Source organism: Artibeus jamaicensis, unplaced genomic scaffold (genome assembly GCF_021234435.1).
Source record: "Artibeus jamaicensis isolate MK-2021 breed Jamaican fruit bat unplaced genomic scaffold, CSHL_Jam_final contig_718, whole genome shotgun sequence".
Classification (NCBI taxonomy): Eukaryota; Metazoa; Chordata; class Mammalia; order Chiroptera; family Phyllostomidae; genus Artibeus; species Artibeus jamaicensis.
In genome coordinates, this window is record NW_026521936.1 from 2,770,655 (window position 1) to 2,831,602 (window position 60,948).

General features: G+C 60.9%; 3 protein-coding genes across 10 annotated transcripts; 2 read left to right on the plus strand and 1 right to left on the minus strand.

Moving 5' to 3' along the window:
• Positions 1-4,327: 4,327 nt before the first annotated feature.
• KRBA1 (KRAB-A domain containing 1) lies at positions 4,328-23,578 on the plus strand. 4 transcript variants are annotated; one of them, XM_053671952.1, is made up of 17 exons: positions 4,328-4,596; positions 8,368-8,494; positions 8,950-9,063; positions 9,574-9,708; positions 10,333-10,488; positions 11,301-11,432; positions 11,593-11,775; positions 12,590-12,745; positions 13,391-13,600; positions 14,068-14,241; positions 14,648-14,821; positions 16,396-16,548; positions 17,055-17,228; positions 17,786-18,058; positions 18,139-18,222; positions 19,863-20,030; positions 21,385-23,578. In XM_053671952.1, the coding sequence occupies exons 1-17, from the start codon at positions 4,585-4,587 to the stop codon at positions 22,308-22,310; spliced, it is 3,351 nt and encodes a 1,116-aa protein (XP_053527927.1). In that variant the 5' UTR covers positions 4,328-4,584; the 3' UTR covers positions 22,311-23,578. The 4 variants fall into 4 exon arrangements, with proteins under 4 accessions (XP_053527927.1, XP_053527929.1, XP_053527928.1 ...); XM_053671954.1 differs by having other exon boundaries at positions 17,846-18,058; XM_053671953.1 differs by having other exon boundaries at positions 10,336-10,488.
• A 346-nt stretch (positions 23,579-23,924) lies between these two features.
• On the minus strand, positions 23,925-35,374 carry ZNF467 (zinc finger protein 467). Of its 5 annotated transcripts, none has more exons than XM_037127373.2 (5): positions 34,905-35,374; positions 32,820-32,898; positions 32,220-32,336; positions 31,345-31,458; positions 23,925-28,850 (listed from the first exon to the last, which is right to left on the minus strand). In XM_037127373.2, the coding sequence occupies exons 2-5, from the start codon at positions 32,851-32,853 to the stop codon at positions 27,352-27,354; spliced, it is 1,764 nt and encodes a 587-aa protein (XP_036983268.2). In that variant the 5' UTR covers positions 32,854-32,898; positions 34,905-35,374; the 3' UTR covers positions 23,925-27,351. The 5 variants fall into 5 exon arrangements, with proteins under 5 accessions (XP_036983268.2, XP_036983269.2, XP_036983267.2 ...); XM_037127374.2 differs by lacking the exon at positions 34,905-35,374 and adding an exon at positions 34,468-34,526; XM_037127372.2 differs by lacking the exon at positions 34,905-35,374 and adding an exon at positions 33,143-33,466.
• Positions 35,375-37,958: 2,584 nt separating this feature from the next.
• Positions 37,959-60,388, plus strand: LOC119035849 (SCO-spondin-like). The gene is given in 61 exon segments (XM_053671848.1): positions 37,959-37,989; positions 37,992-38,007; positions 38,247-38,295; positions 38,297-38,416; positions 38,740-38,806; positions 38,901-39,080; positions 39,299-39,543; positions 39,634-39,733; positions 40,236-40,394; positions 40,492-40,571; positions 41,001-41,156; positions 41,646-41,723; positions 41,725-41,823; positions 41,991-42,126; positions 42,129-42,188; positions 42,191-42,226; positions 42,555-42,697; positions 43,350-43,467; positions 44,098-44,276; positions 44,360-44,587; positions 44,761-44,785; positions 44,788-44,923; positions 45,988-46,007; positions 46,166-46,259; positions 46,346-46,515; positions 46,718-46,951; positions 47,160-47,518; positions 48,679-48,753; positions 48,837-48,939; positions 48,942-49,064; positions 49,187-49,339; positions 49,432-49,572; positions 49,659-49,823; positions 49,916-50,062; positions 50,555-50,712; positions 50,860-50,957; positions 51,026-51,032; positions 51,118-51,230; positions 51,557-51,660; positions 52,895-53,056; positions 53,382-53,432; positions 53,435-53,461; positions 53,464-53,520; positions 53,523-53,634; positions 54,612-54,658; positions 54,804-54,974; positions 55,337-55,426; positions 55,429-55,467; positions 55,656-55,799; positions 57,212-57,311; positions 57,313-57,365; positions 57,486-57,509; positions 57,512-57,564; positions 58,346-58,491; positions 58,951-58,997; positions 59,101-59,246; positions 59,248-59,308; positions 59,374-59,550; positions 59,780-59,874; positions 59,876-59,975; positions 60,279-60,388. Coding segments are annotated over 61 exon segments (6,717 nt in total).
• The last annotated feature ends 560 nt before the right edge of the window (positions 60,389-60,948 follow it).

A 60,948-nucleotide genomic window follows, 5' to 3' on the forward strand; every position in this document is an offset into this window, starting at 1 on the left:
GAAAATTGAACTTTTCGGAAGTCTCATAACAACAAATTCTTCAGCCTGACCGGTAAGGGGCGAACCCAGCAGCTGGCGGAGCGGGGTTGCACAGGAAAAATCAGTCAGACGGATTCGGGCGCGCGGAACCCAGGAACAGGGTTGGACCTAGTGAGCGACCAGGTGAGCGACCGTGGGGAAACAGCGAGGGAGCAGGGCCGAGATTTGACTCTGGTCGCGCATTTGTGTGCAGATAGACAAGCGGGGGAGTGGGCGACTGGATGGGTCCCAGCAGGCACCAGTAGCAAGCGGCAATGGAGGGCACCGCCATTTCCCCCGCTCTGACCACGCCCCCACGTACAGCGTCATAACCCAGCGACCTGAGTGGCCCGGCCCTGGGGAACCACCTAAGGCTCTGCTCCTCACCTAGCCCCGAGATACGGCGGAGGGCGCCGCCATTTCCCCCGCTCTGACCACGCCCCCACATACAGCGTCACAACCCAGTGACCTGGGAGTCCAAGGCTCTGCTCCTCATACTTAAAGGGCGCGAACAGACCAAAAATGGCTTAAGATCTCAAAGCCCCAGAGCCTATAAATCTAAGCGATGAAGAAATAGCAAAACTCTCAGACACACAGTTTAAAACACTGGTGATCAGGATCCTCATAGAACTGGTTGATTATAGCCACAAATTAGAGAAACATATAAAGGCGAAACTAATTGAAATGAATGGAATTGCACAGGAAACCAATAGCGATGAAAGGGAAACTGGGACTCAAATCAATGGAGTGGACTAGAAGAAAGCAAATAATGGCCAAACAGAAAAGAGTGAAGAAGCAAGAATTCAAAAAAATGAGGAGAGTCTTAGGAACCTCCAGGACATCTTTAAACGCTCCAACATCCAAATTATAGGGGTACCAGAAGGGGGAAAGGAACAGCCACCAGTGGAAAACTTATTTCAACAAATAATAAAGGAGAATTTCCCCAATCTGGCAAAGGAAATAGACTTCCAGGAAATCCAGGAACCTCAGAGAGTCCCAAAAAAGTTGGACCCAAGAAGAAACACACCAAGGCACATCATCATTACATTAGCCAAGATTAAAATGAAGGAGAGAATCCTAGAAGCAGCAAGAGCTAAGGGGACAGTCACCTACAAAGGAGTTCCCATCAGACTGTCAGCTGATTTCTCAAAAGAGACCTTACAGGCAAAAAGGGGCTGGAAAGAGGTATTCCAAGTCATGAAATCCAAAGACCTACAACCAAGATTGCTCTATCCAGCAAAGCTTTCATTTAGAATGGAAGGACAGATAAAGTGCTTCTCAGATAAGATCAAATTCAAGGAGTTCATCATCACCAAGCCCTTCTTATATGAAATGTTAAAGGGACTTATCTAAGAAAAAGAAGTTAAAAAAACATGAACAGTGAAAGGACAGCAAACTCACAGTTATTAACAACCACACCTAAAACAAAAGCAAACTAAAAGGACAGCTAGATCAGGAGTGGAAACATAGAAATGAAGATCTCAAGGAGGGTTAGCAACAGGGGAGTGGGAGGAGGAGAAGGGGGGAGAAGGCACAGAAAATAAGTAGCATAGACAGTAGATAGAAAATAGATGGGGGGGCAAGAATAGTATGGGAAATATAGAATCTAAAGGACTTGAGACACATGGTCATAAACTAAAGGGGGGTAATGGTGGGGACGGGGGGTAGGGTGGAGGGGAATGAAGGGGGGAATAGAACAACTGTAATGGCATAATCAATAAAAAAATAAATTAATTAAAAAAAAAAAAGAAACCACAGACAAAGTGGAGGCTGTCTTCATAGGGCAAGTTCCCACCCCGTAACCCAATTTGATGAATTTGGTACCCTATTTGTATGCAAATGTGTTGGGAGCCCACCAACAGCTGTCCCTCAACATAGTCAGGACGGATGAGATGCATCTGCACAGCAGAGGCGACTGTGGCTGGATTTCCTGTCTACCTCTCCTTGCATGTCTGTCTTTGCAATTAGTAGGTGGTGGGATTTTTAAACACCTGTATTTCAGGTCCAATGATCCACAGAATTCCAATGAGGTTGTACAAGATGATTTCTTGGCCAGAGAACAACAGTCCCCCCTGATGGGGTAGCCCCTGAACGTCTAAAAGTTGATGGAGTAACAGCCCCTCCCCTACCTTGGACAGGAATATATATTAATGGAATTAGACAGGTAAAGAAGTGAGGGAAGCTGGTTAACTATTACAAACTAAGCACATAGAAACAATTGCTAAGGAGTTAGAGTCCATATTACATAAAGAAACATTTTAGACAGAAAGATAGATAGCTAAGTTAGACACCCCAAAGGCCTTGTAATAAATTTCCTCTAACCACTGTTCAGTCTAGCGTGTCCTTTTGACCCATGCCAAATTCTAAGAACTTTAATAAACATCTATTCATCAATAAGACATTTAAAACTCTGTACATACGGCTATTTCTAATTGTCTGATTAATGGCTCTCCTGCTCAAAATAACCTTTGTTTAACATAACTGAATCTATGGAACTTCCTGTACTTTTCCTAGTTACCTCTGTATTGGTTTTTTTCTGCTTAACTGACTGATCACACCATGCACCTGTTCCTTTAATGTTTTGTAACAATCTCTATAAAAATAACGCCAAATCAAACTCTATGAGTTCAGGCAGACCCTCAGAGGCTGGCTGTTCTCTGGCATCCAATCGGGTGTCTGACTCATCATTTGTCGCCTGTGCCGTCCACCCTTTGGGGACCCTGAGCCCTGCCAAGGCTGGACCCTGACACAAATGAGAAATTCAAATTTGCAGTGATGGCCCAAATAACACTATTCTGACTGGTTGGTTTCACATGTTGGAGTGGCTCGAGGGCCCATGGATCAGTACAGATGCAAATAAGAACATAGCTACACAGATCTGGTTGGATGGGGCAGTTCTCAGCCCATTGGTCAAAGAGAGTTCCAGGAACTCCTTTATCAGGGACCTGCTCAGAGGGCAGGAACACAGTGAAGGAGTCTGGCAGTTCTGTCTGTATAACTTCCCTGAAATGCTAGTTGTGAAGGACGGGGCTTTGCCCAGGTGTGGGGCTGGGCAGTGATTGAGAGTAGGCTCCTCTCAGGCTTTCTTTGGAGGCCAGGCCAAAGCAATGTCACTATTGTACCCCAGGGTTCTGGGAGGTGACCAGCAGCAAACCAACAGACCCATGGCAGGCCAGAGCTACTACAGGGACCAGCACTGGGACTGCTGGGCAAGAAATTCCCTTTCCCCAAATGCTCCAGAGGAAGACAACCAGTACATAGAGGGGGCGGGGAGGAGGGCCCTCTAGGCCCAGGCCGCTTCCTCCGCCCAGACAAGCTTCTATCTTTCAGAGCAGGTTGAGCCCCCTCAGGCCCACCTTCTCTGAGCTGGGTCCTCCTCCAGACCTGGAATAAGGCTGCTTCTGCTCACCTGGGATCCTCTCCGACACTCCCCCCCCTCCTCCGCCACCGGCCCCGCAGAGTCCTGCCTGACACAATGGTGGGCCCACACTTAGTTCATGCCCCACATTTTTACAAAAGGTTTTATTTATTTACTTCTAGAGAGAGGAGGGGTAGGGAAAGAGAGAAGAATCAGGATGTGGTTGCCTCTCACACGCCCCCTACTGGGGACCTGGCCCACAACCCAGGCATGTGCCCTGACTGGAAATCAAACCCTTTGGTTTGTAGGCCAGCACTCAGTCCATTGAGCCACACCAGCCAGGGCTCATACCCCACTTTTATTTGAGGGCCTACTACGTGCCAGGAACTTCTGAGGTTGCCACAATCAACCAAATAGATCAGCAGTCAGCCAAGATAGACACGGGGGTCAATGCTGTGGTAGCAAGGAAGCAGAGTGATACGTGAGGATATGCCAGGGTCTGGCAGCCACTCCCGCCCACGCATGACGTCGGCCCGCGCGGCCGGCCTGCAGTCCCTCTCCACCCCTGGGGCCGCTCGCTATCCCCACGCCCCCACCCCCCGGGGCCTCGGTTATTGTCGGTTTAACAGATGCACGGTCTGGGAGGGGCCGGTTCCGTTTAACACGGACATCCTCACCTTGCATAGAGGATATGCTCAGTAACTGTTGAATGCAAGAATGGATAGATGGATGGATGGACAAACGGAAGGATGCACACACTAGAGCAAGCCCACTGTAAGCTGGCCACCAGGCGGGTCACAGCGCCCGGCCACTCCTCACAGCTTCGCGGGGTCCGGAGCTAACGCGGTGAGGAGTAGGGTACTCCGGGTCTTCTGGGGCTCGCACCTCCCCCGGCCGGCGCCGCGGCGCCCTCTGGGAAGTGTAGTTCGCGCCTGCGCCCGGCCGGCCGCCGAGGCCCGGGGTCTCTGGGCGGAAGCGGGACCACCCCTCCAGGGAAGCGAGGCGTTGGACTAGCCGCGGTGCGCCCTCTCCTGCTGCTTCTCAGCGGTCCGCGCCCCCGGCCCCGCCTACTCTCGCGTCTTCCACTGGATCTCTGTAGCCCCTGGATCTCAGTCGCCCGCGTTGCAGAGGGTCGCGCCACAACCTGCGGGTGGGGGAGCTAGCGACGGGAACCGCGCCGGAAGCTGGGAGCGGAGGCTGAGTCCGGGATGGCGAACCAGGTAAGGTGCAGCGGGACCCCACTGTGAGCCAGACGGGGTTTAGGGGTGGAAAGCACTAATGCACTTCTGGGCCGGTCTCCTCCCCGAGCTCGGCGCGGCCCCTCGGGGCGGCGGTAGTGCCTGGGACCCTCCAACTTTGGGATCGGGCAGTACGGGGCCGCCAAGGCCGGGTGCGCATGACGTCGTGCGCTACAGTCCAGTCCTCGCGCGACCCCTCCCCACTCCTCGCCTCCAGTATACACCTACAAGGAGCGTCTCTCCACCTTTGGGACCTTGGTCCTTTGGGATAATCATCTTTCTCTCTCGGCTTGGCTTCTTAATTTTTATTAATTGTAAGTTACCCTGGGAGCGGTGAGCAGGAAGGCCTCAGGAGAATGAGTAAACCTGATACTTTAATTACCGAACAGACACCTCGCTTCCACTCACGGGGTGGGGGAGACATATTACTACCAGGTCCAGGCCCACCACTCCCAGCTATAATCCTTTAGGTAAGGTGTACAGCTCCGAGAGCTGAAGGGAAAGCCCCATCTGTCATAGCCTGGACACAGTTCGGACAAGTTATGTAAGGGTGCTAGGAAGACCAGGGGATACCGGTGGGGAGTTGCCACGCATTCTTCTTGGTGGGCTCCTGGAGCGAGTTCTGTAATCAGGGTGGCGCCTGAGCTTGGGCCAATCTTAGGCAGCTGTAGACTCCATGGTTGGGGGAGTAGCATGGGGACGGGGTCTGGGGCAGGCGGTGTCCAGGCGGTGTCCAGGCGGAGCAGTCACTGTGCCAGGACCTCGGTGTTATTAATGCCTCTTGGGAGGGAGAAGCAGCCAGGCATGTTGGCTGTTGTGGGAGAGGGGCTGCTTCCCTTGCAGGTTTGGCAGTCCAGTTAGCAGTCCACGGACACCCGGACTCGGAATGCCCACTGACCCCATGAAGAGGCTGGGGCCTCCTCATTCCACTTTCGTTTCCTCTTCTAAAAAAGAAGGGGTTGGACCACCGATCTTTCACATCCGATGTTCTGGGAGCAGTGTGTGCTCACACTGCATAGCCGCATGGAGAAGGTGGCCAGGAGTGGCCTTGGGGAGCGGTAGGGCACAGTCAGATGGAGAGGAGCAGGGAGGGCCTCCTGTCTTCCTGGCTGGTGCCACTCCCAAAAGCCCAGGGATGGGTGAGCAGGCCCACAGGGGTGGGGGCAGCAGGGTGTAATCTGGGAGCTCAAGCCTGAGGCATGCCTGTGGACACTGAAGCTGCCATTTTCAGGCTGGGCTGGTGACACCGTGGAGGGCTGTCCTAGGAGCACCGGCACAGCAGCAGTGAGCCGGTAGACTGCTTAGTTACAGCAATCCTGGATCGGCCCAGAAAGCTTCTCTCCTGTTGGTTGAGGGAGGGCGGTGGTCTGAGAGGCCAGAGGGTGAAGTTGGGCCTGGGGAGGGTGGTGGGTCCAGACTGCCAGTCAGAGGTGGGTTTCTTTTGCTTATCACCCCCATTCTTGCTCACTCCTTTGCATATACACCCTTCACTTCTCTGCTTTTGGGGGGCAGGGGAAGGCCACTGATGAAACCGCCTACTCTGGCCACAGTCCATTTTCATTCCCATTTTATAAGAACTCCGTCATAGAAGAGTTTGTTTTGAGGCCGAGGTGGTGAAAGGCCTGGGATCCGTGCTTTCTGGGTGTCTAGAAGAGCTGGGTATATTAGCTGGGTGATAAAGAGGCGCTTAGAGTGTGTGGGGAAGAGCGCATGCTGTGTAGACAGAGGTGGCAGGCTGTGACCTGCAGCTGGGCATTAAGCAGGCGGACTTAGCTGCAGTAACACTAATCACAGCACTTACTACATCCCAGCATCTGTTCCGGGCACTTTTCTTGTATTAACTCATTTAATCTTCACAGCATCCCCGTGACGTAGGTTGTTGTGGCCCTAGGCTTAGAGATGAGTTTGGAGAGGTGCCACAGCCGATCCGAGGCAGAGTAGGAACTGGAAGGCCTGCAGCCTGGCTCCTGAGGGCAAGCCCCAACCCCCGCACCATCTCCTGCCTGTGCCCAGAACTTCGTAACTGCCAAATCAGGCCAGCGATAGCACCAGCGGCTGGGAGGGGGATAGGCACCCATTACTGAAGGCACCGAAGGAGAAATTGATGAGCCACTCTACTTCCGGTGGAAATGGGCATGAAATGTTCGCTGCTCCTTCAAGGTCCACAGCAGCTGACTGTGATTTCTCGTTTGAAAACACGCTGCCTTGGACCGCTGGTGACCCGGCCCTTGCTCCCTGCTCCTGCTCCCTGTGCTGTGTAGCGGTGGCTGCAGGATCGTTCGTTGTGCTCAGGACTCTTACCCATCACCACCTTGAACAAATCTGTTTAACTGTTTAGCTTTTATCAAGAAGGGTGGTGATGTCTGATTCCAGATGACCCCGTGTCTATCCCTGCAGACTTGACCAGAGAATAACCGTTTAGAAAATTGAATGTTGGATGCTTGGTTTCCTGTTTACCGACCTTGTTGTTACTGGTTGTGGTCACTGTCAAGCACAGTGGAAGGAAAACCACAATTTCAGTCCAAAGACCTGAGCCCTAGACTTGGCCTCAAGGCCGTCTGGCCTCGGCTCGCTGCTTCACTGGTCCGTGCTTGGGACCCTTCCCCCCTCACACAGGACAAATGTGATGCCAGCGCAGGGCTGTTTTGTTAATCAGATGGAAGATGTGAAGTGCTCTGAAACATGTCAGAATCACGCCTCTGCTGACTTGTGGGCCCCTCAAGGACAGAGCCTGTGTATGACACGTGTCACTTAGCAGCCAGCATGTAGGTGTTAAAGTTAGAGAGGGCGGGGGAGAGAGGCAGCCGGAGCCAAGGAGCTGGCTGTGTGACTGGTGTGCCCCTCACACATGTAAATGGGCGTGTCAGGGAAACCACGTGTACAGAGGAGCACCAACGGGCCCACGAGCCCCAGCTCTCATCAGGAGAGGGAGGTGTCCCGGCCGGCTGCCATTCACAGCATGACCCGTGTTCCATGGAGAGGGGCCCGGAGGGGTCAGCTAATGTCCCTGGTCTGGGAAGTAGCCTCACTGGAAAGGCGAACCCTGCATAGCTCAGTGTATTTATGCCATCAGCCTGTTCCCTGGGTCAGCTCCGACCTGCTGAGTCAGCTCTGTGTGGAGCTTCAGACGGTGAAGAAGAAATGAGCCTCCAAGTCCATGCTGGGTGTGGGGGTGCCTTGGGTGGGAACTTGATTGGCAGGATCAGAGCCTGATGGTGGTCCTCATACCCCTGGTTACGGTCCTTAAGGGAACTGACTTATGGGGACCACGTCCACAGGGACAGAGAGATTAGTCAGAATGGCCAGTTCCTCCACGTACAGTGGTTTTCCCTCATCCCCCGTGTTATACTTTGTGGATTCAGTTACTCAGATTCTGGGGGCCCCAGGTGTCCTTGGCTGTCACGTGGCCGCCTCTTGTGTCCCTGTGTCTGTTTTTCTTACGAGGACACCAGTCACGCTGGGTGAAGGGCCCCGCCCATTCCAGTGTGACCTGATGTTAACTAATTACATCTGTGATGACCCTATTTCCAAATAAGGCCACATTCACAGGCACTGGGGTGAGGACTCCAGCATCTCATTCCAGGGACGCAGCCGACTCCTGTCACTGTCCCAGGAGTGTGAATCTCCCCGTTGCCCCTTCACCTGGTCCTGTGTGTCTGGTGTCCACCCCACACTCGCTGTGCCCCTCTCCCTGGTGTGCACCTGGCCTCAGGGTGATGGAGCCAGCCAGCTGCCCGGAGATTGTGCCCGCAGGTGCCCATCGCCTTCCAGGACCTGGCCGTGCGGTTCTCGGAGGAGGAGTGGCAGCTGCTGGGGGAGGGGCAGCGGGAGCTGTACCGGGACGTGATGCAGGAGAACTACGAGGCGCTGGTCTCCCTGGGTGAGGAGCTGACCGTGCCCTGGGGCCTCTCTGGGGAGGTGGCTGAAAGTGGAAGGGGGGCTGGGTCCAGCACCAAGTGTATCCAGAGTCTCCCTGGGGGGCCCCTCGCCCCCTGCCCCCAGGCTTTTAGTCTTCATTTACAAAAGGAGCAGCATTTGAGGTGGCTTTAGGCTGAGCTGGTGGCCTTACCGATCTTTGATGCCATTGTCATCTCTCTGGACTACACACTACGGTTCTGGGTACTCTGTGGTGGGGGTGCTAAGAAGCTGGGGAGACACTGAGCAAGGTGGCCTCCCAGGCCCTGGCGCTCGGCGGTCCTTGGGGTTTGGGTAGCCACAGGAAGACATATGAGCAGGTTGTGGATGTACAGGCGCCGGTCACCTGCATGCTCGCACTTGGCAGGCAGAGGTGAGCGTCCGTCCGTTCTAGGGGGACCGTCCCTCTTCTTCTCTCAGGGACCGCGGAGCTGGCCCCCCTCTCTGCCTTCCTGTCTCCCTCGGAGCCTGGCGGAGCCAGGAGCAGCAGCAAAGTGGGTGAGGGACAGGCGTCTCCAGGGGGAGGTGCCCTAGGTGAGTAACCTTGTTGATGGACGCCAGGCCCCTTTGGGTGTCCTGGTACCACTGGGCAGCCTGGGCCCGGCTGGACTCACTCTTGTCGCTTCTACCATGGGGTCCTTAGCCCACAGCCCCTCTCCTCACTGGATACTCCGACACCAGCCCTCCGCACCTTGCCAAGCTGGTGGCCCCAGCCCCACCCTGACCTGTCACCTCTCCTCCTTCTGGGCTGGGGCACTTGCCAGTGGCATGACCTGCCCAGAGAAACCTGGAGTTGCCATTGGACTGTATCTCCTCAGGTGGCCCTTTCTTGCCACCCCGCACGCAGCCCGGCTACAGCCCCTGAAGGTGCCCCCAGTGGCTGGGCCCGTGGGCATGTCGCCAGGCCTGATCCCGGGGCCTCTTTATCTCCCGGCCACGGGTCTGCCCTCTGCTGCTGCTCACGTGGTGGGGGGACCACACGAGGCGCTGGTGTGAGGTGCTGAGCTGATGTGGGTGTGGGGGCTCACTGTGGCCTCTGGGCAGGAGGAGCACCCCAGCACAGCCTGCACCTCACCGCGCTGGTGCAGCTGGTGAAGGAGATCCCGGGGTTCCTGTTCGGGGAAGTCGGCTCTGAGAGCGGGGGAGCCAGCCCGGACGGGGAGCGGCCGGGCCCCGAGGGTAAGTTGGACAGCGGGGCAGCCTCTGCCGTCTGCAAGGGGAAGTCCGAACTGTGGCAGCCCCTGTGGCCGGGGCCATGTGCCCGCCTGCTTCTTCCAGGCCCCGGGTGGAGTCGCCCCACTTCCTGGGCCCCCCGGCGGCGTGTCTGCCTCTAACACGGGGGTGGGTGATATGACAGCAGCTTCTGACGTTTCACCCACACCCTGGTGGCCCCGTCCCGTTGTGCCCTGCGTGGCAGGTGAAGCCAGTGTCTGTTCTGTAGGTGAGGAAGGGGAAGCCGTGCCTTGTCTGAGTGGCCAGTGGGGACAAAGTTTCCCCTCCAGGCCTGAGCTGGCCCCGCCTCCCCATTCTCCCCTTCCTGCCCCGTGCCCTGCTCACCGCCCTTGTCTTCTCGGGCCTCACCTCCTCAGGGGGTCTCTGCCCGCCAGCCCGAGCCTTAGGGCTCCTTTGAGACTGTGAACCAGCCTTTCGGAGCTCGGGGTGACAAGGCAGAACTTACTGCCCTCCTGGCCGTTACTGGTGGAACCCGCCGAGGAAGGGCTGGAATGGGACAGTGTCAGGAGCATCTTACCTGCTGCTGGGCTTACATTTCAGCTTCCGGTGCCCTCCCCCTCCTCCCCACAGCAGCCGGCACCATGGAGACTTGTCCTCTCCGAGGCCTGCTCAGCTGCCTTCCAGACCCGCCCCTCGGCCGGCCCAGTCTGGCCAGCACGCCCAGCAGCAGCTCATCGTCCAGCGGGTCACCCGGAGCCAGGGGGCAGGGAAGTCCCCTCCCCATCAGTGAGTTTGACCCGGGGGGGGGGCAGAGCCGCAACCCCGGAGTCAGGGACCCCATGCCCCGTTCATGTTCTCTGAGACTTGGTCGCCCTGGTCGCTAAATGGGCACGGCTCCCTGGGGAGCGGGACAAGTGCTCGGCCCCCGTCTGTGGACCAGCGAGGGGGCGATGCTCAGCACCCGTGGAACCCTGCTCATGTTGCAGGTGTGGGTGGCCGCTGACATGCAGGCCCGTCAGCAGGTAACACGCCTGTGCTCACCTGGTCGGGTTCTCAGACCTGCCCATCAAGGCAGCCCTAGACTTTCTAGGGCTGGGGTGTGAGGAGGGGGGCGAGGGCAGCCACCACACTTTCTTCGGGGTCTCACTTCATTCTGTAAAACTCATGCCCCATTTAGTCTGTGGATTGGGGGTCACCTGGGAGGTCTGCTCCGGGGCTCCATGTCCCCACATTTGAGAAGCTTGAGTGCGGAAGGGGGTCCTGCCCGTGGAGGTTGCTGCTGTCACTTGCTGAGCCCAAGTCCGAGGCTGGGGTTGGGGGAGGGTCCCAGGCATTGGGAGTGAATAGTCTTGGTATTTACAGTCACTTGGAGGAACCAGGAAAGGGCACCCTCCCCCCCCACCTTCCCCAGGGCAGGGTCCCCCCCCAACAAGCCTCAAAGGAGCTGCCTTTGCAACCAGTTGAATTTCCCATGACTTGGCCGCCCCCTGGGGCTTGGGGACAGGAGAGGTCCGTCCCTCTGTGGGCACCAGACCGGGGCACCTCCCCAGGGGTCAGGAGCCGGGGCTGGAAAGACCTTCCTGTCTCTCTTGCTGCAGAAGCTGCAGACACACCGGGGCCTGCAGAGCAGGGAAGCCCCGGAGCCCCAGGCGGGGAGCGCAGCCCTCCCACCCGCAGCCCAGGCAGAAGGAAGAGCCACAGGAAACAGCAGAGGGAGACTTCGGGGGCAGGTGAGAGGCTGGTGTCCTCACCCATCCCAGCCTCCTGACACCCCCACAGCGCAGGCGCCGTCCCTGCCATTCTCACGCACAGGCGAGGGGGAACCTCCGATGCCCCGCCCTTCCTCGGCTGCCACCCTCAGGGCTGCGCTGACCCTGGCTGATCTTGCAGGTCCCGCAGTGACCTCTCCTGGGAACAGCCCCTTGCAAGGCCTCATCAACTGCCTGAAGGAAATCCTTGTGCCTGGGCCCCAGCAGCCCGAGGCAGCCCTGCACTTGCCTCCTGGCCGTGGCCCTGGCCTGGCCCAGCTAAGCGGGGTGGGGCTGGGGCCCGGGAGCCGGCCTGGCAGCGGAGGTGAGTCCAGAGGACATGTTGCAGGCCGAGTTAGCCAAAGCCCCCGAAACCCAGTTGGCTTTCTCTAGATACTTCCCTCTAAGTGGAGTGTCTTCCCGAAGGGTCACCCCCAGCTTGGCTGCTCCTGCGTCCTCAGCGTCATATTTCTGGGGCCGGGCGGCTTTCTGACAGCAGTGACGGGGCAGCTGGTGATGAAAACCCACGCAGACCCCGGGCCCTTTTGTGTTCTTTACTCGCCTCCACTGGGGACCCGGAGGAGGGGGTGCTGAGTGCCACTTCGCCTCAACACTGGGTGGGGCACTTGGCGTGGACTTGGGGGATCAGGGCAGCTTGGTGGGGCCGGAGCACCTGTCCTGGAGTCCGGCACCTGTCGGCTGTGCGGACTGAAGGCTCCCGGAGCCTTGGAGACTAAGATGTGGGACTTACTGTTCCCACCTGAGAGGGCTTCATGAGGCTCAGGCACAGCATGTGTGCGTGTGTGCACACGTGTGTGCAAAGGCTGGGCCTCCCCCATATATGTCCTGTTCAGGGTCTACAAACAGCAACCCAGCAGCCCGCTCCCTGGGTTTTGCTTAGAGACACACTGTGCACTCTGCCTTTGTCTCCCCCCCCTTCTCTGACCTGTCTGGGAGGTATGGCGACAGGTGACTTTACACCTGCCACCAAGGCGACACTGGCCAGTGCAAGATGGCCCAACCCTCCAGGTTTCTGGCCCTGACCTCTTTACCCACCTACCTGGGTTGTCCGCTCCTTATTTGTCCTGGAGACAGAGGACGCCCAGCTCAGGGGGAAAACGTGTTGCTGTTTCCTGCAGTGAAGACGGAGGCGGGGTCCGGAGGTTGTCCCCTCCAGGGTCTGCTGAACTGCCTGAAGGAGATCCCGGTGGCCCAGGACGCACACCCCAGCCCTTCAGGAGTGGGGGACCCACGGCTGCTGGAGGATTCAGGGGCCTGGAAGAGGACTTCTGGAGGTAAAGGCCAGAGGCTGGGCCGCGTGGGCCCTGGACATCGTCCGCTCCTTCCGCTGCTGCTCCAAGCAGGGCCATGGGTGACCCCCGCAGTGTGACATGAAGGCCACACCTCTGTGTTGCTCAGAGTGGCCAGGAGTCGGGGATTGTCACCATGAATGGAGCTAGCTGGTCACGCAGGAGGTGACCCGTCAGTTCATGATCACTTCCCAGATTGGCCCTGGGAAGGAGGCAGGTGTAGAGGGAGGGAGACGGAGGGCAGGAGACAGACCTTCAGCCCACAGATGTCAGGGCATTAATGCTGAGATCGGGGCCCTCATCCGTGTGGGCCGGGGCAGGATTTCCACTCGCAGCAGCCCACCGTGCTCTGGCTTCTCAGGAGAAAGTTGAGTTGAGACGCGTGGGCTGGCCTTGGGGGAGGAGCCTGATTTGGGGCTGCCTGGGGAGTGCCGCTCTGGCTCCTTCTGTGGAAACCTATGGAGGCTCCCGGGGGGTAGGGGGGGAGGCTGGCAGGGCTTGGGGAGTAAGAGGTGGGCCATCTGCCGGTGGCTGAGTGGTGACTGCCTCAGAGGTGAGGCTGCGCTGGGGACCAGTGGCCTCAGAAGCCCCATCCTAACCCCCAAGGGCCCCGTGGGGGGCTTCCCACAGGGCCCAGACCCCTGCAGACCCCTCCTCCCTGCCCTGGTGCTGGCCGAGTGCTCTCCGTGAAGATGGAGCACAGCTGGGCCCAGAGCCCCCCAGCGCCTGCGTCCTGTCAGCTTCGCAAGCTGCCCCACAGCCCCTGTGCCACTGGCAGCCAGGGGGGCGACGGAGGCACCAGCAGCGTCCGAGCGCCCAGCTGGGGCCCCGCAGCTCAAGGTGGGGCCCCGCTCGTCTGCTTGAGTCCTGAAGGGGTTCTCAGCCCCCCAGCAGGGTTCTGCGTGCCTGAGGGGGTGGGGAGCAGGTCCAGGGCCGGGGGGGGGGGGGGGATCCCGGCTGCCCTCCCCAGGCAGTCGACCCCACCCTTTCACCCACACTCTCCTCAGCCTGGCCTCGCCCAGGGAGGGAGCCCTCCATTGGAAGGACCTTCATCTGCAGAGGTGTCCTTGCTGTTGGGGTGCTGGCCACTGCACACAAGTGGGTCTCCCCGCCGGCCCCAGGACCCGGGGGTACAGTTGCTGTCGTCCCCTCTGTACGAACAGAGAGCAGATCTCCGTCCCCACAGGAGGGTGTCCTGTCTGGCAGGCTCCCACGTCTGGTGCAGTAGGAGGTGGGCGGGGCAGCCGGCCAGGGGCCAGGCCAGGGGACCTGCCAGAGGTGGTGAAGGGCCGTCTCCCCTGTCCCAGCCAGCAGTGCCTCGAGCTCGCCCCTGGAAGCCCTGGAGGCCTGTCTGAAGGGCATTCCCCTGAGTGGGTCGTTGCCTCCCCAGCCGCCGGCCTCCTCTTGGTTCCGGAGCCCCCAGCTGGGAGACGCCGGGTCTCCGAGGCCCGAGCTGCAGCCCCGAGGACCGCACAGTCAAGGTGGACCTGGCCCTGGGCTGGGGTGGCGATGCCCTGGGAGGACACTGACGGGTCCCCCCTCCTTGTCCTGGGCCCCTTGAAGTGCACGTCTTTCTCCCTTCCCACCCCTGTCCCCGTCATACCTGCCCCCAAACAACTCCGGGATTGGGTGGGAGCCAGTTACGCTTTCCCTGCCCACCACCTGCTCTAAGAGCTCTTCCTCACCCTCCAGCCCCAAGAGGTCAGTGGCTGGGCCTCGTGGGGTAATGCGCTGCGGCGTGCTGGTCAGTGCCCTGACTGAAGGGGAGGCTCTGGAGGAAGAGCCTCCGGGGCAGGTCTCTGGATGCCCACCTGCCCACAGCTCAGGACCCAGGGGGCCTCTTCTTTAGTAGCTGTCCCCTGGTGCCAGCTGTGCTGTTCCCTGCAGAAGCAACGGCGGGGCCTCTTCTGGCTCTGGGCCTGCAGGGCCTCATCAGGGATGGCCCTGCCCGCCCCCCGGGGCCCCACAGCACCCCGACCAGCTGCTCCTCGTCCAGCAGTACTGACGGGGACCTCGATTTCCAGAGCCCCGACAGCAGCCGGGGGCGCAGGCCTGGAAAAGGTGAGCTGGCTGGCTTGGGGCTCAGGGTTGGCCTGGGGACCAGGGCCCCCAGACAGGGCGACTCAGGACTTGTTCGTGTGGGGGCACCTGTCAGGACAACACTTAAGATCTCCTAAAAAATAAAAAGGGTTTTTTTTAGCGTCAAATCCTTCCTTATCCCAGCCACAAAGAAGTAAGTGCCCGGGACATCGGACTGAACTCTGACTTGAAAAAAGAATCATGCAGGATTCACGTAAAACCACGTTAAAGAGCGTGTTGGGTGACGTGCGTCTCCCAAGGTCCCTCTGCACTGAGGCACCCGTGGTGAGCTGTCACCTTCTTTAGAATCTTGCAAGACTCTCCAGGGCTTCTCCTTGACCTTTTTCTCCCCACAAGGAAAAGCACAGGCCTTGGTCTGCCGTGTCCACAGAGTCCCTGGGGGCTCCCGCGTCCTGGCCCTCTTACTGCTGGCGCACAGGCCCTGGGCTCACCCCAGACTCTGTGGCAGGCCATTCGGGGCCCATGGGACAGTCCCAGGGCCCTCCGGTGTCTGGGTGGCCTGGATTTCTGCACCCTCCCAGGGAGCAGCCCCTTGGGTGTGGGGGCTTTTTCCTCCCAAAACGTAGCCGACCTTTCTTTGAAAGTTTTGGTTTTAAATAACTGACAGAATCACATGGTCTCGTTCAGAAGCCACAGCAGGTTAGGTGGGAAAGGTGACGTCACCCTCCCCCCCCTCCAGCCCCTGTGGCCCTCCCCGAGCCACCGCTGTCGTGGGCTCTCACCTCCAGAGTCATTTCGTGGCCGCGCCGCTTGTCCCCTCACGCAGGCGGTGGCGTCCTGTGCACCGCTCCGTCACCATGCTCTTTGTCTCAACATTGGTCTTGATGTCTGTTCCGTCTCGGTGCTCCTTGGACGCTAGCGGACGCCCTGTGCTCCAGCAGCCGCGCCGTCTTCTCGTGCTGCCTCTGAGCACCGACCTTGTCTTCGAAGCAGCCCAGGCTGCAAGGAGATTTCACGCTGCCCTTCAGCAGCCTCCAGCCCAGCTCCCCGGCGCTCTCTGTCACCCCAGAACGTAGCAGTGCCCCCTGGGGAGCACCACACTTGGGGTTCCCCTGGTCGACACCTGGCCGTCCCAGCCCCAACCGCCGGCGGCGCTCTGTCACCCCCACAGCTGTCACTAGAAACGTGATTGTTGCAGTTCAGTTTTGTTTCCTGGTTGAACTGCGTTAGGGTTGGTCTTCCTCGACCTCCCCCATCACACCCAAGGGGGCACTCTTAGCATTTCCCTTCGGTCCTCAGGGCCATCCTGGGGGCGAGGCTGGGTGGTGGCATCTCTCACAGGGGTGGCACTGGGTGTCCTGACCCCGGGCCTGCAGCCAGTCTCTCTCATCACAGCCCGTTGACCTGACTTCCCAGCAGGCGGCGAGGCGGGTTGGCCCAGCCGGAGCAGGACCAACACAGGCTGGGGGCCCTGTACTGCCACAACAGGTCCGGCGCTCTGTGCCGGTCCAGCTCCCCTGGACACGGTGCAGGCGAGGCCCCAGGGTGCGCAGAGGCCAAGCCCTGACTAAGGCTGTGCATGTTGGTTTCCACAGGGATCCCAGTCGGAAGTGCCCCCCTCCAGGGCCTGGAGAATTGTCTCAGAGAGATACCTGTGCCCAGGTCACAGCCTGCCTGGTCCTGGTCCTCGGTGGGGGACAGAGAACCCCAGAGAATGGAGCCCAAGAGCTGGACGGCCGACAAGGAAGGTAAAGCATGGTTGCCCGGGGTCTGGGAGCAGGAAAAGGTGTCCAGTGCTGGTGCCCCAGGTGCTACATCCCCCAGCCGTTGGCGGGCCCACAGTCACCCTGGAGATGAAAAGATGCTCTGGGAACGCCCCGGGCGGAGGCTAGTGTGAGACCGGAAAGCCAGGGGCTGCCTGTCTTCACAGGGTGCAGTCAGGGCAGGGCCCTCAGCTGCCGAGTTCAGGCCTGAGCCTGGCCTTGGCCTGGGAGGAGTGTCTTCCCATCGTGGCTGTGCTGGTCCTGTGTGCCTTGGTGTCTGGCGAGTCACTAAGCTGCGGGGGCCCCTCCGGAGCCCCTCAGGAGCCCCTCGGGAGCCCAGGGGGTGGTGGGTCTGAGGAGATCAAGGAGGATCTACAGCATGGGCGTGTGTGCTGGTCCCGGGGCAGCGAGGGCGGTTCTCGGTCCATTAGCTTCCTTTCCTCAGTGCTGACACGGCCCCGCAGGGCTGATCAGGCCTCTCGTTAAAACAGGACTTCGAATCGAGGCCTGCGAGCCAGTCCACCTCAGGGGGGACGCACCCCCCAGGAGCCCGTGGCCGGCCAGCCCTCAGGCCCTCTCCTCCAGCAGCGTCCCTGCCTGCTGCCAGCAAGGGCTCAGAGACCATGGGGCCGCCCGGCCAGGACCCTGGAGGTGGCTCCACCACGGTGAGCTGACACCTGTCCCCAGCGCTTCCTGGCGCGTTTCCCTGCAGACGCACGCAGTCTGTGATGAGGAACCAGGTTCCCCTCCCCGCTGTGTGCCTCCGTTCCTCCCCATCATGCAGCCCTGCCTCAGGCTGCATCCCTTCCCCGGGCTGCACCCCTTCCCCAGGCTGTGGCTGAGCACAGAAGCAGGGGCAGGGCCCCCGCTGCTCTGGCACTTAGTTTAACCTGCTGTGGAAGCCTGCCTGCGGCCGGCCGAAGTGCTGGGTGGCTCTGCCCTGTGTGGGGTTTCTAGTGCCCCCACTGGACAAGAGCGGCCTCCAGGGCCCTCCTGTGGGCAACCTGACCGGTCCTGGGGGAACAGGGCAGGAGGGCCTTGGGGCCTGGCTGGGACCGACCGCTAGTGGCTTTCAGGGAAAGTTCCCCAGCTGGCTTTCCAGAGGGGCCAGGGCCTAGCCCGGCTCTGGCTTCACTTCTGTCCTCTGTCACAGCAGAGAGGATGTTTGGGGCTCCTGGGGCTCCTCTGCGGCCCTTGACTGGGCTGTGTGCCTGTCATTCAGGCAGGAGCCCCTCCTCCCTGTCGGGCTGGTCCACAGAAGGGTCTCTTGTCACTTGCCCAGGGGCAGCTACCACGCCCTCCCCACTTCACTGCCTGGAGAACTCTCTGAAGGGGATCCTGCCCGGGCGGCCCCTGCGCTTCGCCTGCTTGGCCGGCCCCGGCCCCATCCCCATCCCCAGCCCCAGCACCGGCTCCAGCTGCAGCTCCAGCTTTAGCAGCTCGGAAGGAGAAGACCCAAGGCTGGAGCCTGAGCTCTGGCCGCCGCTCCTGCAGGGTGAGCTTCGGGGGAGGGAAGAGGCAGGGAGCCGGGCCCCCAGCTGGGACCTCCACCCTGACACCAGCTTTGTGATGCAGAGAGGGACCCTCTTCCCAGCAGCAAGAGCCCCGGCGAAAGCCCGAGGACCGCAGAGCCCAGGGAGCGCTTTGGTCTCAGTGCAGGTGAGCCTGGGGTCTCCTGGGAGGGGCCTGTCCCCAGGAGGCTAGGTTCTCCGAGTCTCACCTGTCACGTTGCCCAACTCTTGCCAGAAAGTTCTCTACTTTTATCATGCTCAAGTTCCCCATGAGTCACATCCGAGAGAGGAAGTGGGGCTCTTGAGGCGCAAAGGGTTCCAGAAGTGTTAAGTGAGTGTGTTTAATAGAAAGCCTGGCAATGAACTTGATGGGTATGGGGTGTAATGTTTCGAGTATAGTATGCACACATGGTATACACTTAATGATGTTTACACACGCACACACACACTGTTGTGAAGACCTGGTCTGTGCACAGTGATGCTCTCCTCCAGGAAGGCCCAGGGCCTGCACCCCCGTCCCCCACACTTCTCAGAGGAGCCCCACTGATGCTCCGCCTCCCCCCCCCTTCCGGGGCCAGCTCCGGGCCAGGCCACTGTCCGCTGCTGCTTACGGTCACAGCACGCCCTTCAGCCACCCCCTCAGAGCACTTTGAGGACGGGCCTTAGCACCCTGCACTTGTGGGGCGTGCGGCGAGGTCATGGGCGGAGAGAGAAAGTGTGTGAGGATCTGGGTCCCGTGTCTGTCACCGTCGTGCTGGGGTGCCCAGGGTTTGGCCTGTTCATTCTTTATTGGCTAATTTAAAACGTAACAGCGGAATCAGGACACAGAAAGGGAGAAGTGGGGGGTCACTCAGATGGCCAGTTATCTAGGTCAGGCCAGGCTTTCTGGACAAGGGACCCTTACAGAGTTGGGGCTCCTTCCCTGCCACTGCCTAGTAACGCTCACACCCTGGCCATGCGTGTACCCCGGGTGGCTGTCTCTGGGAATGGAGGCCTCAGCCACCCAAAGCTTAGTGTCAGGGACTTAGTGTGTATGCGTGTGGACATATGTGTACGTGTATATAACGGTAACAGTATACATTGTTAGAGTCTGGCAGCGAACAAAATGTTGGCAGTGAGATTCATCCACCTGGGAGAGCTTAGAGGGTGTCCTGTCGGAGACGGGGGGGGGTGGGGGGGGCTCCTGGAAACGCAGGCCGCTACCCAGGCCGCCTCGCTTCTCAGGCCAGGTCTGACCTAGCTGTTGACCCAGCAGGAAAAGCAGAGGAGAGGGCGGGAGGCGGGGCCCAGCTGCCCAGGAGAGAAGTGTGCTTGGAGACCCTGGGCAGCACTTGAGTAGGGTGGGTGATTGATTGGTCAGGGAACAGGGCTCCCTTGGAACTCAGGCTGGTGGCCCCATGCTGTCCTTGGCCTCTGCTGGCCCAGGCTTTCCTCGCTGCCCAGCGGGGCTGGTGGGAAAGAGCCCAGTGGACTGGGCACCCCCATGGCCCTCAGGGTGCCCCGAGCCTGTCCCCACAGGGCCTCGCTGGTGGTGGGACCTGCACATCACAACCCTCCCCAGCTGGTGTCCCTGGCCCAGCCAGGTCACACGGGCCCTCCTGGGCTGTGCGGCCAGAGTCGGGTTCCTTGATGGACTGAATGTGCCCATCTTACATCTCATTAATCCTTAATTTGAGAGCTTAACCAAAGTTCGATGTTTTAAGGTCGTGTCCAAGTAGTCCCGTGTGAGAATGCCTCTGTCTAAACAGCACACAGGCACACCCGACATGTTCTGTGCTCTCTCCGCAGGGCCGGCTGCGAGCCTCTGCCCTGCCCCTCGGCCGGAGAAGAGGCCCGGGCCCGGGCCAGGGCCCTGCCCACCTCCAGGCTCAGCCCCTCAGCCCCCGTCCCGAAAGCCCAGGGTTAGCGAAGAATCCGGAAGCCCAGGGCCTGGACACAGAGGACCCAGCGCTGCAGGTGAACCTCTGGGCGCCCCGGCCCCTCAAGCCGTGGGGGGCCCTGCAGGCACAGAGGCCGGCATGTGCACGGCCACCCAGCCCTTGCCCACTGCTCAGCCAGCCCTTTGTTGCAGGGTCACAGCTCACCCCAGGTCGCTTACTTCATTTCAGTGTTTTCTTCCATAAGGGGCTGGCTTTTCTGTAAAAGCATAGATGCCTTTCAGAGGCAGCACAGAGACTGAGGCGTGTGCCAGAATAGATCCCCCCAGAATCAGCGTTTGGAGTGTGAGTGGACCTCAGAGAGCAGATGTGGACACGGAGGCCTGGTCACGCCGTGTGACCTGGCCACAGGCGTCCCGAGAGCTGTGAGAGGTGGCTCCGCATCAGCCCTGGCCTGGAGGAAGCCCCTCCCTAACCGCATTAGAGACGCGGGCTCGGCCCCCTGGTCTGCTCTGGGAAAGGAATAGAGACCCTCGTAGGAGGCCGCAAGAGTGGCCTGCCGTGGCCCCGTCGCTGTAGGTGTGGCCAGCCTGTTAAGAGCGAGGCCGGCAGGCGTGCGCCTCTCCCTCAGACAGAAGTGTGCCCACCACAGCAGCAAGGTCGCTTGCGCTCGGTCAGGTCCTTCTCCAACGTGCAGCGGGCAGTGGGCTCCTGCAGCCCCTCCAGCGCCACCCTTTCCTCTGACTGAAGCCCCGAAGGGTGCACAGGAGGAAGGAGCCGGGCTGGGCCCGGGGGGACGGGGGAACCTCGGGTCCGTCCCGCCAGCCTGAGGTGGTCACAGGGTTTTCTCCGGGGATTGCCTGAAGTGGAGACCAGTTCCAAGGGAACTTAGGGTGAAGGATTCGGTGATTTTTCTTAAAGTAATTTAAGACGCAACACCCTCTGGATCTAGAACTGCTGAGGACCAAAGTCAGGGAGGGAGGAACCCTGCTGCTTTGCTTTTGACCAATCGCCCCAGGCCCCAGGTTGGACCGGCCCCCCTGGGGCCATCTTCCAGCTGCTGCCCATGGCCTTAGGCGCCCTGCCCACTGACTCGGCAGGGCATGTTTAGCTGCCACTTGGTCCCCCAAATGGCACAAGAACCTAATGACCATTTTCCTAGAAAGTCAAGTGTCCTAAGAAATCTCAGTTACTGTGGAGACCCAGTCTGGTTTATCCTGCCCACGAGTTTGGGGAACAGCGGGGAGACGTGGCCACTGTTGATGTCGTGAGCATTGTCATCGGTCCTCTGAAGCCTGAGTCGTCTCCTTCCCATGTAATGTTGGGCCTTAGGGAGGCAGGGTGCCAAACGCGCTGATTCAGGGGCCCCGTGGGGGGAGAGACGGTCCTGGCAGCCTGCAAACGCTCACCCCGCCTCCCTGCCTTGATTTTAGCCCGGACCGCAGGGAGGCCGCTTCCCAGAGGCCTGCCTGAGCCGCCCCCCACGGCCACCGTGGTATCCCCTGCTTTGCCACCTGCCTCCCCACGGCCACCGTGTCCCTGTGGGAGTTCCCTTCGGCAGGAGCTCCGCAGCCTCAGTGCCGCCCTCTCAGAGAAGCTGGATCGGCTCGCCACGGCTCTGGCAGGCCTGTCTCAGGAAGTGGCCACAGTGAGGACTCAAGTGGATCGGCTGGGGAGGCGCCCGCGGGGCCCCGGGCCGAAGAGCCAGGCTTCCTGGCCGTGGGCCCTTCCCCGGGGACCTCACTGGGCTCAGGGCCCTGCTCGCCGGCACCTGCTGTACCGGAGGCAGAAGGGCCCCACCAGGCCCAAGCCAAAGATCCTGCGAGGCCAGGCAGAAGGTTGCAGGGCTGGCGACATTTCAGGCCTCTCCCAGGGGACCCTGCACCTGGTGCCTCAGCTGCCTCCAGACGCCCCCCAGGCAGAACCTTCTGGAACCGGCTCCAGCCCTTCCCAGCATCCGCCATCCTCAGCGTGCAGCCGTGCTGGGCTCTCTGTGCACCCCCAACGCAGACACACAGGGGGCCCCCAGAACCCCCCTGCCCCTTCTGTGCCTGCTGCCTTCCCTCCCCAGATGGCCTCTCCTGCCTCCTGTGCAGACGCAGAGCCACCGGCCGCAGCAGCTGTGCCACCGGGGACCCAGAACTGGCCCAAGGACCCGAATGGCCTGTTAGCAGGGGTCCAGAGGGCCCTCAAGGAGGAACTGTGGGGTGGAGGACTTAGGGACCCGAGGTGGATGGCCGCTAACCGTCTTCTTCATCAGCTCAGCCCTGAGGGCGCCCTGTCCCCAGTTGCCTCTCCCAGGGGCCAGCCAGCCTCCACCTGCCGCTCCAACCAAGCCTTCCCCATTTCCGGGCTGTGAACAACTGGGCGTCCCTCTTGGCCTGACTGCCCTCGACTCCAAGATGTGTTTGCTCAGTGGGGCTGCCACTCGGGTTGCGTTCCTCAGCCACACCTCTGCCCCATTCGGCTCAGACTCATTCAGATGTTGCTTCTGTCCCGTCTTTGCCGCCAGACTCAGAGGCCGGTGGTGGTGTACACGCCTGTGCACGGCACTCATGCCCAGGGGCGCCGTGAGGACCCATCTTCCCAACACCCAACCTTCCTGCTCTCGGCGCTGGGAAGGCAGTGGCTCTCACCCTCCTGGTGGACACAGGCAGAGATTTCCCTTGGGGAACACTCCACTCCTTGGTCTAAGTTGGATTCGCCCATACGGATCCTAAAAACTGCAAAGGTGTTTGCTAAGGGAAGGGCCCTTGGCCAAAAGGGACTTGGCGAGTCCACACCAGGGCGTGGCTGATCGGTCACCAGTCCTGGGACAAGCTGGCGTGGCAGGCAAGGACACTTGGGGCCAGTCCAGTCCAGGTGGTCCAGATTTAATCAGCCTATAGGGAGTTCTTTTTTTCTTTCTTTTTTTTTTTTAAGAATGTAAGTTGTAAAATGAGTGGTAAGACGCTTCATGAACAGCAGCCACACTCATCCCATAGGTCCGGGGCCACTTGAACCAAAAATGTTCACGGTTGTTGAAAGCCTTCCAGAATCACTAGGGTGAGGCGTCTGTGCGGTTTAGGGCTTTGGGGCGGTGTCCCACACTTTCAGCCACTGTATGAGGAAACGCCACTTTGCTGGGAAAAATGGGGGCCTTTGTGAACTCAGGAATTCCAGGGGGCTGGAGGGGCAGGGCAGAGAAGGCGCTACCTCTGCCTGTCACCATCCTGGCAGGTAGCCCGAGGACAGTCCCTGGCCGGCCTGGGCACGGGCCTTCCCTCTATCCACACTCCATCGGCCACCTGCCAGCCAGAGGCCATTGCAAGCAGCCAAGGGAAGGTCCCATTTCCATCTGTCAGAATCAGAGCAGGGTCCCATGGGCTCCAGGCCACTGCTAAGGCCTCCAGTGGAAGGGAGTCCACAATGGGGTCGGTGTCTGTGGCACCCCAAGGCGTCACAGCTGCCTCCAAAAGGAGTCGGCTCGTTGACTTGAGTCACCTTTCTGTGCCGGGGATCAGACGTGGCTTCTGTCAACAGCCTGTAGTTGGGTTTTATTCGTTAATCCAGCCTGACAAGACTTTTTCTTCCTTCCTGGGAGCTCTGGGTCCATTTACATGTAATAAAATTACTGACTTGTTTGGATTTGAACTTGCCTTCTTTCTGCGGATGTTCGTCCCACTGGTTCTGAGGGTTCCCCCTTCTTTCCTGCCTTCTCTTGTGCCTACAGCGTTGTGGGTTTTGTCTGTTTTCATGCATTCCATTTCCCCCTGCTGACCCCAACGTTTAAAGAACTGGAAGGAAAGCATCCACATTCACAGTCATGTTTGGGAGATGTTAGCACACCTTTTCCAGGAATCAGTGCAATCCTAGGAAGGCTCTGAACAGCTAACTCCACAGAACTGGCTCAACTGGTGAGTGAATAGAACACTGTTCCTTCCGAGCAGACATAGAACAGTCACAAAAATGGACCATCTAGTAAATTCTGGAATAAGACCACACAAATTTGGAAGTATTTTACTGAATATTTGACCATACTGTAGCTTTTAAGCTAGAAGCCAATAAAAAAAAAAAGACATTTTCATGGAAGAATTATGCTCCTAAATAACCCATGTGTCGATGAAGAAGGGAAATAGGTTGAACAGAAAGATGAGGAAGCACCACATACCAAAGGCGGAGGTTGAAGCTAAGCCAGTGCTCAGAAATGATGGGCCTAAACGAGTGTGTGAAACAAACCCGCAGGGAGGCACGAACAGGTGGCAAAGGAAACCAAGACTTGAGGGAAAATAAGAGCAAACATTTGTGAAATAGTGGCCATGTATTAGAGATAATCAAGAAAGCCAAAAAGAATTAAAAAAAAATGGAATTGACCCACTTGTGGTATCATTCACCAATTTTTTTTTTTAAAGCACAAATGACCAATCTCAGGGACAAAGAGGTGACCACATGCTACTCTAGACTATATAAAAATTAAAAGATATTTCAAGCAACTTTGCCAAAAAAATTGTCTTTATCCTCACCTGGGAACATGCTTATTGATCTCAGGCAGAGGGGAAGGAAGGGAAATATTGATCGGCTGCTTCTCACTTGTGTCCTGAGTGGGGCCGAACCTGCAACCCAGGCATGTGCCCTGACCAGGAATCAAACCAGCGACCTTTTGCTCTGGAGGACGATGTTCCAACTGAGCCACACCAACCAGGGTAACCAGGGTATCATCGGTATATTTTTAAGTTTCCAGGAGATTCTGTGTTGGAACTATTTTTGTTGGTGAAACCGTAGAACCGTTTATTGGGGGGCCTTTCCCCGTTACCCTTCAGCCCTTCTCCCTACTTACCACAAAGAGTCTCCCTACACTGAGTCAGACTGGCAACATCTCATGTACTTATTTCACTGCAGAGAGATGTATAGCGTGCCGGGCCCGTGCCGGGAGCCCCAGGCGGGCTCGTGCACCCTCACCGGGTAGCAGAAGTTCACCGTTGAGAGTGGGATGGGGCAGAACAACAGAACCCTGAAGAAAGGGGCCCTCGGCAGAGTAGCAGGAAGCTGCCTTTCTAGAGTTCTGACTCAGGAAGGACAAGCTGGGATCCGGTAGGAGAAAAGGGGCTTCAGTTCCAGCCTGGGCGCCATGTGCAATTACAGATCCAAGCGATGCCTGGTATATTATAGGGGCTGAAAGGAAAGCCGAGAAGCCATGAACTCGGCCCCTCCCCTTCCTCAACACAACTTTAAGGACCTCCTGAAAGGTCTTCAAGGGTCTTGCACAGGGAGTCCTTCTGTGAGTGGCTCCTGGATAGAAAATGAATGTGTATGTGTCTATCACCAGATTTCTCTTCCTTGAGCCCAGCTCACTGTGGGGAGGGGCGTGGGGGCAGCATCCTTAGGAGATGGGCCTGGAGCCACGACGGGCTGGCCTCGGCCCCACCGCGAACTGCTCTCTCTCACGGTCCTCACCTCACCTCACTGGACTTCTCGCTCCCCCCATGCCCACAGGAGCCCATGTACTTTTCTTGCTGTTCCACCTACCAGAAATACCCTTCCTCGATTTTCACATTTTACTTGACAAAGTCCATTCGAGCAGCAAAGTCCAAAGCTGGTGCCTCCTCCCTAACTCCTGCAGTGAGAAGCGGTGAAGTAACGAGGCCGCTGTTATGTCATAAGCACCTACTGTGTCCAGGAACTGTCGGAAAGGTTCAAGTGAATGGGAAATCCTGAGAATGGCTGACACACAGTAGGTCTCACTGAGCACACAGTAGGACCTAAACCCTGTTCTTACACAAGAATTTCAGAACATTTAGAGAAAGAGAAACGTTGGTAGGACCCCCAATGTTTGGGGGGTCAATGTTGCTTTTGTGTGAATCATGAGCCCAAGTGGCCAGGCAGCACCTTCAGGGGGAGGCCAAGGGGCGGCGAGGGCTGCGGACCCGGCGTTCCTGCCCCTGCCTCTTAGTGTAACGAGACCAAGGTCCACTCAGCCCCAGCTACAGCTGCTGGATCTCCCGACTTTTCACAAGGGAAGCTGGAAGCCCAGATTTTTGCGTGAAAGGCCCAAGTATTTAAAATATGGCCAAGGCAACACAGTGGCCCCTGTGTGTGGCCACCCTGTCACATTCCCCGGACCACCTACTCATTCGTGGCCAGGACACTGCTAGCTCACTGCATTCATGCCCCCTCCCTTGCCTCTCACCAACATCAACAATCTTATTGCAATGAGAGAGCAGAGGCCCAGGAAATGAATGCCCTGCTCCAAGGGCTCAAACCCAGGACTTCTCACTCCAGGTTCAGCTCGGTCCCCAACATCCGGCTGCTCCCCTTCACTGCCAGCCAGCCAGCTTTCCCTGTTGCTTGTGCTGGGGAGGCCCAGCCACGGAGAGAGACATCTGGATCGAGCACCCATTATCAAGATGGGTGGGACTCCTGACAGCCCTGGCTGGCGTAGCTCAGTGGATTGAGCACAGGCCTGCAAACCAAAGGGTCGTGGTTTGATTCTCGGTCAGGGCACATGCCTGGGCTGCAGGCCAGTTCCCAGCAGGGGATGCACGAGAGGCAACCATACATTGATATTTCTCTTCCTCTCCTTCTCTTCCCCTCTAAAGATAAATAAATCTTTTTTAAAAGTATGAAAAAAATTAAAAGTATGAGAAAAAAATGTCATATGCCATTAACGTCTTCCCTCGTGGTGCCAGGCAGAGTGGCAGGTGGGCTGCTTTACCAAGGTCCCCTCAGGAGAGCTACAGAGGCAGAAGCTCTCCAGCCCCAGGGCCCTCCGCGGCACGTCTCCATGGGAACGGCAAAGGGCACCTACCTGCCCCCTCCCTGTGCTATCCGCACAGTTCCGGCCTTCAACACCTGGCGTGAGAAATGTACGTGCCAATGTTCCTTCCTCATCAAATCTCTGAGTGAGGAGCAGGGAGCAGGGAGCGGGGAGGGGCTGGCAATTCAACGTATCACATTTTGATCTGGTAGAGAGATTACCAGCCACTGGCTAAGTGGAATCCACCCAGATAGGAAAGGAAAGGTCCTCTGTGTGTGGATTCGAGTCAGGGGTTGCCTCCCCCAACTCAATGAACAGCCCTGCCCTGGAGCCTTCGAGTGTTTACTTTAATGACGTGGTAGGTACACAGATGACCATTCTTCCCCTCCCCGACAAAGGTCCCTAACTTCTACGCTCAAGGAGGGCCCAGGAAACATCTCTCCAGCGGGGTTCTCTTGGTAGGAGCCTTCCAAAGACTCCAGCCCTAACAGTCCCAGCAAGGGTGCACTCAGCACGGTCTTTGTCACAGAGCGTCAAAGCTGGTATCCTTCCCAGACTTCTTCCTGCCAGATGGAGGGGGAGTAACAATGCCCAGCAGGGTCTTGGCCCTGGCTCTCTCCAACCAGGCAGCAACAGAAGGCCAGGGAAGGGCCTGATGAGCACAGGCTCAGAAGAAGAGTGGGGAGGCTACCACCTCTGCGGCCGCGGTCCAGGCTGGGGCGGGGAGGTCAGCGTCACAGGTCAGGCGGGCTGCTTCCCCGTGGACGCGCTGGTGCCGCACCAGGTGGGTCTTGCGGCTAAAGCTCTTGCCGCACTGCAGGCAGGAGAAGGGGCGAGAGCCCGTGTGGATGGCCTGATGGCGGGACAGGTTGGTTTTGGAGCTGAAGCTGCGGGCGCAGATGGCACAAGAGTGAGGCCGACTGCCCGTGTGCACCGTCTGGTGGCGGCCCAGGTGAGACTTGCGGCTGAAGCGGCGGCCGCACTGCGCACAGGCGAAAGGCCTGGCGCCGCTGTGGGCTCTAGAATGGGCGACCAGATTGGGCCGCGAGCCGAAGCGACGCCCACACTGCGCGCAGGCGAAGGGCCGTTCGCCCGTGTGCACCCGCCGATGTCGCGCCAGATGCTGCCCGTGGGCGAAGCCGCGCCCGCAGTCCGGGCAAGAGTAGGACCGCTCGCTGGCCGGAGCGTCCTGGGGAGCCGTTGTGCTTCCGTGCGCGCAGGCCAGGGGATCGGCGGCTGCAGGGTCGGCGGCGGCGCCCAGTGTGCACTCGTGGCATCCGAAAGGGCCCTCCTCGCTGCGGTGCAGACGCTGGTGCGTAGCGAGGTTCTTCTTCCAGCCGAAGCCCAGGCCACAGTCGGAACAGGCGAAAGGCTTGGGTCCGGGAGGGGATGGGGTCGGGGACGGGGCAGGGGAACCCGGAGAGGCGGGCGCGTCGGGAGACAGAGGGGACTGGCAGGCCGCCTCGTGCACCCTTTGGTGCCGCACCAAGTGCTGCTTGTGCGTGAAGCTACGTGCGCACTGCCCGCACTGGTAGGGCCTCTCACCGGTGTGGATGCGCTGGTGGCGGATCAGGTGTGTCTTTTTGCGAAAGCGCTTCTCACACTCGGTGCAGGGAAAGGGGCGCTCGCCGGTGTGAGTCTTCTGGTGTGAGCCCAGATGTATCTTCTGGCTGAAGCGCTTGCCGCACTCTGCGCACGGGTAGGGCCGCTCGCCCGTGTGTGTGCGCAGGTGGCGGGTTAGGTGGGCCTTCTTGCTGAAGCGCTTGTCGCACTCGGAGCACGGGAACGGTCGCTCACCGAGGTGGCTGCGCTGGTGCAGCACCAGGTGCGCGCGCTGCGAGAAGCTGCGGCCGCAGTCCGGACAGGTGCAGGGGCCCTCTCCGCGGTGCAGCCTCTGATGCAGCCGCAAGGTCAGCTGGTCCCGGAACCGCCGCTCGCACTCCCCGCAGCCGTAGGGCTTCTCTGCGGCCTGAGTCCACCCGGCCAGTGCCAGCCCACCCAGTGCCCCTGGGGCTCCAGGTTCCAGCTTATACGCAGCGGCCAGAGGCCCCAGGTCAGGTGCAGGAAAGGGGCCGGGGAGTAAAGCCAGATGCTGCGGCCACTCGACCTCTTCTGCCTCCTGATCCTCTTCCTCCACCTTCACCTTCCGAATCATCCACTCGTCTCCTAAAAAGTCGAAACAAAGCATCTATTAAGCCCGTTTATTTCTGTAACGTTTATTTACCAGTGGACCACCCCTTTCTGGAGCCCTGCAGTTTGGCTTCTGCTCTGTCCCCTCTACTGGAAGGTTCCTGGAAGTGACCAAGTCAGAAGACCACTGCTCAGTCCTCCTCCTTCCCTCTGGGCAGGCAGGGCGCTGGGGAGACACCCTGGGGGGGCGGCTTTCCCCCAGGCCCACCCTAGTCACGTAGAGCGCTTTCCCTGCATCCAAATATGGATGTTGCTCAAGTTCCAATCCTCAGATTTCACTCTGGGTTTGAGGCTGCCCCACACGGTCCTGTCCGGCAGGCGGGCTCCTTTCTGGAACCACGGCCTCTGATCCTCAGTTAGGCAGCTGCCCTCCGGAGTCCTGAAAACTGGCTGCGGCTCGGCCTGCTGATCACCAAACAGCTCCCCTTCCCAGACCTCCCTGCTTCCTTCGGTGTAAGGACTGCAGCCTCCTCCTCCCAACTGCTGGGCTGACTACCTGGGGACCTTGACCCTCACCTCTGAGCTTCCCCTGCTCTCAGGCTTTCCACTGGGGGGACTTTGTGTTCCTTCCTGCAGTCTCTCCAGCCCCCTCCTCTCCAGCTCTTGCTTCTACAGCCAGGTGAAAAATCCCAGTTCAGAAAGAGAGGGTTTCCTGTACAGGGAACCAGTGAACGGTGCTCACCTCTGGAGAAGCAGAGCAGCCTTTGGGGGAGTGTGTCTGAAGTGGGTTTTCCTGGAGCTTGCCTCTCCTTGAGCACTGGAATGGCCCAGCCGAGAGCAAGGGGCTGAAGGCCCACACCCAGAGTGTCCCCTTGGGGTCTCCTCCGTCACTAAGGAGCAGTGTGACCTTGGTGAACTCACCTCTCTGAGTTATATTTGTTAGTTTGCGGAAGTGTAAGGGTCAGACTAATTCATGGTTCCCAAACCTGGTGCCACATCGTGGTCTCCTGGGGCACGCCTACAAAACGCATCGACGGGAGCAGGGCACGTGAATCTGTTCTTTCCTTAAAGCTCCTTAGGTGACTCATCTTTGAGTCCAGAGAACCAGATGACCTGAGTTCCGGCCTGGCTGGAAAAGTCTGTGACAGCCTGACCCCTGGCTACATCACACCGGCCCGGCCCAGTGTCATCCATTTCCAGTCTCTCTCACCGACCCAGCCATCCCCAACTGCTCCTCATCTCGTTGTGATACTGCTTTCATGCTTACTGTGCCACCCTTCAACTCAAGAACCATCCATAGGTCCCTATGGACAGGGTAAAGAAGTTCTAGCTGCTTCTGAGGTGCACCCCAACCAGATCCAACTTTCTTGCCGCTCCCACACATAAGCCCTTCACTGTCACCAGGCTGGTCTGCTGACTCCAGTCACGTCGACTGTCCCGCCCTGAAGTTTTCCCTCAGCCTGGAATGCCTCCCCATCCAGCACCCCCCCTCATTAGCACTGAAGTCTACACTTTACTGACAATGCAGCACAAAGCAAAATCTTTGACAAATCCAACGCACGAGGATCTCTCACACGAATGCCTAGAGCACTTACTGCGAACACTTAACTTGTGACATGGCTTTATTGTTATTTGGGGACTCTTTACTCTGGCTCCTGTTAGTGTCAACTAGCATTTAGCCTCTGGGGGGCAGACATCTTGCGTTCTATTTCCTTCTGTATCTAATAAAAACGCGTCTTTACGTGTCTAATAAAAATGAGGATGGCCACCATGTACCGAGTGCCAACTACGGATGATGTCCTGCCTGGGTACGCATCATCAGGAACCTTCACAGGAGGCATGACACGGCCACTTCCAGGTGGTGGCCAAACTGAGGTTCCTGGAGGGAAGGCAGCGTTCCAGACCACTCAGCGAGGGAACGTGGAACCAGGGTTCAAACAGGTCTGTGTCACTTTAAAGCCCATCTCTTTCCAATCCACCTAACAGATTGAGCCTAGTGCCACCAAAGAAGTCCTTGTAGAATAGATGACATCACTCAGGCAAAAGATGACACGGTTGGTGGCAGTGGAAGGAAGTGATGGGCAGGACCATGGAGAGGGAATCCCTGGGGAGGGGCCGGACCACGGAGGAGTCAGGCAACAGACTGGGAACATCTGGGTACCACTCGGGTCAGAGGAAATGTGGGGAGGGGCATGGCTGGGGAGGGCCAATGAGAAGGTTGATCCAACACCATGTAATTCAAGCCATGGACAAGGCTGTACTTAAGACCGCAGGCGTGGAGGGCAAAGGTAGGACTTTGGCTGCTGGAGTGTTTCTCTGGGTGACCAGCCTCTCTGATCTCCATTGCCTATGGGTGCAGGACTCCCTCCGGGTGCTGAAACTCTACGAGCAGAAAGGTGCCAGGGCCTGATTCACCTTATGGTGGAAGGGCCTGGAGTGGCTGCCACGTCAGAGAGCAGCTCTGGAGCGTGCAGGGCCCCTGTCCCTCCAGCCTGGTCCCCTGCTGGGATGGAGCTGCAAAAAGACTCACCTGGGCAGGAGCCCACAGGCTCAGCCTTCCCCGGTGGGCCGTCCTGGCTTCCTCTGCAAGGGGCCTCGGCCTGCTCCGTGTGGGTGCCTTCCTCGGGTCTGGGAGCCTCGTGCCCTGGCAGAGAACAAGCCACCTCAGGCTATCGCAGATGTCACAGATGGACTGGTGCTAGGAAGCAGGGGAGCTTAAAACCCCACTCCCAATCCCACGGGCAACGACAGCACCCAGCTCACGGCACAGCCGAGGGGTGGGGTTCCCAGGCCCTCAGGCTCCTTCAAGTAGGGCTCCTGCTTAGGCCCTGCAAGGCTGATGAAGCCACAACTGTGAGGAGTTTCTGGAATCTGTGTGCGTAAGCAAGGACAGGCCCTGCCCCTGGGCTTACATGGGGCTCCTTGGAGGAGAGCTGGGGACCACCTAAGCCACCAGATGGATCGCAGTTCCACGACAAATCCCTGGAAAAGGTCGGAGTGTCGGAAAGCCTAGTACACTGCTCTCTTAGATGTCTTCTCCTGGTATCTGTTTAGCCACCTCGCTGTTTCAAATCTGGCTCAGATCTTACCTTCCCAGCGAGGCTGCTCTCACCGCCCTGTGTAGGCGTATTCTGCTCCATCCTCACCTGCAATAGTCTCAGACCGCCTCCCCCGCCCCAGCCGCATCCTCTTCTAACAGGTTTGTAAGTGTGCTTGTTTGTTGGTTGTTTGTTGACCCCCTGCCCTCGCTAGGATTATGCTTGTGGAAGGTAGGGGCCTTCGTCTGTTTGGTTACTGAGGTATCCCAAATATCTGGAATGGCACTTAGCAGGTGCTCAATAAACATCGGAGGAAGAAAGGAAGACTCTGCCCTGAGCCACCACGTGCAGAGTCCTGCTCACTTACCAGAACAGGAGCCCGGCGCTCTCTCTTGCCTGGAAGGGCACATCTGCTCCTGGGCATTATGGTTCCCATCCCCAGGCTCACTTTGGGGGGGCAACTCCCGCTGTGCCACAGAGAAGCCTGTCACAGGGAGAAGCATGGGTCCAGGTAAAGCACCTGGGACAGAAGGGATGACCGAAGGCAGGGGCTCTTCCCCTTCCCAGCCCCCCCAAGGCGCTTTTCCCAACCTGCTCAGGAAGGAAGGGTCTCTGGTCAGCAAGGGACAGCCAGGCTCCCCAGCAGGCTGGCCAGGTGTCAACCTCAGCCCCTCTGTACTGAGTCAGGGACAGGTGAAGGACAGAGTGAATGACACACCCTGGTGCCCTGTTAGAGTGCACGTGTGCACGCACAGTCTAGCACAACCTCCGGCGTGGGCCAGGCATTCACAAACACAGGGATGAGACCCAAAGGATGCTGCCTGATGGGTTCCAGGGGTCTCGGGAGTCTTGACATTGCAGTCTCTGAGGAGGGCTCTGTCCCATTTATTGCAGAGAAGCAATAAGCCCAGCAGGCCCCCCGGGGCCCCACCCCCCACCCCAGGTTCCTTCATTTCTGCTGGCTCACCCAGGGAGCTGAGGGCCTCCAAGGTCTCTCTCATGGCAACCTCAGGTCGCTCCTCCTGGTGACCAGCAGGCCACACACCCTAAGGAGAGAACACATCCTTGCTCAAATATGCTTCTCCTGGCAGTTTCCCCTGGGCCCTTGCGACTTCTCCCCATCCACTCTCCCCAGGCGCTCTGCAGGTGATGCCCCCAGGTACAGATGAGGGACATGAGGGTAGCGGGATTTCAGACAGTGAAGAGATCTTTGCAGGTGGCCCAAAGAGAAGACCCTGAAGCCATTTCTGCAAGCTCTGGCCAGCTGCAGAAGTCAGCAGCTCCCCTCACCTGGCAGGTCTCCCGGAGCCAGCCCCAGCCCATCAGGGATCCTGCCCCGCGCGGGTCAGGGATGAATCAATTCTCTGGGCAGAGGGTGGAGGGTGGGAGAGCAGGGTGGGGAGCAAGAGCGTGGTCTAGGCCCTCCAGCTGTCACTGCAGGAGCTGGTGAAACAGGAGCCAGTGGAGGGGCGGAGGTGAGTGTCACCATTGGGCAACTGGTGGGGGAGGCTCTCACAGGAGGGTCCTCGCCGCAGGCAGGAAATGGCTCTTGCTTCCTCTCCCCAAAACCCTACCTCGAAACCATCTCGCTTCCCTTGCGAGGTACCCACCCGCCCACACAACCCCCCGCGCAGGGCCATCCCTCCCAATGCCCGCCCCCCCCACCTCTTTCCTCTTCCAGCGTCCTGCCCCGCCCCTCTCCCAGCGGACTCCCCTCCCCCCCAAACCTCTTTGGCAGCCTTCCCTTTGCCCTCCCTTCTCCCGCTCCCTCTGCCTTCCGCCCTCTCTCCCCGCTGGATCTGGCTGGCTCCCCAGCTCCGCCTCGGCCTCGCCCCTCCAGCTCCGCCCCTGCCCGCAGCCGGCTGGCGCTCCCCGCCCCGCCCCCTGCCCCCCGACCCCCGCTCCGGGCCTGCCTCCGCCGCAGCCCTCCCCTCCCCCTCCCAAAGCTCCCCACGCCTTTCCCTCCCCTCCCTCCCCCCCCCGTTCTCCTCGCTCCGTCCCCTCCCCGGTGCGCACCCTCTCCCTTCCTTTCCCCTCCTCCTTTCCTTCCTCCCCACGCCGGCCCCCTCCCGCTGTTCTCCCCCACTCCGATCTCCTCCCCCCGCCCTCTCCTCCCCCACTCCCTTTCCCTTCCTTCTCCTCCCTCTCTGCACCTCAGTCCCCTCCCTCCTCGCGTCTCCCCACACCACCCCGCCCCCTCCCTCCTGCGGCTCTCCTTCCCCTCCGAGGCCCCCGGCTCCCTTCCCCCTCCGCCTCCCCAGCAGGCTCTCGCTTCCCCTCCCTCCGGGTCCCCGGTCCCCAGAACCGCTCTGCCCCTCCCCCTCCCAGTCCGCTCCGGAGCTCCCCCGAGACCCGGGCCCCGCTAGCCGCTAGCTCTGGACTCTCTCCTCGGCCCTGCCCACCCCGGCCTCCAACTCACCTCTTGCCACCCTTCTCCTCCCCTCCCCTCCGTGGCTCCCTTCCCCATTTCTGCCCCCCACTGGTTCCTCCACCCCCCTCCCAAGTTTGCCGGCGGGACCGATCCTTCCCGGCCCACCTCCCAGCCTCGCGAGTCCGGAGTCCCTGCGCCTGGAGCGCACCGCACACCCCGGCCCTTCCCCGGCTCCCGGGCTCACCTGTCAACACCCTCTGCCCCCTCCCCACCGACCAACACGGGCCGGTCCCCGAGCCGCGTTGTCCTTTGCCCGCTTCCTCCCACACTCCCTCTCCCCTCTCTGGATCTTTTTCACTCTCCCCTCCGAGCTTCTCACCCCTTTCCCACCCGAGTAACCCCTCCCCGCCCCTGTCCCCAGCGCCTGCCCTTTCCTCTAGCTCCCCGTCCGTCACTTCTCGTGACAACCCTGCCACCCCCCCCACGTCCTCCCCCTCCAGTCCCATCCCCTCCTCCCTCCAGCCCGCGCCCCTCCTCGGCGCTTTCTTTCCCCTCCACCTCTCCCCACCCCCTTCCGTGCGCCTCCACCCCGGGGTTGTCACCTGTGCGGGGCGGGCCTTGACTAAGTGCCGGGGGGAGCAGGCGGAGCTGCCGGCCCCTGGGCGCCTCCCGGGCGCTTACCTGGCGGGCGACCGGTCGGGTCTCCCCACTGCTGACGGGACCCCGGCGTCCCGGCCTCCGGTCCTGGACGGCTCTGCTCGCAATGGCGCCCGCAGCCCGCAGCTCGGCTGCGGACGGCCCGAAAGACTGACTGACTGACAGCCCCGAAACTTCGCGGGGAGGGGAGAGGAAAAGCCGCCGGGGGAGCAGGAGAGGGGAAGGGCGCCCGGCTGGGGGAGGGGAGCGAGGAAGCGGGAGGGGCACCGCGGAGCGCCGGTGGGGGGCGACCGGGGCAGGGGCGTCCGGGAGAGGGCTCGCCGGCGGGCTCACAGCGGGTACCGGCGGGCAGGTGACGGTCGGGAGGGAAGACGGCCGGGGTAGGTGATGGGAAGGGGGAACTAAGGATCGGGGGAAAGGGCGAGGGGGCAGGGAAGGGAAGACTGTGCGGGGAGGTGGAGGAGGGAGAGTAGGCTGGGAGGCCGAGCGCTCGGGCTGCTGGGGGTGCTCGCGGGCGTCGGGGGAGGAGCCAGGAGAAAGGTGGAGCGCGGGGCGCGGTGGGGGGTGAGGACTTGGGGGGGACGAGGAGGGGGCGTGTTCGGCGAGGGGAGCCAGGATCTGCGCTGCTGTCTTTGAATCGCGAATACCCGTGGGAGTGTTCGCGCCGCGCTCCCGCGGTGAGATTGTCTCCACTATCGGTTTTGGGGGTTAGGTCTGGGGAACTCCGACCCCGCCCCGCTCTCCACCCTGATCCCGCCGAGATCCACCAGACTCACATCCTTCGGCCCTGAGTCAGCGATCTGAGACCTGCCTCGGGAGCCGGGTCCCTTGGTGCCCTAGGGTGAGGCCGAGGGAGTCAGGGCTGGGCCCCTGTGCTGGCCATGAGTGGACCCTCCGAAGTAGAAGTTGGGGGTAGGGTGGAGGCTTTGGGCTGGGTGACCAGAGAGAAGGCAAGGCTGGAGAGGAGGCCCCAGGGGGCGAGGTAAGAGTCCAGCTGGGCGGAGACTCTGAGGGCGGGGTCCAGGCAAGGGGGCTGCGGGCAGGAGGAGTTCCCTGGGCTCGGTGGGGGACAGGTTCGCTTCCTAAGGCGCTGGGAAACTCTTCCTGTCAGGTGTGGAGGGGCGTCCTCAGCCCTCAGGTCCGACTTCTCCTTGTCCCCGTCCGGGGTTATGACGTTTCTCTTCCGCCTTACCTCCTGGGCACCTAAACTCGTTCTGAGAGCTCCCCACACCCTGCCTTTCAGAGCTGAAAGGGGGGCTGGTTATTCCAGGCCCCTGCCCTCCCTAATCTCTTCCTCCAATCTCCCCTGGGTTCCAGCTTCCTCCCTCCCACCCCCTTTAGGGGAAAGGGCGCTCGGGACTCCAGTTTCTCCCAGTCCAAGTGCTGCCCTATCAGCAGTGGTTGGGACCCAGAGCTGGGGGGCCAGGTGGATGGCCCTGGAGCACACAGGACCTGAAGCTGCCCTGCTGCATCACAGAGGGGATACCAGGGGACAGAGAAGCATGGCGCACAGCGGGGGCAACCTCAGTATTGGTTAATGTTTAGGGTAGGAAGGGGGGCTCTGGAGCAGGTGGCATCTGGGAGAGGGGGCACAGTGTCCCTAGGAATCAGCTGTGAAAGGCTTTTTTTACCTCCTGGATGGGCTGTTTCAGGGAGTCAGTGCCCAGCCTCCTCCTGGAGCTGGGAGCAGTGTGTTGCTGTGCTGGGGTGGGGTGCTCGCTCCTGGGTCTCTCCCTGTGAGACCTGCAGTGGGAGTGGATGGAGCGGGTGAGGGAGGGAGAGCACGGGTGTGCATTCAAGACTGGGACCTGGACACTGTCCCCGAGTAACGCACAGCACCCTCTCTTGGTCCCAGGACCCGCGGTGGGCCCTGAAGAAATGCCTAATGAGACTGGTTCCCCACAGCCTCTTCGCCCCAGGCGGGGCGACTATGTGCGATGCTCAGAGGGACATCAGGTTCAGGGGTTATGGGATAGGAGACCCAGGCCACATTCCAGCCTGGCTGTCCGGGGAGCTGGTAACCAGGACATAACCAGGATCCCCCTGGGCCACCTGCTGCTGCCCCTCCCAGCCAAACTTGGATGCTGGGGATTATCCCATCCGGCTGCCTGGTCCCCAGGGCCCTCGGTCTCCTGCCACCCCCACCCCCCCACTTCCCACCCTGCACACTCCTCCCTGAGGCTTGCTCTCATTCCCTGGCCAGGTCTTCCTGGTTCTGGACCCAGGGACCCTAGGAGACTTCAAAGGAGATCAAGGTGGACCCAGGTTAGAAGTGGGGCCACAGAGGAAAGGGCGCAGGTCATTCCTCTGCATCTACATAGTCCGACCTGCCTGGAAAGGGCACCACCTGCACCCCGGCCCTCACCTGCAGGGTGCCTGGTGGCAGAGCGGGCCAGGTGGCAACGGGCAACGGAGGGGCAGTGGGGAGAATCACGAAGTCAGGATTGCAGGGCTGGAAGGCCAGAACCGTCCTTTGGTCCCGGGACTCCTGAACATTTTGAGGGGCCTCGCTTCCTGGCAACCTAATAAAGGTTACGGAACTGTCCCCAGAAAAACGACCACACACAGTCTCATACAATCTGTGGGGCTTGAGTCCTACCTGTGCGTCCCTGGGAGGCCCCTGGAGTTTTTACTGGTGAGGAAATCAAAGCCCAGAGAGGAGGGGGCTTGCCTGGAGGTCACGGTCATTTGTGGTGGGGTCTGAGAGTGTAGAAATACCCGAGGCTCACTGTCTGGCTGTGGCCTGGGACACACGCACCCTCCCTATTACACCCACCCACACACAGTAGCCCCCGCAGGAAGGGGACTGTTTCCAGGGAGAGTGGCCTCTGAGGCAGGGTGGGGGGGGCAGGCAGGTCCAATCCAGTTCGGGGCGGCTGGTGCCCGGGGCATGGGGCTGAGATAAAGCCTCCCAGCCCCAGCTCTGAGGCCGCCTGTGCAGACCGACTTAGAGGCTGAGCTGCAGTCGAGTGCAGTGTGGTGTGGACAGGCCGGTGCTGGCCTCTGTGCTCACCTGCTGCAATTGCCTCCCGCAAGCTTAGCCCCAAAGTCCCCTGTTGGGGGAGCTGTGGGGGCACCATGCTGCTCCCTACTCTCCTCTTTGGGATGGCACGGCACTAACCAACGGGTAAGCAGCCCACCCTATGACTGGGACCCTCTTCTCCTTTTCCTCTTCCCCCACAGCTGGAAGCCTCCGGAACAGCTGACTCCCCTCCCAACCTCAGTCTCTTCAATTAACTCACGCACTTTCTTGAGAGAAGGCTCTTTGAAGAGCAGGTTCACAGGACAGGCTTCTGGGTGATGGATTGGCGGGTGCGGGGGTGGGGGACGACAGAGGCAGCAGCTCTCATTCCCACCCACGGGCAGGCGGTGGTGTGAGCAGACGGCGACCCTCCTGGTGGAGGAGGAAGTGACCCCCCCGTCAGGAGGACCTGGTGCCCTGCACCAGCCTCTACCATGACCTGAGCCAGGTGAGTGGACCTGTCCTCGGTGGCCCTGCAGGGCTGTGTCCCATCTACAAGTGAGCGAGGGTCAGAGTCTGGGCTCCTGAGCACAGGGGCCACATCCTTGTGGGGGGATGGTGGCCCGGCAGTGATGGGGACAGTAGGCATCTAGGAGGCAGGTCTGGGTGGGCTCTCAAAGGGCAGAGTGGAGGTCCCGATGCCTCCTGCCTGTGCCTACCCTACTGTCACCTCCCCAAGCTCATCTCGTGGGGAAATGAAGACCGAGAAGAGGAATTACATGAGCGATTCACTCAGAGAGTAGGTGACCGATTGAGTGACCGTCCCAGGCCATTCCCAGGGATGGGGCTGAGCTGAACACTAATGTCTTCTCCCCTCTGCCTGCTCGGTGGACGCAGCCTATTGTGTTGACCCAGACAGTGAGGGCCTGCTGCCCAGGCTTGGGGGACCCCAACTGCAGCCTGGGTAAGTGCCCGAGATTAGCTCAGACCTGTGGGTTCATGGAGGTAGCAGGCAGCCTGACTGGGTCCACCCCACTCTCCCCCTGTACCCACCACAGCCCTGGCAGACGCCAGCCCCAAGGGCCACTGCTCTGCCATGTGGCAATGCCAGCCTCAGGCAGGCTCGGCTAACGGTTCTGCAGGAAGCCTGGAGGAGTGCTGTGCCCGGCCCCGGGGACACAGCTGGCGGGATGGCCGTTCCCAGGCCTGCCTCAGCTGCCCCAGACAGCAGCTCCCAGGTGGGTCCCCAGCCTGCCAACAGGCACGACCCCAGCTATCACCTGCTGCCCCCATCGGCACTCCCACTTGGAGTTCTAGAGCCCTGGGCCTTTCCCCACGCCCACTCCCTAGGAGTCACCTCCCATCCTCTGCCCAGCAGAGGGACCGTGACTGTCCACCTGCTTCCTCCACCCTCCTCCCCCACATTCAGAGGCTCACGATGGTGTGTTTTCTATAGGGAGCACCCCCTCTCCAGCCCGTCTGCAGCCCCTGGCAGGGGCCGTGGCCCAACTCTGGAGCCAGCGCCAGCGACCCTCGGCCACCGGTGCCACCTGGTCTGGCTTCCACTACCGCACCTTTGAAGGCCGCCACTACCACTTCCTGGGCCACTGCACTTACCCGTTGGCAGGTGCTGCTGACTCCACCTGGACCGTCCACCTGAGCCCCGGGGGCCCTTGTCTGCAGCCTGGGCACTGTCAGCCGGTGTGAGAGGCAGAAGAGGATGGAGACAGGGAGGAAGCTGGTTGTGGGAGGAGGACGCTGACCACCTCGCCCACTGCCATCTCCCCCCAGGCCTGGGTGCTGATGGGACCAGAGGAAGTGCTGATTCGGGGCAGAAACGTCTCTGTGAATGAGCAGCTGGTACCTGATGGGGAGTCGCAGCTGCTCCCCGGTAAGGGACAGTGTGCCCACCTCAGGGCCGGGCCCAGCAGGGCAGCGGGGGACTGAGCTTGCTGCTCCCTCCTCGGCCCCCAGTGCTGCTGGGAGGCATTTGGAAATGAGGAAGCCAGTGGTCCCAATAGCCCCCTCCCAAGGGGTCCTTGAGTGAGCCCCTCTCCTTAACCACTTGACCTCTCAGAGCCTCAGTGTCCCCACCTGCCTCCCACAGTGCTGTGGGGAAGGGTTTGGTGCCAGTAGGTGGGGGCACCCCGATATCCTGGTTGGGCTCCACGGAGTGAGGTGGGAGGGGTTCTGCGTGAATGCCCCTCACTCAGGAGGATGTCCAGAGAGGTCACGGGCTTCTCAGGGAGGGCTGCGATGGGGACCCAGTGGGGGCCGCTGTAAAGGGTGTAAAGTGCAGAGTGTCCATCCCTTCTCCTCCCTTCCCTGGGCAGTCTGAGCCCCAATGTGCTGCTGGGAGGGGTGGAGAGTGTGACCCCACTTCCCCTGCTCAGGCCTGAGCTTGCAGTGGCAAGGGGACTGGTTGGTGCTGTGGGGGGGGGTGGGGGTCATGGTGCGGCTGGATGGGCCCAGTTCAGTCTCCATTTCTGTGGACCATGAGCTCCAGGGACAGACGTGAGGCCTCTGTGGGGTCTACAGTGGTCGGCGTGAAGGTAAGTGGGGTGCGGTGGTGGTGGTGGTATGGGGGGAAGGGGAGACTTGAGACCTCAGACACAGCACCTCCCCCCCCCCCCCCCCCCCCCGCCACAGATGACTTCTTGGAGCCAGGAGGCGGCCTGGCTGCGTTGGCGGCCACGTTTGGGAATTCCTGGAGGCTCCCTGACTCAGAGGTGAGACGCAGCCCCCAGAGCCTGGGCCGCCTTGCTCACCGCCTACACAGCGAACACCCAGCTTCAAAGCCGACACCTTTAAGCCTCTGTTCTGCCTCCTGCAGGTGACAGGTCCTGTCCCTCTCCCAGATCCTCAGAGGAGGAAAGGCAAGCGCAGGGAGCCACAGGGGCTCACACAACCTCGCTGCCTGTGTGAAATGACCCCTCGGGACACATGCACTGACTTGGTTGCCAACCAGCTTTGGTTAACTAGTTATCAAATCTCCTGCCTCCAGGCTGACAGTGACCTCTAAGTCCCCTACCCAATTCCCCAAAGCCCCAGGATGATGTCTGAGCTTACAAGCAGCTATGAGAGCTGAGGCTATTCTTCTGGTGTCCTCGTTCATGTGCCCCATCCTTGCCCCTTGGCCTGACTCCAGATGTCCACAGCCTGGGTGTCTGGATGCAATGGAGGCAGCCCAGGGCTGCGAGGAGCCCCCTCTGAGGGGCACAGAAGCGGGTGTGGAGGCTGGCCAGCTGCGGGCTGAAGCCCAGGATGTGTGCCACCAGCTGCTGGACGGCCCATTCAGAGAATGCCATGCCCAGGTATGGGTGGGGGTGCAGCTGGTGTCCTGGCACTGGAGCGGCCCAAACAAGGGGGTGCTGGGGAGGTGCCAATCAGGGAATCTGATCTTGCCACTAGATTGCTTTGGGCCATCAGTCAAACCATCCTTCTCTCTGTGCTGAGGTTTGTTTGTTTGTTTTTGCTGGGGGTAGGGAGAAAGAGAGGGAGAAAAACATCAATGTGTGGCTGCCTCTAGCACGCCCCTCCCCCCCAGGGGGACCTGGCCAGACACCCAGGCCTGTGTCCTGACTGGGAATGGAACCAGCAACCCTTTGGCTTGCAGGCCCGCACTCAGTCCACTGTTCTGGGTTTTATCTCTGGAAGATGAGATGGCTGGTGTGGATGATCTGAGGTCTTTTCCAGCCCTCATCTGAGCATAAAGCAGGACGACAGGAAGCAAGAGTAGGGGGGTGGGGTGCTGGTGGTGGAGGAGGGGGCTGGCTGGCTGAGGGGCTGTCCTTTCCCCGAAGGTCCCCTCTGCCGGCTACCAGGAGGCCTGCTTCTTTCCCTACTGTGCCGCGGACCCAGCGGGCACTGGCAGGGAGGGCTGTACGTAGGCAGGCTGTGTGTGCCACCTTGGCCAACTATGCCCAGGACTGTGCCAAGCGGGGCATCCACGTGCTCTGGAGGAAGCCAGGCTTCTGTGAGGCCTCCCCATCCTGCAGAGTTGGGGCTTGGGGGAGGGCCCTCGTGTGACCCCTACTTCCGAGTGCTCTAAGCTCCCAGCGTGGCCTCCGAGCTCCTCCGGGGCAGCGAGTTCCGGCGTGGGGGACCGGGGCGCCCTCGACTTACAGCCGGCTCCTGCGCCCGCAGAGCGCCGGTGCCCGGGAGACCAGTTGTACTCGGACTGCGCCCCTGCCTGCCCGCCCAGGGGCTGGGTGGGGGACGAAGGAGCGGAGGGGTCCTGCGGCGAAGAATGCGTGAGCCGCTGCGAGTGCCCGCCCGGCCTCTTCCGGGCCGCGCCCTCTCTGTGCCGGCCGCTTGCTGCCCCTGCTTCCACCGACGCCAGCGCTATGCCCCGGGGACCCTGTGCGCCAGCGGTGCAACCCGTGATGGGTCCGAGGGCACTGCCGATCCTCTCGCTGGGGTTAGAGACCGTCAGGTCCCCTCTGATCCCTCCCTTATGTTATCTGCTCAACCTGTCTTTCCTTTTGGGGACCCCTCGCGAGTGATCCGTGACCTCTCATGGCTTAACTGGCGGCCCTGCTTGAACACCTAGCAGGTGACCTACACCCGCTGGTCTCTAACTTTAACTGGAGGAAGAGGTGCCGGGGGGAGGCACTAGGGCGTGTTGGGGAGCAGAAGACGGTCTCCAGCTTAGTAGCCCCCTCCACCGGGGGGCTGATCCAGAGGGCGCTCTCCCACCTCATGTGTCCACAGCGTGTGCCAGGACTGCCGCTGGCTCTGCGCGCAGGCGCCGTGCCGGTCCGAGTGCGCGGTGGGCGGCGATGGGCACTACCTCACCTTTGATGGGCGGAGCTTCTTCCGCGGCAGTTCAGGTTGCCGCTCGGTCCTGGTGCAGGTGGGCACGGGACTAACTGGGGGCGGGAGGGGGGCGCTCTTGCTAGCGGGGGAGACATGACCGTGAAGAAACCACTAAATCAATGAAGAAAACACACCCAGTCGTGCCGGGAAAAAGCCGAGGGAGAAGGGGATCTGCAGGGAGGATGGCTGGGTTCTCACCTCCTCAGGTTCCCGTGATGTCATTGCCACCCCCGCCCAGGGGCACAAAATAAAGCCCAGCCTCACAGTCCTTTCCCACAGAAGGGATCAGTTGGGTCTGGCCCAGGCGACTTAGTGTAAAATAATCCCACGGCCAATAAAGATCTTCTCGGTTCCCTAGTAAAGTCAGGTGACATCCCAAGTTCTGGCCTACCCAGGTTCTTACACAGACTCAAACAGGCGTGCACATGTGACATATGCCCATGCATGGGTGTGTAGATTTAGCACACAGGTATGCACACAGAAACATGAGCATACACACCCAGGGGGAGGAGAGAGGGGAGCCATCTCACCCTGACACGTAGACACGTAATATACACGCATGCACATTTGCACACACATGTGAGTCTGGCAGGTAGCACCCACTGGGTGGGAGCTGCCTCCAGGTGTGTGCTGCGGGTGTCCCGTAGAACACCCGTTCTCAGGTCTGCCCCACTCCCCGCCTGCCCCAGGACTTGGCCAAGGGGCAGCTGTTGACCGTGCTGGAGCAGGGTGCCTACGACTCTGGGAGCTGCCACCGCGCCGTCTCGGTCTCCCTGGGGGACACCCACGTGCAGCTCAGGGACTCAGGCAGCCTTGGCTCTTGGGGTACCTGCCTACTAGGCCTTTGCTCCCAGCAGCCCTTGCAGCTTGGCTCAGGCCCTAGCAGCCTCCTGTTATGGCTCCTCTCCCTGCAGACTCTGGCTTGTTCCAGCACCTTCTGTCCACATGGCCCTGTGGTTTCTGAGCCCCAATCCTCCCCTCAGACTCCCAAACTCGCTGCCTCTATTTCCCCTAACCTCCCCACCTCTGAAGCAGACACACAGGCCTTTGGAAAACTTCCAAGGCATCCTCTGCCCCATCTTTGGGGATGGCATTCCAATAACGGGCCAGACAGACCCCTCCCCATTCTGGATGCTGAGCCCAGTCCCTCCCCCTCTCTCCCCTGCACCTGCTCCTGTGCACTGACACCAAAGACAAATTAGGTGTAAAGGTGATCCTTAGTCCATGAGGGGAGTGCTCAGGGGGAATGGGTGACTTCCCAGGGCTCACACCAGCTCCCCTTACTCAGTGTGGGCAGTCCACTGTGACACCAGCCCTTCCGCCTCCTGCTCAGTCCTTTCCCTTCTTGCAGCCCCATCCTGCCAAGGGCTTGTCCCCCTACCCTCCTCAGCCCAGCCCAGCCCTGCAGGGCAGCCCCTCACAGGCCCCCTCTTCCAGGAGCTGTCCTGGCCAATGGGCAGGATGCGGGCCTGCCCTGGAGCAGCCCCGTGGGCCTCAGCGTCTCCTGAGCCTCTCCCACCTTCCTGCTGCAGCGCTGGTCTGGAGCCCAGGTCCTCTGGGGGGAGGTGTCTGACCCTGCAGCCTACATCATCCAGGACCCTCACCATGCCCACCAGGTGTGCCAGGCAGCAGGTGAGTTGCTGGGCGAGGCCACCGTGGGCCCAGATTTGACAATTTCACACCCACTTGGGTGGCCCAGGTGCAGGGGCTGTGTGGCACCTTCACCTGGAGCCAGCAGGACGACTTCCCAACGCCTGCTGGCAATGTGAAGACCAGCATTGCTGCCTTTACTAGCAAGTTCCAGCTAGCAGGCCAGGGAAGGTGCCCCTCGGAGGACAGCACCCCACTGTCCCCCTGCAGCACCCACACACAGCACCACGATCTCTCGGAGACAGTCTGTGCCATTCTGAATGGCCCGGCCTTCCAGGTAGCTTGTTGGGGCCACGCCTCCTGTTCACACCTGTAAGATGCGGTCAGTACCTTTTCTGCCCTTCGCCTGGGCTATTGGGAAGGCCTTGCTCTCTGCTGTGGCAGTGGGGACAAGAAGAGATGGGGACCCTGTTGGGGAAGAGCTGGTTCGTTTCCTCATCTTTCCCCTAGGAGTGCCACTGGGTGGTGGACAGGAGCTGTTCCACCGTCGCTGCTTGGCAGCCGTGTGTGGCTGTGCCCCCGGCAGGGACTGCCTGTGCCCGGTGCTCGCCGCCTATGTTTGCCGCTGTGCCCAGGAGGGTGCCCCATCTCCCTGGAGGAACCAGACTCTGCCGTGAGTCAGCTCAGCCAGCTTACCAGCCCCTAGTCTCCTCCTCCCAGCTAGGAGGGATGCAAGAACTTTGCAGGGGAGTGGGAAGGGGGATGGGACCCTAGGAGGACCTCTGACCTTGGTAGATTGCGTTTGTAGGGGATGGGGTTCCAGAGTTGGGCTGAGCAGCAGTGGCTATACCGTGACCTGCTTGTGTCTCTGTGCCTAGCTGTCCTGTGTCCCCGGGGCCAGGAGTGCCAGGAGTGTGCCCCAGTGTGTGGTCAAAACTGTGGGGAGCCAGAAGACTGCAGGGAGCCAGGCAGCTGTGTGGCGGGTTCTAACTGCCCCCGAGGGGCTGCTGTGGGACCCCGAGAGCCAGTGTGTGCCCCCCAGCTTGTGAGCCCATCGTTATGTCCCCGGCAGTGCCACCATGAAGGACTGCAACCCTTAGTGAGGGCGGCCACCTTTTGGCGGGGACAAAGAGCCTGGGGAGGAGGAGGAGTGGGACAGGGGTGTCAGCACGGCATGCACATTGCAGATGACAGCACTGGTGACTCCGCCGCCGCTGTGGAGCACTTTCATCTACTTTATCTTATTTAATTTTACTGAATTCTTAACAATAACTCATAAAGCAGGAAGTGGAAGAATTGTTCCCATTCTGCAGATGAGGAAACTGAGGCTCAGATAGGCTAAATAGCTTGTAGTCACACAGCTTGCTAATGATTAAGGTCTAGAGCCCAGACCTCTGAATTCCAGCTGAGCATGGTCCAGAGGGTTAGTGAAAAGTAAAGGCAAGTTGCAGAACTATGGAGGTGGGGCCAGGGGCCAGGGCTGGGTGGGCGAGGGTGAGACTTCAGCGAAATCCCCCTCCTACCTGGGATGGGAGTGGGGTGGTTCACTGTCTCTCCCGTTCCTCAGAGCCCAGAGAATGGCCCCACTGGGGCTGGGGCAGGAAGGGGTGACATTGTCTATCCCAGACATGCTGGGATGCTGGGAACAGCTCCAGTCCCTGTGCTTGTCACAACTGGGGTCTGGGGGCAGGACACTCAGGTCTGGAGTGGACATCAGGGTTCCTAAGTGTCTCCCAGGTCAGACCAGGCGCCTGGAGGTGAGCCTGGCTGTGGCCCGGCCCCTCACCTCCCTCCCATGTTGGCAGTGTCTGCGGGGAGAGGGGCCTCTGGAACTGCACCACTCGCCACTGCAGTGACAGGCTGGAGTGGGGGCCACTCTGTCCTTTGGGTCAAGCCTTGCCCTCTGTGATTTCAGGAGGAGTCTGCTTGGAGCCAGCGTCCTGCCCCTGTGAATGGGGGGGCAGCTTCTTCCCACCAGGCACGGTGCTACGGGAGAACTGCGGGAACTAGTGAGTGGAGGGCTTTGGGGGAGCCCCAGGCCCCCCGGGGGGGCTGGCCCAGAGCTGTGGCTGATCCCAGGACACCATGTGCTCAGCACGTGCCTGGACAGCCAGTGGTTTTGTGGGGGTGACAGTGCCTGCTGTGAGGGGCCAGGGCCTGGCTGTGCAGAGGGAGAGGCTCCTGTGCTGGGAGAGCAGGCATGTGTACCCCACGAGCGGCTTTGTGACAACCAGGATGACTGTGGTGATGGCTCAGATGAGGAGGGTGAGTGTCTCCGCCTGTGAGGGGCAGTGGCCGAGGGACAGGTCCGTCCTCACATACGTCCTAGGGCCGTGTCCAAGCGGCTGCTCCCATCACCGGCAGCGATGTCACGTAGGCAGGGGTGTTCTGAGCTTTACTGGGGTGAGGGACTTCTACGGGGCTTTTTGTTGGCCTCCTGAGCCTGCCCACCTGCCCCGCACACCAGGCTGTGCTACTCTGGGCTGCCGGGAGGAGCAGATGTCTTGCAGCTCTGGCCGCTGCCTGCCCCTGGCCCTGCTCTGGGAGGGGCAGGATGACTGTGGAGACAGGACAGATAAGCAGGGCTGTCCCTGTCCCCCCAGCTCCCTGGCCTGCGTGGATGGGCATTGCCTGCCCCCGTCCCTGCTCTGTGATGGATGCCCTGCTTGTCCAGATGCTGCTGACGAGGAGTCCTGTCTGGGTGGGTGATCCCCGCCCGGCCTCCCACCCACCAGGCACCCCCTCCTACCAGGCCCATCTTGGGAGCCCCAAATGGCCTGCCTCCCCTCCTTTCCCAAGCCAGGCCCCCCCCCGGGAAGTTGGGACCCACGGGTGTGTGGGTGGGAGCACCCCAAACAGCGGGGTACGGCACAGTGCCCTGGGGCCAGCCCCCCTTTCTCCAGCTGCAGGGCATGTGAGCTGCACCCCCGGGGAGGTGCCCTGCACCGATGGCGGCTGCATGGGGGCCATCCAGCTGTGTGACGGAATCTGGGACCGCCCAGATGGAGCAGATGAGGGGCCCGGGCACTGCCCTCTCCCCTTGCTGCCCACACCCCCTGCTGGCACCTCCCCCAGCCCCTCTGCTGGCTCCCCGGTGGCTGCTCCAACCCCTCCGCCAGCACCAGCTCTGGTGAGGCTCTTGGGGGGACAGGGGTCAGAAACCTGGGGTGAGGCAGCCTGGAGCGGGGGCAGGAGGGCATATCCGAGGATTTGGGGCAGATGCTGGGGTAGGGAGGAGCAGGGCATGAACCCCAGCTTCCTGAAGACAGCAGAATGAAAGGAATGAAGGTGTTCGAGGGGGGCTGGGAGAGTCCAAACCTTACTTCCTGACGTTCAAGGCCCCCTCTGAGCTGAGGGAGGCTAATGGCAAGTCCTGGTTGAGGGGGCGGCTTTTGGAAAATTAACAGGGCAGCAAAATGCAGAGCAACTGGATTTAGGGAGAGGTCGAAGGTGGGGCAGGGGCCAGGCTCGGGTCAGGAACAAGGCGGGCCTGGAGCTGAGCGGGGGCGGGCGGAGAAGGAAGGGCCGGTCTGGCCCCCCGGGGTCTAGCGCGGTGCCCGCCCTGCAGCGCGGCCCTGAGGCCCCTTGGAATTCCTGTGCAGCGGCGAGAGCACCGCGGACGAGGGCCCAGACGCCTGCGGTGTGCCGCAGGCCTGTGCAGCCCCGCCCCCGCTGCCTCTTCCACCTCCATCCCCCACCCCCAGTGAACCAGCGCTCCCACCGGCTGGGGTGGTGCGCCAGCTAGAGTGACTTAGGTCTGGGGCATCAGTCTCCTTTGATCTTTTTCCTGAAGCTGCCTTTGAAGAGTCTTGCCCTTCCGCCCGGGCCCAGGAGAGGGAAGAAAAAGGTTTTTGTCTTTGCTTACATTTGGGCAAGAAAGGATAAGAGGGGGTGGCTCTCTGGGCCAGGGAAGTGGGCCTGTCTGGAGGGCTGCCCCCAAGTCCTCCCCACCGGACTTGGGGCTTCCCTTTGTGCCCTTGCAAGTCAGCCCTTCAGACTCAGCAGCCTCCCTGGGGGGCGGGGCAGTGGCTGTCCACAGGCCCTTCCCCTCTTGGACCCCTCTCCAAAGCACCTCGGAGCCAGGCTCGGGTCCCAGGTTGGCCACGCCCCTTTCCTCCTCAGTTCCTCTGGCTCCCCTGCCAGACCCTCTGCAGGGAAAGGGCAGGGGGTAGGAGCACCGGACACTCACTGTGCCCGCAGGCTCCACCCAGCTGCCCCTGTGGGGACCGCTTCTGTCCTTTGGCTTCCCAGCTGTGCCTGAACCTTGACCGGCTCTGTGATGGGGTCACCGACTGTCCCCAGGGCGAGGACAAGCTGGCCTGTGGTATGGAACTTGGTTTCCCCGATGGAGCCCAAGGCCGGTGGCAGGGCCAGGCAGGCGGTGGCCCTCGCCCCCCACTTGACTGTTTTCTCTCTGCTTCCCCTCAGAGGTGCCGTGGGGGGCGGGGGGCGCCCCCAGTAGAATACTCCTGCCTGGATGGCCTCTGCATCAGTTTCCAGCTGGTGAGGGTCAGGGGTTGTAGTTCAGGGGGCAGAGCCATGGCGCCACCCAACTAAAAAGGGGCGCTGACCCATTTCCTCCCCAGGTGTACAACGGGAAGCCCGACTGTGAAATGGCGTCAGAGGCCAAGGTCTCCCCAGAAGGGCAGGGTTGTAGGGCCTGGGGCCCCTGGAGCCTGTGGGGGCCGTGCCCCACACGTGTGGGCCCGGGGTGCAGGGCCGGAGCCGCGGCTCCCCACCCGAGCTCCCGGTGCTGCAGCTCTGCCCAGGCCTTTGGCACCAGACTCAGGCCTGCTTCACGGCTGCCTGCCCAAGTGAGGGGTCAGGGCCCCGGGGGGGGGGGGGTGACAGCGGTGCACAGAGAGATGGGTGAGGAAGGCCACCGGCGCCTTCCTAGACCTCATGATGCCCCTGCCTGTCCGGCCCCTCTTCACAGCGGACAGTGAGTGGACCTCCTGGTTGCCCTGGTCCCTGTGCTCTGAGCCATGTGGGGGCACCGAGACCCGGCAGCTGCAGTGCTGCCAGCCCCAGAATGGGGGCCTGGACTGTGCTGGGCCGTCTGGGGGCACGCACAGCACCCACCAGACCCATGAGTGGAAGGGAGGGGGAGGGCAGGGTGGGGTGTGTGTGTGTAGGGGCTGCAGGGGACCCTCCGAGAGCTCTGCCTCTTGTTTTCCTCAGGTCCCTGCTCTCAGGATGGCTGCCCCAGTGCCACCTGCTCTGGGGAGCTAGTGTTCTGGCCCTGTGCCCCCTGCCCTCTGACCTGCGATGACCTCTCCAGTCAGACTGCGTGTGCTGCAGACCAGCCCTATGGCAGCCCAGGTGAGGGGCTCTGGGCCCAGGGCGTGGTGGGCAGGCCTTCGAGGCCAAGCTGTCTGCAGGGACACCTCATCCTGGGCCTTCCCTAGGCTGCTGGGGCCCCTCAAGGCAGGTGCTGGGCTGGGCGGGGCAGTGTTTGCGGCCCAGGCAGTGCCCCTGCTACTGGCCTGGGGAGCCCATCAAGGTCAACTGCCAGCTCTGCATCTGCCAGGACGGGTGGCCCCAGAGCTGCCGACCCGACCTGGACTGTGCCGGTGAGGCCTCACCCTTGGCCTTGCCCAAGGGGTTCCCCGCAGCTGGGCACCCACCCCTCCTCTACCCGCTGACTCTTGGCTGTCTTTTTCAGTGCACTGTGGCTGGTCGCCCTGGTCCCCCTGGGCTGAGTGCCTGGGTCCCTGTGGGAGCCAGAGCATTCAGTGGTCCTTCCCGAGTCCCAACAACTCCCGCTGCTCCAGCCAAGGTCACCAGTGCCGAGGCATCTGGACAGATACTGGACCCCCGCCTGTGACCCGCGGGCACCTGGACCCCTCTCCTGCAATGCCCCGTAAGGAAGCTGCTTGTGTGCCTTCCCCAGGTGAGGTCCTTCTGCGTGCACCCCAGACCCCAAAGGAGGCGCACCCCGTTAGTCTAAACCCCAGGATGCCCAGCACCGCTTTGGGGAGCACTGACCTCCTGCATCCGTTTCCTGCCCTCTGGGTCCTAAAGGGGGTGCAAGGAGCCCACAAATGCAGCTGGGTGAGTCCGGAGGGGCAGGGGTCGTCTGGTTTGCGTCCTGTGCCTCTGTCCTGTGCCTCTGGAGGGACCTGGGTGGGGCTGGTGGGGTGTAACTGCCCCAGGCCAGTTGCAGTTTCTCGGGTGCAGAGGTGAGGTTCACCCACTTGGCCCAGGACCTCCCTGTTCTGGGAAACTCCTCACTCCAGGCAAACCAGGGTGGACTGGCTGCCTAGGTGAGCCCATTCACCAGGTGAGGGGTGGTCCTCCCTTCCCAGGTGCCAGGCCAAGCCACGTGGGGGCTGTGAGAAGCACGGCCAGGTCCACCGTGTGGGTGAGCACTGGCGAGGGGGCCCCTGTACAGTCTGCCAGTGTCTGCACAACGGCACCTCGCTGTGTTCCCCCTACTGCCTGCTGGGCAGCTGCCCCCAGGTGAAGGGTATGGGGTGGGGCCTGGGGCGGGCAGTATGGTGCAGAAGGGTATGGGGGGCCTTGGAGTGTGAAGGCCATGGTTGAAAGTGGCTGATGCACTGGGCGGGTGGTCAGCTCAGCACGTCCACCCATCTCTGGTGCCCACAGGACTGGGTCCTGGTGTTCCGGGGCAGGGGAGGGTCATGCTGCCACTGCGTCCTGCCTGGTGAGTGGGCCAGGGGGTGGCAGCCCCCAGGAGCAGAGGGGTGAGGGCTCAGAGGGACCTGGGGGCAGCAGCACCCTGCACCACTCCAAAGCCCAGATGCCCTCTCAGAGGGGCGGTGCGGGAAGAGGAGCTGGCAGACTTCACCCCCTCTGTCCTGCACCCACAGGGAAAGTGCCCGCCTCTGAGGTGCCTCACCCAAGTCCTGGGGAGTCCATGCAGACAGTGACCATCACCCCCACCTCCCAGCCCGAGGCCATAGCCCTGCAACCAGAAATGGCAGCGGTGACAGTGCTGTCCCCAGGGGCCCCCGCCAGTAAGATTCCTCAGCCTTTTGCCTACCAAGCCTAAGCCTCCCGGCAGCCTTCCTGTGGGGGGACAGAGGCCCTGGGGGCTTGGCTGCTTTGGCCAAGGTCACACAGCTCTAGGGGAGGTCAGGGTTTTTGTAGGACCAGGACTGGGACCCAGGCTTCTGGATGGAGTCCACCACTTTTCCACCGTCCTGGGAGAGGCGGGAAGTGGGAGAGACTGGGCACTGCTGGGAGGCGGCTGGAGGACAGGGTGGGCCGTGTGTCTGGTCAGCTGGCTGTGGTGGTCCCTGCAGGCCAGAGCCTGACCCTGGGGCCCTTCCCGCTCATGCAGTGCAGCCCAGGCCAGATGCCCTGTGAGGAGCTGGGCTGGGTGGAGCTGGAGCAGCTGTGTGACATGGAGCAGGTCCCTGGACAGCTCTGATGAGAGGCACTGCAGTGAGCACGGGGTCGGCTGGGCTCCCCACGGGGGCTGGTGTCCTGTGGGTGGGGGTGGCAAGAGGGCTTTAAGGTTTGGGGAAGTATCAGCCCCCCCATTTTTAGCTCAGTTCACATGGGAATGCATTCATTATCTATGCATTCATTATTCATCTATTCATTACCCATCTCACCCACCCACCTACCCATCCATCTATGCATCCCTCCAAAGTAGGTCACTATGCTCAAAAACTAGTTTTCCAATAGGAAGAGAGATCAAGTGTGAGCCAATCACAGGCAAGGGTCCTGCAGGGAGCACCCATTCAGTAAAGGACACCTGAGGCGGTGACCTGCTCTTTTAGATACTGGCCTCTTGGGACTCTCCAAGAGCCCTTGACCCTCAGAGACCTAGAGGGCCTGTGCAGACTCCCCGTCACCCTCTGCTGCTGTGGTCTCATCCACACGCAGTGGCCGGAGGCCTGCACTGGGCTTGGGGGTGTCGAGAGGAGGGAAGGTCAGGGCTTTGGTCAGCCGCAGCTGTGACCTGGGTGTCTCCTTCCCCCTGCCCAGGGGCTGCTGCCCACCTGGCTGATGCCACAGCCAGTCCTGCTTTGTGCAGGCCTGACCAGGTAACCAGCACCTGCACCCCTTAGGCCCACGCAGGCCCCCGGGTGGGACACCTGGGATGGGCTCCCAGCAGAGGTCCACACCAGGGAAATGTCCCCGCTCCCTCCTGGACTCTAGGAGGGCAGCCCGGCTCTAATGTCACCACCTCACACCTCCACAGGGCTTGTCAGGAATGCTGCCCCCGCCCCTGCCCTCTTGCTGCCCGAGTGACCCTTGATGTCCCCGCCTGTGGGCGCCAGAGGAACAGGCACTCTCCCCCGAGGGAGAGTAGCGGGCAGAGCCACTTGTCCTGGGCTCTGGGCGCAGTGACCTCTAGGCCTTCTGTTCTGTGGGTCCCCCACCCCACCACTGCATTGCAGAGAGGGGTCTCTCTTCAGCCCCCACCCAGGCTCTGGCCTCCTAACCTGGCTTTAGGCTGCTACCACCAGGGGGCGACCCGCTCCTGCTGCGGTGCCAGGTGCGGTGAGGAGCAAAGGAGAAGAATGACCCCTTGGTCAGGGTCTAAATACCTGGGGAGGGTGGTGACACACCTGGCTAGTGTCCCAAAGCTCCTCCCCACCCCAGCCATCCCGACCCAGAAAGCCCAGTGGGCCTGGCTTGATGGAATGATCTTGGCTCTTCCTGACAGTGCCAGGCGCCTGGGGACTTTGGGCCCCCTGGTCCCCCTGCTCAGCCCCCTGTGACGGAGGCATCCAGACAGTTGGGCGCGGCTGCTCTGGCTCGGCTGCTGGGGACGCCGAGTGCCAGGGACCCCACAGCCAGACCAGGGACCGCAACACGCAGCCCTGCACAGGTGCCAAGTCCGCTCCCCACTCCTCCGCCTCCCCTGGGGATTTCGACCTTCTCCCAGCACCTGCGTTGGAACATCACTGACCTCTGGTCCCAGAACAAGCAAGCCCTTGAGCTGAGAGGCTCTTTGCTGGATTCCCTGTGCCTCCTGCAGCTCCTACCCACTGGAGACCAGGTCCCCACTGTGACCCGAGGGAGGGGACCCCTTCCGGCTTCTCAGTGTTGTCACCAGGCTGCCACCAGTCACCTGAACGCAGGTTCCCCTCCTCCCCTCCATCCCCAGGCTCCTCCCTCCACCCCTGCTGAGACCGGCCTGTCTTCCCATCCGGCCCAGTGCCCAGGGGACATGGTATTTCACTCACCTAAGCAGTGCCACCAGGAGGGGGTCCGTGCCCTCGGCTGTGCCTGGGCAGTGCCCTGGGGTACAATGCTCCGGCTCCTGTGTCCCCGGCTGTGCCTGCCCCCCGGCCTCTTCCTGCACAATGCCAGCTGCCTGCCCCGCACTCTGTGCCCCTGCCAGCTGCACGGGCATCTCTATGAGCCGGGAGCAGTGGCTCGGCTGGACTCCTGTAACAACTGGTAGGCCACCTGTCAAAGTGGGGAGGGGGAAGGGGGGGCCTGGCGCTGGGGTGGCCCCAGAGATGGGCAGCGTGGACTCAGATGCACCGGGTGTGTGTGGGAGGGTGTGTTCAGCATGTGCCCATGGTGCCAGGCCCAGGCCCTTCGAATGCCAGTGTGAATGAGATACTGCCGGGCCTGTAAGGGACTGTTGTGCCCATTTGACTTATGGGAAGACTGAGACTCAAGATAAGTGAAGCGATTGTGATGGCACTAGAGCCTGGGGAGGGGCTTCTCACTTCTCCTCCGGTTACTTCCACTTCTCTTTCCTGAATATAACGAATGTTTCCTGGCATCCCCTTGATTCCGGCTCAGAAACCTCCAAGAGCCCGATACTCAAAGCCGACACCAGGCCCTGCCAGCAGAGGGTGCTCTGACTCCATTCTTTTTTTCTCGTCCTCCTTTATTTCACTGTCTTCATTGTCTTCATGTTCCTTTTTACATTTGAACACTGGCCGCTTCCCCAATTCTCCCCTTCATCCTTCCCCCACTCTTCCCCTTTGTCTTTCGCTTTTTCTCTCACGTTATTTGTCTTTGTCAAGTGGACTTTAAAACACGTATTGGAAAAAAAAGGAAAGGAAGGGAAAGGAAAGGAAAACACTGTTTTCCTCCCCAGGAATCTCAAGTCAGGACCTGCTCTCTAAATAGCTCCCACCTGGCCCTGGAGAGTCGTTCAAAGTCATGTCCGAACAGTGTTTAATCAATACGAATGCCAGGGCGTCAGGGAGCTCCCGGGGGGGGGGGGGGATTCTGCTCCTGGTGAGAATCCTGGGTCACGAGTGAAATCCTTGTAGGGCCTGGGCCAACCTGCTTTACTGCCCACACCTGGGTTTCTGTTCTGTGCAGTGGACGTAGTGGCCCGGTCGCCTCCCCGGGAAGATTCCCAGAGCTCCAGGGGCCGGGGCTGACCGCGGCCACAGCGGGCTCTCTCTCCGCAGCACCTGTGTCTCTGGCGAGATGGGGTGCACCTCGGAGCGCTGCCCAGGTACCTACAGGGCCCTCAGGGCCCATGGGGGTGCTGGCCCCCCTGAGAGAGCAGCCCTGGGGCTCCTTGGGGGTGGCCCCGGGAAGCGGGGGTCCAGGCACTGCTTTTACACCCGCTTCGCCCTTTCCCCGCCCCGACCACACAGCGGCCTGTGGCTGGAGCCCCTGGACCTTGTGGAGTCTCTGCAGCCGCAGCTGCAACGTGAGGATTCAAAGGCGTTTCTGGGCGGGCACTGCACCCCCGGCTGCCTTTGGGGGTGCCATGTGCCAGGGCCCCAGTATGGAGGCTGAGTTCTGCAGCCTGCGGCCATGTCAAGGTAAGCACTGGGACCAAGGACCCAGGACCCAGGAGCCTCCAGAGAGGAGCCAAGAACACCCCTAGTCAACCCCCCCATCCTGACACCCCAAGAGAAGTGCAAAGGCCCTTTCTAAGAGATGCCACAAAAATGTGGTCCCCAGGGAGCCCTGAGCGGGGACCTCCCTGGAGGCCAGCCCTGCTTTGGGTTGAATCCCAGGGCCTCTGGAGAAAGGGGAGGACCCCTGGAGTGGGATGTGGGAAGGGAGGGGTGCCCTAGCGTGTCTGGGATCCAGGGGAGAGAGTGCCTGGGTGCATAAGGGGGAGGAGGAGGTGGGCTGGGTGTGGGAGGGCAAGGCCTGCTGTGACCGGGGGCCTCTCCAGGTCCGGGGAGGGAGTGGGGCCCCTGGTCTCCGAGCTCCGTGCCCTGAGGCAGTGGCTTCCAGAACCACGCCCAAGGCAGTGGCCTGAACAGCCCACGGACTTCTCCAGCTGTGGTCTACAGCCCTGTGCAGGTGAGGGCGGCCCTGGGCACCTGCCTGTCCGCTGGTCCTCAGTTCTCACCCCACGTGACCCAGGGCCCTGTCAACCCCTCCCTGTCACCCCAGGGCCCCTCTCCCTGAGCCCCTGTGCAGTCCTGTGACTTCCCCGAGGCTGTACTGGAGCTGAGCTGGGGTCGGGCTGTCAATTTCTGTGTCCACAGGGCCAGTGCCTGGTGTGTGTCCCAGGGACAAGCAGTGGCTGGATTGTGCCCAGGGTCCTGCCTCCTGTGCCGAGCTCAGCGCCCCCGGAGAGACGAACCAGACCTGCCAGCCTGGCTGCTACTGCCCCCCGGACCCTCCTGCTTGTGAGTGTTCCCCCTGCTGGCCTCCCGGGGCCTGGGGCCGTGGATGGCAGGGAAGAGCCAAGGGTGTGGGGCTGGAGACAGGAGTCCCTGCAGGGGGTCTTTGGTACCCCTGACTTTGAGGAGAGGCACTGAACTCAGGGCAGGGGCGTGGCTCAGCTCTGCCAGTGACCAGCAGGTGACTCGGGTGAGTCTCGTTCATGTCTTGCCAGGCCTCTGTGTTTTCTTTTGTGAAATGGTGGTAGATCTAGATTCCCACCTGCTCAAGCGCTCTGTTCTCTTATATCATGGTTTGTTATTCACTGAGCACCTACTGCGTGCTCATGTTGGGGCTGTGTTGTGGGGAAAGGGCAGGGGCTACCCTCACGGCACCGCCAGTCTGGGGAGAGCAAACTCAGAGCCCGTAGAACGAAGACAGAGCCATCCACACCCAGATAGTGAGCTCTGCAAGCTGTAGGAGGGGTGCAGACTGGCAGGGGCGGGGCCAGTCTGGGTGGGCTTCCTGGAGGAGGTGGTCCTGACTCGCCATTCAGGACTGGAGGGTGGTGGAAACCAGGGCTGGGAAGCTGGAAGATGCAGCAAGGGTGGTGGAACTATGGGGGCCCGGGTTCAAATCAGGCTCTTCCACCAGCGGCTCTGGGATGTCGGCCTGAGTATTCTCGTGCCTTGCTTTCTTCTTTCATAAAATTGGGGTAGTAATGCCTTCCATCATTGGAGTCCCTACGATGGTGACATTTTTTCTCAGGGCGCCTGGCCCACACACTCCGGTACCCCTGCTGCTTTTTTAAATAAAGGTTTTATTTATTTATTTTAGAGAGATGGGGAAGGGAGGGAGAAAAAGAGGGAGTGAAACATCAGTGTATGGTTGCCTCTAGCACACCCCATACTGGGGTATGGCCCGCAACCCAGGCATGTGCCCTGACTGGGAATCAAACTGGTGATGCTTTGGTTCGTAGGCCTGCACTCAATTCACTGAGCTACACCAGCCAGGGCCTGCTTTAAAAAAAAAAAAAAAAAAAGATTTGAGATACTAGTGACTTCTGTCCATACTCTCTGTTCACTTGGTTTTGTCTGTGTTTTTTTCCTGATGAAAGCGTGGGGGTCTCCGTGTGGATTTTTTGCATGTGGTACTTTGTCAGCCAATTTCCCGGGCATTGCATAGCGGGGTCTCTCGGCCTCCAACCGGAGATGGTCTTTTGTCTCAGAAACTGGGGCTCCACGCCTTTCCCCAGTGACAGGAGGGGGAGAAGGACAGATGTTTGTGGCAGGAGGGGGGATGATGTTTGAGGGTGGGGATCTGAGAAGGGGTGCTGCGCTCTGACGAGCCCTGGAGATGCCCACCACTGTGCACCAGTTGCCCCTCGGCCCTGGCCAAGCCACACCCCCACATTCCTTCCTCTGCTGCCCCCCAGGAGCTGAGGATCCTTGGGGACCCTGGTTCAGCTGTCGCCGGAGCTGTGGGGGAGGCCTGCGGAGCCGCACTGGAGCCTGTGACCAGCCCCCACCCCAGGGATTACTGCGAGGGGCCTCGGGCCCAGGGGGGGGCCTGCCAGGCCCTGCCCTGTCCAGGTACCTGCCAGACGGGGGTGGGGGCAGAGGCAGGGGAGCTCCAGGAGGCTTTTTGGGGAACGGGCCAGCTCTGTGACCCACACAGCTCTCGCTCGGCCCCTCCTGTCCCCTCACCCACAGTGACCAACTGCACCTCCATAGAAGGGCCGAGTTTAACCCCTGTGGCCCTCCCTGTCCTCGATCCTGTTAGGACCTCGTGGTGAGTCCGGGCCCCCTCGGCACGCCCACCTGTGCTGGATCCCGAGGGCAACGCTGAGGGAGGGCAGGGTGGGGCAGCCCAGCAGTGGCGGCAGGAACGGGGTCAGTGCCCACCAGACCGCTCCCCCTTGTCCCCTGAGAGTCTCGGGCAGTGGCCCTCCCCTGGCAGCCCTTGTCTGCCTTACAGCCAGTGTTCCTCAGTTCACATGTTCATTCCAAAATCAGCATGAACACATGGGACTCACCCCATTCTGTCCCCCAAAACCCCAGGACCATGTCGGTGCACCGACACTGAGTGTGCGTTTGGGCACGTGTGTGAGCGCCTGGCCAGGACCATGGACAGGGGACAGTGCGGCTGTGCAAACAGGGCGCCTGTCCTGCCCAATCTGTTTGGTGGGCCTGGCCACGGCGGGGGCGGAGAGGAGGAGGGCGGGGTGTGCCTGGCTCCTGTCTCCGGCAGAGGGTCCCAGCTCTTTCCTAAACGGCTGCCCCCTCCGCTCCCCGGTGCCCCGGGAGGTGCTTTGCTTCCTAAGTGTTGGCCCAGGTTTCCCACTGAGCCACCCCTTCCCGGAGGGGATGAGCTGCTGGAAGTTCTGATGGTGACGAAGGACACTCAGGCACAAACTGCTGAGGACCCTGAAATGGACCAGAGTGTTGCACTTCCCTCCGCGCTCCCCTGCCTGCCCTCCCTTCCCCCTCTCTCCGGTGCCTCTGCAGGCCTCCCCAGGGCACCCCTCTTCACCCCATTGCCACTGACCAGAGCCCCCCTTGTTGTTCCCCAGCACTGTGTGTGGCACTGCCGGCCCGGCTGCTACTGTCCCCTGGGCCAGGTGCTGAGTGCAGATGGGGCCCTGCGTGTGTGGCCCGGCCACTGCGGCTGCCTGGACCTGCTGACCCGGCTGGCCTGGCCCGACGGCTGCAACTACTGGTGAGGCAGGCGTGTGGGCGGGAAGCAGGGGCAGGGGTGAGGGAGGGGCGCCCCTGAGCAGCCCCAGGTCTCAGCAGAGACCCGCGTTGGACTCCCACAGTCCCCGAGAAGATATGGGCATCCGACCCCTTGATTACAGGTGGGGAAACTGAGGCAGGTGTGTGTGCGCTGTGGGAAAGGACAGGTATGGTGTTTTTTCCACTGTCTGTCCCCAGTGGGCCAGACTGCCTGAGGTCATTCCCCATAGGACACACCAGCCGGGGACCAGCAGGGAGCCCAGGGGATACTCCAGAAGGGCCCTGAGAGGGGCAGGGCGTGGTCTCCAGAGGATGGGGAGGGGACCTGAGACCTTGGCAGGAATGGGGGTGAAGGGGACAAGGTGGTGCAGGTGGGGTGCGTGCGAAGGACACAGCAGCACTCAGCTGCCGCTGACCCCCTGTGCCCGCGTGCCCCCCACAGCACCTGCTTGGAGGGGAGGCTGAACTGCATGGACCTGCCAGGTACATGCCCAGCTTGGAACAGGGTGAGGAGAAGCTGCCAGGGTCTCACAGATGGCTGGGACTGGGGAAGGGACGGCTGTGTCCCAGGGCCCACCATTGTCCCCCGAAGTGCCTGGTGGCCTGTGCCCGTGGTCGGAATGGACGTTGTACTCCCAGACCTGCAGGGGTCAGACGAGGACCCTCGCCCGGGCCTGTGCCTGTCCCACCCCTCAGCACGGAGGCCCCCGGTGCCCTGAGGACACAGGGGAGGGGTCGGGCCCAGCTTCAGAAGGAGGCCTGCCCCACCCCGGCGTGCACCCAGGTGAGATGCCCAGACTGGTCTCTCCAGTCCCAGTGAGGGGGGCCTCCTGGGCATCCTCAGGCAGGTGGTTCTGTCTTCCTGGCCCAGTGGATGGAGCCTGGGGCCCACGGGGACCATGGTCTCCCTGTGGCGCGTGCCTGGGGCAGTCCCATGGGAACCGGGTGTGCAGCTGGCCCCCCACACCTGAAGGAGGCAGGCCCTGTCCCAGGGGCCACAGGCAGAGCTGCCCCTGTCAGGACAGCTCCATGCGGTGCCCAGGTGAAGCCTTTCGCAGAGCCCGGGAGGGTCCCTCGTGAGGCTGGGAGGAGCTGCCTTGGCTGTTGATCCCCCCATGCACACCCACACGCGCACCCCTTTGAAGGGTGGGTTGTTCACCTCGTGGATCTGGGGCAGGGTGGGGGTTGGAGCAGGTGGTAGGTGTGGCAGGAGGGCTCGTCCCCTGGGGCAGCCCCTCAGCACCCACCGCCTCCGCCCCCTCCTGCTGCAGACTGTGGGGGAGGCCAGGCTCTTCTCCCCTGTGGGCCGCCCTGCCCTCGCTCCTGCCAGGACCTGGCCCTGGGGAACCTGTGTCAGCTGGGGGCCCACAGGCTGCCAGCCCAGCTGCGGGTGCATCCCTGGCCAGCTGTCCCAGGATGGCCTCGGTGTGGCCCCCGCCCACTGCCAGTTCCAGCCCAGAGCCGTGGGTCACTGCACCCTCAGCCTCACCCACAGAGCCCCGGGCATTGCAGGGCCCACCTGACCCCTGGCCCCTCTGCCCAGGGGCCCCATCTGGGCTGCAGGATGAGAACCGGGCCCCCTGGCCCTTCCAGTGCTGTAGGCCTCAGTTCCCCACATTCTCCACATCCCCCACATCGGGGCTGGTCCAGGACCCTGGCCCCATGGGGTGGAGGCCGATGGGGAGGCAGCTAGGAGACAGTGGATGGGGGGAGGTGTGGAGAGAAGGTGCTGAGATGTCTGGGGTCCCACCCCCGCTCCTGTGCCCTCAGGGGTCCCTCAGAACCAGAGCCGGGCACTGGGGTCTGAGCTCAGCTCTTGGGAGATCCTGGAACCCAGAGAGGTGGTGACCAGGCCATGTGACAAACTGATTTCTGCATGATAGTGTACATCATTTGTACTATTATACACATTACATCCATGTATAAACAACTAAATGATGCATTGTTATAATTATTATATAATTTTAAAGAAAGGAGAGAAGAAAGCAGAGTAAGTATATATTCATAGAGTTTGGTCTTCTCTCTTCTAGTCTTCTCCTCTCTAAATCCCCCTTCTATTCTGCAATAGGCCTGATCCAATAAAGTGCAAATTTGCCTACACCAGTCACCACCAGCTTGAAACTCACTTAAAACTCCTAATGTAGCCAGAATGCCTTCCACATCCAGCCCGGTGTATCTGTCTCCTCAGCGTCACTTCCCGCCCTACACGTTGTCCACGCACGTACCACGTGCTCGCTGCTCGGGCTGTTTCCGATGCCCAGCTGGCCTTCCTAGCCACAGCTCTCCTCCTCTCCTGTCTTCGCTGGCTGGGGCTCCCAGAACAACGCACCAAGGGCAGGTGGCTTTAAACAGCAAAAATTAATCTTCTTACAGTTATGGAGGCTGGAAGTTTGAGAACGAGGTGCCAGCATTGTCAGGGTCTAGTAAGGACTCTGTTCGT

Excerpts from the sequence above, each read along its gene's own strand:
- KRBA1 (XM_053671952.1), top strand. Across the intron at positions 8,495-8,949 it reads CGAGGCGCTGGTCTCCCTGG|GGACCGCGGAGCTGGCCCCC; the intron begins GTGAGGAGCTGA and ends TTCTTCTCTCAG. Across the intron at positions 20,031-21,384 it reads CAGAGGACCCAGCGCTGCAG|CCCGGACCGCAGGGAGGCCG; the intron begins GTGAACCTCTGG and ends CCTTGATTTTAG.
- ZNF467 (XM_037127372.2), bottom strand. The coding sequence starts at position 33,175 with ATGGGCTGGGGCTGGCTCCGGGAGACCTGCCAG. Across the intron at positions 31,459-32,219 it reads AGCGCCGGGCTCCTGTTCTG|GGCACGAGGCTCCCAGACCC; the intron begins GTAAGTGAGCAG and ends GTTCTCTGCCAG. Across the intron at positions 28,851-31,344 it reads GCCTGTGGGCTCCTGCCCAG|GAGACGAGTGGATGATTCGG; the intron begins GTGAGTCTTTTT and ends TCGACTTTTTAG.